The 72089-nt window shown below is 38.5% G+C and overlaps 2 protein-coding genes across 2 annotated transcripts in view; both read right to left on the reverse strand.

The window, feature by feature from the left end:
- Magel2 (MAGE family member L2) overlaps positions 1–3250 on the reverse strand; it is a 4070-nt gene extending 820 nt beyond the window's left edge. The window contains 3 exon segments of the mRNA XM_059253326.1: positions 1–137; positions 140–1441; positions 1496–3250. The exon segment at positions 1–137 is cut by the window's left edge and continues 660 nt beyond it. Coding sequence (XP_059109309.1) covers positions 1–137; positions 140–1441; positions 1496–3250 — 3194 coding nt within the window.
- A 27985-nt stretch (positions 3251–31235) lies between these two features.
- Ndn (necdin, MAGE family member) lies at positions 31236–32889 on the reverse strand. Its single transcript, XM_059253327.1, has one exon. It carries the CDS (start codon positions 32781–32783, stop codon positions 31806–31808), a length of 978 nt encoding a protein of 325 aa, XP_059109310.1. The 5' UTR covers positions 32784–32889; the 3' UTR covers positions 31236–31805.
- Between the last annotated feature and the right edge of the window lie 39200 nt (positions 32890–72089).

A 72089-nucleotide genomic window follows, 5' to 3' on the forward strand; every position in this document is an offset into this window, starting at 1 on the left:
TCCCCATTAGGGACCCCCTGAGCAGCACTGGACCCCCGAGAGACACTTGGAACCTCAGAGACTGCCCATGGCTGAGACCCCCCTGATCCACCACAGAACCTCTGATCTTGTGAAGTGCTGGGGCCATCAATGCCCCCCCCCCTGGAATCCTAGAGGTATTGGGGCATCCCAAGCCATTCATACCCTGGGGAGTGTAGAAGGAGTCTCGGTCCCCCAGAAGCTGCATTGCCCTTTGGATCTCCCAGTCATTCTGCCTGGTACTCTCACAGGGTCGGGGCCCCCGCCAGTCGCGTGAGGTCATCCTATGGCCACAATCCTCCTCTTTGGGCTCCAGATGCTTCTTCTTCTTGGTGGCTTTGCCAGAGCGCCGTGGTGGCTCTGCAGACTTGGAGGCCTCTGGAATAGTGGCACTTGCCTGGGGGGCAGCTGCTGTCACCATCAGGATGGCAGGCACTGCCTTACATGCTGAGGAGGCATTCACCTCAGGAAATGGAACCCAGGGAACTGCAGGCAGGGCCTCTACACAGGCATAAGGATCCTGCAGAGCAAATGGCAGTGACTTTGGGCTCTCTGAGGTGGCTGATGGACCTCTAAAGGCATTAGAAGAGGCAGCCTGAAAATGAGAGGTAGGTGGAAAGACCCTTGAAGTGGCAGCTAAGTTCTCTGATGTGGCAGGCAAGTTTCTCCAAGCAGTTGGCAGGTAAGCCCTGGATGCTGATGCTGCCCTTGGAGCACAGAACGTGGCACCAATGATCATGCGATCTTTTGGAGGGCCCTTTCTGTCCCTTGCAGAGGACCTACGATCTCTAGGAGGGCCCCTAGGTTCTAGAGAAGAGGGGCCAGGTTCTCCTGACGGAGTCATGTGTGACCTAGTGGGGCCCCTGGGAAAATTTGTTGGTGCTCTCGAGGCTCCGGGCTGTGCCTGCGCTGTTGGGGGTGGGCCTTGCCAAGAAGGCTGCGGTTGTATTGAGGGCAGTTCTGCCTGCAGGCCTGTGGCTTGGGCCTGGTGGGTATGCCTCCGAGTTTGCCGGCTTCTGTGGGAGGCTGGAACTCCCCGAAAGGGCTGCTGCTGCTCCACATGGGTGAGCTGAGTGGCCTGCTCCTGGGTCTCCTGGGCAGGCGCAGGCTGCCAGAAGTGAGTGGGTGCCTTGGGTGCCTGCCAGCCCCTTGCCCGGGCCTGCTGTACCTCCTGGAACTCCAGTGACACTGGGAGCTCCTGTGGCTCCGGGAGCTCCTGTGGCACTGGGACCTCCTGTGGCACCGGGAGCTCCTGTGGCACCTGGACCTCCTGTGGTACCTGGAGCTGCTGTGGCACCGGGACCTCCTCTGGCACCGGGACCTCCTCTGGCACCGGGTCCTCCTCTGGCACCGGGTCCTCCTCTGGCACCGGGACCTCCTGTGGCGCCGGGACCTCCTGTGGCACCGGGACCTCCTGTGGCACCTGGAGCTCCTGTGGCACCTGGAGCTCCTGTGGCACCTGGAGCTCCTGTGGCACCTGGAGCTCCTGTGGCGCCGGGGGCTGGCCTCTGGGGGCCTGCCAGATGATGGTTGGGCAATGCATACCTCGGGGACCAGACTGAGGGGCAATCTGGGGCACAGGAATTGTGATAGACAGTGATGCTGGGAACAATGTCTGGGGCACCTGTAGGCCTGCCTGTGGCACCAAATGTATCTGAGTAACTTGTGGTGCTGTAGGCACATGAGGTGTCCCTGGCATCCTGGGGATCAGCAGACGAGTATGTGGAGCCTGGCGCAGTGGAGGCGGGGGTGGCAGGACTTGCCACAGATGAGTCTGGCTTGCTATGCCATGTGTAGCTTGTCTGATAGGTAGAGGGGCCTGGCGGATCAATGGTGGGATTTGCCGCATCAGTGATGGGGCCTGACGAATCACAGGTGGCATCTGGCGGAGTATTGCAGGCGCTCCAGGTCGAATGGGTGCGGGACCAGGACGAATAGGTGGGAACCCTTGGCGCATAGGAGGGGCCTGCCAGGCTATTGTGGGGGCCTGCAAAGAGACCTGCGTGCCCTGCCAGTTCAAGGGCGTCCCCTGCCAACCCTGGGGCGTCACCTGCCAGTTGGGTGTGGTGGCTTGCCAGCTAGGGCCTGTACCCAGTTGCACCTGTGGGGTTGATGGGGCAGGGGGAACCTGTTGAGGAGCCCTTATGACTTGAGACTGGATTTGCAGGATCAGAGGCTGACCCTGTGGGGCCCACGAAGTCAGAGGCTGCCCTGGGGGCAACACTGGCTGTGCCATCGGTGCTCCTGACACTGGAGGCTGAATGACTGGAGCTCTGGCACCTGGAGAATGGATCATCACGACACCAGGACCTGGAGGCTTGGCCATCGTAGTTATCGAAGGTGAAGGCTGGGTCATCAAGGCAGCTGGTGGAGCAGGCTGGACCATCGGAGCTCCTGGAGCAGGAGGCTGGACCATCAGGACTCCCGGTGTCAGCTGCTGGGTCATCAGGACTCCTGGAGTTGGTTGCTGGGCTATCGGTGTCCCCGGAATTGGAGCATGCGGCATTGAAGTTCCAGGTGGGGGAGGATGGACCATCGGGGTTCCAGGAGGCAGAGGATGCACTATCGGGTTCCCAGGTGGAAGAGGATGGGCCATAGGGGTCCCAGGAGGAGGAGGGTGGGCCATAGGGGTCCCAGGAGGAGGAGGTGGTGGAGGTGGAGGAGGAGGGGGAGGAGGAGGAGGAGGAGGAGGAGGAGGAGGAGGAGGAGGAGGAGGGTGGGCCATTGGGGTCCCAGGAAGAGGGTGTGCCATCGGGGTCCCAGAAGGAGGAGGAGGAGGAGGGTGTGTCATTTGGCTTCCTGGGGGAGGAGGATGAGCCAAAGGGGCCCCCGGGACAGAAGGATGAAGCATCAGGACTCCTGGAGTTGATGGCTGGGCCATTGGGGCTCCCGGAGGGGGCTGATGGACCATCAAGACTCCAGGAGTTGGAGGCTTGGCCATCGCCCCCCCCAGAGGGGGAGCCTGGACCATTGGGGCCCCTAGGGCAGGAGGCTGGGCCAGCTGAGCCACTGGGGCAGGCAACTGGCCCTCTGGAGCCTCCCAGGCAGCCTGAGGAGCCTGCCAAGAAGCCAGGGGAGCCTGCAAGTCCACTGGAGGTGGATCCCAAGGGACTGGAGGAGCCCGGGAGGAAGCAGGCGGAGCCCGCATCAGTACTGTAGGGCGGCTATGGGCTGGAGGCACTGGGGACTCCGGAGGGCTGGAATCACCCAGGTTCGTACTTAGCTGCGACATGTCCCTTGATTGACTGCTAGCTGCCCGTCTCCGATTGCTGCGTTTTTTCTTCCAGTGTTGAGAATGCCGACGTGGCGGCCCAGGAGGATCCCCATCCATCGCGAGCTCTGTGGGAAGCCAGCTCCGCTGCCTGGCTCACCCTGCCGCTCTGAGAGACAGCTGCGGATTCTCTCCGCAGCTCTCAGCGAGCGCTGCCTGGCTGGCACCGCAGCGCTCAGCGAGTGCTGCCTGGATCTCTCCGCAGCTCTCAGCGAGCGAGCGCTGCCTGGCTGGCACCACAGCTCTCAGAGAGCGCTGTCTGACTTCCTCCGCAGCTCTCAGCCAAGTGCCTCCACAGCGCAGCTCGCAGTTCAGCTCTCACAGCTCGCCGTGAGTGCGGACTGGCTCTGCAGCTCTCCGCAGTAAGAAGGAGGAGGGAGGGGGCTCAATCCCGCCCCTTCCCCGCCCCCGACCACCACAAGTGGATTGTGCAGAGGGGCGTTTACCAAACCATTGACTGACACAGGATTCAGTCTCCTGCTCTAATAGTTTCCCAATTCAACTAGTTCAGCCTCTTTAAGCATGAGTTTACATAGGCAAATGACAGGGACAGATTTATGCTTTAGAAAAATCACTGTGCTGCATTATGAAGTGGGGACAGACCACTAGCAACATGGAACATGTCCAAAGGTGGGGGCAGTGGTGTGGTCTGAGCTCAGAAACGAAGCCTATTGACGTAAGCGGGACTGGGGAGCTATACCAGACAGCTATTCAAGTTAACGAAGGTTTAGAAAAAATGGGGAGTATATTCATGTATCTGTCTTGGAAAAGTATGAATTTCCAGGGGTAGTTTATTCTCTCAGGGATATATGGAAGGCAGGAGGCACAGGGTAAGAGAGATTAAGAAGTACTTGCCAGGCACGGGGCAGTCAACCCGGAATACCCTAGGTGCTCTCATATATCTGTATTCACTCAGAGGATTGGGAGTCAAGTTTGTCCATTTTTTTTTAAATCAAAACAGAGCAACCGTAGTGAACATAGTTGGAAAAGAGTGTGTTAGGAGAGAAAAAAATCTACACTCATCTAGAAGAATAGTACTGACTGCATCGTAGAGGAAAAAAAAACGCGTCAGTTAGAAAGGTAAGAAAAGGAATCTTGGAAGTTAAGTAACAGAAATTCATGGAGGCGGCATTTTTAATGTGGGAGAATCCACCTGTGAAGTAGGTGAGATGAGACAATAGAGTGTGAAAGACATCCTAAAAATCAAAAATGAAGCAATGAGCCATAAAACAGCAAATAGGCTAGCAGAGACTTACAGATATATCTAGAAAAATAGAGAATACAGGAAACTTTCTGAAAAATCAGCTCAACAGTAGGACCCATGCCTTGCTAACAGATAAATCAGGAGACATGAAAATTACCGTGTACTGAATCTTTCTTTCTTCTGAAAACTAAGCAGCAATCTCAGTTTAGTCAGGGACTTTTCTGGATATTTACAAGGTAATTAACATTATGGTTCTTTTAGAAGGGGTTGTTTGCCGCCTAGGGGCAAGAGTCCGATGTGAGGAAAGGAAACCACAAGGGGGCAGAAGAGGATGATGAAGGCTGCACCCCACTCCTAAGATACCCGTAACAAGTGTTCCTCAAATTTTTATTTGTGGGTCCTAAAGAAGAAATGTGCTCCAGGACTACTCTTTCTGAAACTGATAAGAATTTTGGACTCGTATTTCAGAGAACGTCTAGCCACTAAAAGCATGTTACAACAGTAATTCATGATGATCTATCACTTTGGTATACATGCGTTCAAGACAGAAATAGCCTTTTGCAGCATGAGTACTGCATTGCTGTGCTGGATTTCAGTCCTTACCTCGGGTTCATAGGCCCCATTTATATAGGAATTGTGACACAGGGGATGAGAATCCTTTGACAGGAACCGACAATAAACACATAATCCCTTTGCTCTCTATTATCTGCTCTGCCACATGGCTGTTTCTAACTGTGGGTGGTTTGATGAAAATTGGTTCATTTTCCTCATATGCTAACTCACATAAATAAACACATCAGATTAAGTTATCCTGCTAACCATTTGCTTTCTAGAATTGTGACAGATTTGGCTTTCAGTCTGCCAAAGTGTAGGTCATCCCACATGGCAAATGATTTTCAGCAGGGCATGGTTATTCTCACTGACTTCGACATCAATGAATAGTTCTGCCATAGGACATCAACTCCCACCAAACCTGTTTTATAAAAAGAGAGCATCTGATTATGTAAACAGACAACATACAAGGCAGAAAGAAATGATTAGGAATTATTCAGGGAGACAAAGAAAAAGATGTAGGTATAATTAGAAGCAAATGATAAATAACTCACAACCTGTACACTGGCCTCTCTTTGGTAACACATGTCAACAACAGGAAAAATTGAGAATTGAGTATTTCGGGACTATAGAGGGGGCCAGTAACGGTGGACACTTCGTCAAAATACAAATCCGTATATGCTGAGCAATTAGAATTCTCCATCTCAAATCATACCCAGGTACCAAGGAGCATATGGTTCCCTTCTGAAACGGACCATGTTAAAAACATAAAAATTCAAGTGTCTCCAGACTAGAGAGACATCTGTACCACAATCCTAGTGCCCTTTCTCTTTGTGAAATCCTCCAGCATTCAGAGTCCCCCATTAGCCTTTTGCGCGAGTATAGCCTTTTGCGCGGTATAGCCTTTTTCCTCCGTAAGTGTTCCTCCTCTACAGAAGGGCTTGAAAATTCAAGGAAATTCATAGAAAACATAATGGAAATGGATATGAAACATTCATGGAATTTTGGCATCTGTCTGTCCTTTCAATAACTTAAACCAGTGTATAATAGATGTGAGAAAATAGTTGAACAAACGGAAGAAAGAAAATTCACCCTCATATCATAGGAGCAGTGTTAGATTTGAGAGCTTCGCTTTGGCACACTAGTTAATGTCGAGCGGCCCGTAAGCCGCCGTGCAGTGAAGCTGAGAGCTCTTAACACCAAAGCTGATTCTCTATGTATCCAATTTAGGTGGTAGACCTCGGATAGATACTCCAAAGGGGGGGGGGGTAAGTTGTGATTTTCACAAGCTCTGAAATCATCTGTTTATGAAATATCTTCTGTCAAACATTCACTAGATGCCTAGAAGTGTGCTATATATAAAATTATAAACAAAAACTCTGAGACAAGATCTTATTGTTATTCTATACAGATATTAATATGATGATTTTAGTGCAATAAGGAATCATCGTGAAAAAAACATATAGGTCATAATTGACACAAATAAGTAAGTATTTACTTCTGCCTGGAACATGAGTAGTACGTGGCTAAATGTGCATCAATGAAAAGAAAAAAAGAAAACAAAACTGGGAAAGACTATTGAATGCTTCCAGATAGACTGTGCAAGAAAACAAACAAAACACTGGAGATACCAGACTTTAAAATAGTTGAGAGAAAAATTTTAAGGGCTTCATTAAGATAGTAAAATATTATTTATTGAATGATTGTTACATGATAAAATATTACCTTCATATCTTCACATACTATTTGTTGTTTAAAATAAATCTATAAGTATTTGGTTTTATTTTGTATACAAATAGTGTAGGATCAGAATGTTAATTTATTTGCTTAAGATTTGGTAATAGATGGCAGAATGCAGATTTTTAATATGTTCTGTTTGTAGCCAAAGCCAGCAGTCTTAATCACTAAATTAGTAATGTCCAAACCCTTAAAATTTTTACATAATTAAAATACAATAAAATGCACAGATTTAAAATAGTTTTAATTAATTCTGTCATGTAGGATATAACATTCAAAGGGTATTTTTATCATTAAAGAAAATTCCCATTTGCCACTATAGCCAGTTTTTTCTATCTTCAAAATCAAACATTTCCTCAGCTGGTGTGTGTTCAGTTTGCTTAGCTCTATGTTCATAAATGCCACCAGTATGTATATACTTTTTTTTTTTGGTCTAGATTCTGTTGTTTGATGAACTTTTCTAAGATGCAGACATTTTGTTCCTATTGGAAAATTTGTTATCTAACTCTGAAATTGATAGAATTGTATTTGCAACTCCACAATTCATTTACCTATTACCTATTAGTATCTGAGAGAGTTATAACCCAGTGTTATTAGTAAATTCCTTTCCTTGTCCTTGGTAACATATGCTTTCATTTATTTTAGCTAAATTACTAGGGGTGAATGGTGAGGTCAAAGGTCTGGTATTTGTTTATAAGAGTCTGAAGCAGTCACTACAGTTGGGTCAGGAAATTTTATCCTCTTTCAGAATATAAAGGGATTCCAGATACTCGAAACATTGCAAATTTTTGTAACTTTAACCTTTTTGATGATAGTATTGTAGTGAATGTGAAATTGTATTTGTACAATTCTATATTCAGATTGGCAAGTAGTCCATTCTTGTCAAATTGATGGTGATGGACATTTTAAAGTTAATTGTCATAAAAATTACAGATATTTATGGGGTGTGATAATTAGATACATCTATACACTCTGTAGTTACCAAAGAAGAGTCATCAGCATTTCTATCTCCTTACCTAGTGATTATTTCTTTATATTAAGAGCCACACAATAAATTCATCCTAGTTTTCTGTAAAAATACGGTAAATTATTGTGAATTACCATCATCCTAAAGTACCACAGAATAATAAAGCTTATTATTCTTACCTAACTGTGTTTTGGTAAATGCCGTCTCGCTTCTTTCTATCTCCCTCCCAATCTCCACCGAGAAACCAGCAGTTATTATCCTACTCTCTATGCCTATTACATCAAATTTTAAACCTCTATTAAGGAGAGAGAACAAGTATTTTTCCTTTTGTGCTCGGGCTTTCATTTCATACAATGCCTTCCCGTTCCATCCACGACGCAGCAAATGAGTTTTTTTTTTCTTTTTCTCTGGCTGAATCCCACTTTGTGTATATATCATGTTTTTTGTTTGTTTGTTTGTTTGTTTTTTTAGTCTACTCATTTTTCTGTAGGACCCATCATTAATCCCATATGTTGGTCATTATAAACAATGTAATAATAAACATGAGATTCATGCATTTCTTTTTGTTGTTGTTGTTGTTGGTTATCTAGATAGTTAATCCATCCGTAGTCTGGAAGACCTGGAATGCATGATGAAGTTCAGGTTAGTTTCTCCTGACAATTCTCCTGTTTCAGCCTCTTGAGTTTTGGGATTACAGGTGTGAGCTATGACACGTGGATATTTATTTAATATATTGATTTCCTTTCTTTGGCAGTATATATTTAAGAATGAGATGGATGGTTCATGTAGTAGTTCTATGGTTCTTGTTAAATTTATATGTGTATGTGCACACCACTATAACCATGCATTCAATAGTGATATTATCTAACATAACTTAGGAGTATGCTATACCATGCAAGTATGGGTAAGAACATTTGTAGTCATTCACACAATGATGATGTAGATGTCAGATATAGCCTCATTAATAAGGAATGAATGCATTCATATTAATATACAGAATATTTTACAGTCTTAGAAACTCCTGTTCCCTCCCTCAGAATCACTGGTAAGTTGTAGCCTTTATTTACCACCTCCATGGCATGCCTTTTAAAGAATGTGACATGTTCTCATTTATTGTCCATAAGGGATTGGCTCAAGAGCCTATCTAAAGATATCAACAACAGAAGAACATACAAACTCTCTCACTGTCAACAACTTCCATCAAAGCAATTAATCTGTTACAATCAATGAATTTATACTGAAACATACTTCTAACCCAAAGTCGTAGTTTAAACACCAGGTTTAACTCTTGGTATTATTTGTGCTATGGATTTTGACAAATGTTTAGTAGGAACATTGCCACACAGTGATTAAAATGTTTGATATATATCTCCTTCTGTGCCTGGATTAATTCACAAAGTCTAGTGTTTTAGGAGACGACTGGCCAAAACTGCCTTAGTAGATATGAAACTCCAAGTATTCTTACACTTACTCCTTGTGTGATTGTGTAGAGAGTGCTACCATAAAACATATACAATGTTCTACATAATGTGAACCATCTCTCTCTCTTTTTTTATTTTGCTGTTTTGTTTTTCAAGATAGAGTTTCTCTGTGTTGTCTTGACTGTCCTAGAACTCACTCTGTATACCAGGCTAGTTTTGAACTCACAGAGATGCACCTGGCTCTGCCTCCTAAGTGCTGAGATTAAAGGAATGCATCACCACTGCCTGGCTGTGATTCATCTCTTGATGACCTATATCTCATACAATGTAAATGCAATACAGATGCACATTTGCACACAAACTATAACACACATTATTTTGTGAGATATATGTTAATTCTTTAGGTCATTTTAAAGTTGCTCTCTCTCTCTCTCTTTTTGATTATTTTTAAAGAGTTTGTTGCATGTGTTAGGCACAAATCTCTTACTTGATATATATTTGCCTGGTGATTTTCTAGCATTAGATGATGAGGACATTTTTATATTTAAAGACAATCTATATATCTTTTTTTGAATGTTTCATACTGCTGCTTTCTTTCTAGCAAGGTTTTATTCCTTCATTGATTTCAGCAGAAATTCATGTTCTTTCTTTCCGCAGTGAAACTTTGGCAAGTTTTGACTTCTATTAAAAAATTCTGACAGGGTCTTTCTACATAGCCCTGGATATCTTGAAATTCACTATGTAGACCAGTTGGCCTCCAACCTCCAGTGCCTCTATCTCTTGAGTACTAGGATTAAACACATCTTCACCACACTTGGCACCTTTTCAAAGATGGTTTTAGTTTTTTTTTAAAGTTGAATTTCATTTAAGTTGTCAAGTTTTTCAGCTAAAATTATAAGTATTCGAAATATTTCTTTATTGGCAGTTAATCTCTTAATTGGTAAGCAACTTAAATTTTATAATTTCCCTTTAGGGAAGGGAAAAGATAATAGAATCTCCCTTTGTGACTCTTTTGGCATCTCTATATTAGTCTTCAGTTTCCCTTTGAATTTTTTTACTATTAATTTTAAAACTTACTAATACTATTGTATTGTGTGTGGTTGTGTTTGTGTTGCCATAGCATACATATGCGGGGTAGAGGACAATTATTACGAGTCAGTTCCCTCTTTCCAAATTTACAAGAGTTCTGAGGATTGAACTCAGATCACAGGTTTGACTTAAGTTTCTTTGCCCATTGAGATATTTCATTCTTGTTATGAACTGGAACCTTCCCCTCTCCATCAGCATCTTCTTTCAAAGCCCTTGCCCTAAGACAACATAAGCAATCTCAACAAATGTTTTGTCATGCAGTTAATGCACTAACATTCTTTCTCTCTCAATTCTACTATCTTTTTTTTTTTTTTTTGAGACAAGTTTTCACTGTGTAGTCCTGGAAGTCCGGGAACTCAATCTGTAGACCAGGCTGGCTTCAACTCACAGAGATCTACCTGCCTCTGTCTCCTGAATGAAAGGATCAAAGGTGTACACCACCACTGCCTAGCTACATTAGGTAAACAACAACAAGAGCAAAAACAAAAGACAAAAACTGGCCTGGAACTCACTATGTACACCACGTGGGCCTTGAACCCACAGAGTTGCCTCTGTCCACTAAGTGCTGTTATTAAAAAAAGCATTTGTGATCATGCTTGGCTCTCTTTCAGTATTCTTAATGTGCATGCATAGATCATTGATCTGAAATATTTACTGTTTTATAATATGAGTATTGAAAGTCATGTACTTTTCATTAACCTTTATTATACCTAACATTTTAAAACATTCAACATTTTTTAATTAATTCAAAACTATTTCATATTTTCCTATGTTACTTCTTTGACTTGTGGTCTATTTCAAATTTTATTAATTGCTAAACACTTAAACATTTTATGCCAATTTTAATTACACCTCTTTCTAATTTAACTCCAGTGTAGTAAGATAATAGGTATAATACGGCCAGATTTATTCAAAGAAATATATAAATTCCCCATACTGAATTTACTTTGAAATAATAGTTTGAGGCCAACCTAGGCTCCATAGCAAGGCTGTCTCAGATGCACTCCTGTGCTGGGAGGCAGTTTTAAACATGTTCTGAGCAGATTGCTCTTATCTTAGTTTTACCCTGTTTTTGATTCTGGGTGCTCACTCGCTTATTCTGAGAAGTGTAAAGTCTCATGTGGGGAAACTTGTTTATTTCTTCTACTTAGTTTGACTATTGAATTTAATATGCCATCTACTCTTTTGGTATGTTGTCAACATTGCATGTGTTTATTTCTTTCTATTTGACCCCTTAATTGTTATGAAATGCCCTCTTAGATCTGTTAGTGTTTATGATTTGAAAGCTTTTTTGCTTGACACTAAAAGGGCCACCCTGGCTTTCTGGAGCTTGGTCATTGTATACTTTGTTTATTTACATCTTTTGCTCAGTGTTTTACTGTCTAGAGGTCTGACTGGGTTTCTTTCCTCTGCCAGTTAAATAATTAAAGGGCAGGAAAATCTCAGACACAGCAGGCAGCAATGGTTAACAAACTTCATTAAAGTGAAGAAACACACACTCACAGAGACAGACAAAGAGCAAGGCACAAAGCAAGACTCCCTGCAGAACAGAGAACATTCGGAAATCCACTTTTCCCCAGAGGGCTGAGATTTTAACTGTTTTTGGTGGCCTGGGATAGATCCTGTGCTCCTGATTTTGGATTGGTCAACTTAAACAAAGAAAGGGGAGCCAAGTGGCTCCCGGCTTCAGGGAAACATGCATTTATGGTGGTACAGAGCAGATCTCCTTCCCTGTTTTAGGGTGGTACAATTTTGACAAAGAAAGAGGAGTGGATAGACCTATGACTTTGAGTAAACATGTTTAGGACTGGCCTGGATCATATCTGACTAGTCTGTGACTAGTCAATCAGAAGGGAGGCCCTTCTGGTGAGATAAAAGGCCTGCCAGGACCTTGTTTTGGGTCAGGGGTGTGAGGAAGAAGCCAGGAAGGAATTTACCATCTTCATTATCTATCTGAGGCCCAGTTTCCTATCTCTCTGTCAGAGATCTGTGTAGCTCCTAGTCTCTCATTGGAAACCCTAATAGTGAGTTGTATATGGATGGGGTCCCTGGCTTAATGATTCTTCAATTCATAAATTTCCATCTTTAAAAAGCTGAAAATATTGCAAACAACATGTGAAAATAATGCCTTGGAATTTGATCTTTTACTGGACTTTTTTTTTTTTTTTTGTGAGACAGGATTTCTCTATGTCACCCTGGCTGTTCTGGAACTCACTCTGCAGACCAGGCTGGCCTCTAACTCACAGAGATCTGCCTGCCTCTGACTCCTGAGTGCTGTGATTAAAGGCTTGCACCGCTCCTGCCTGGCTTTTTACTGGAATTTTGAAGGATATGTGATATTTTTCTTCAGTGCTGGGCAGTGGTAGCAAGCTGTGATCCAGCCCCAGAGTCATAAGGGGAGGTAAGCAACAGATATCCAATTCAGTGTTCTGAATGCTCACATTTTTGGATTTTGTGTTCTGTGATTTTGCTTTATAGTATGTCTACAAAAAGGTAAACCCACCAGGATGTATACATTATATAGTATTATAAATGGATTTTGTGTCAGATGATAATGCTCAACTATAGGCTATAGTAAGTGTTCTGAGAACATTTAAGTAGGCTATTGTGGTGTTCAATATGCTACCAATATTAAGGGTAATTTTCAAACCATGACACTTTTGCATGTACAATGATTATCAGAGTATAATCCCACAGCTAGTAGAGGATTATCTATACATGTTTGCTTCTGAGAGAGAGAGAGAGAGAGAGAGAGAGAGAGAGAGAGAGAGAGAGAGACAGAGAGAGAGACAGAGACAGAGAGAGACAGAGACACAGACACAGACACAGACACAGACAAAAAGACAGAGTCAGATAGAGAATAAATTGCTCATTGTAGTTATAATCTGTAGAGTGAGTGTCAGCATGCTTAGGGCCAGGACAATCTGTGGTTTAGTTCCAGCATGGGTCTGAAGATCCAAGGACCTCAGAATTTAATTGTGTAGTTGTGGTTAGAATGAGGCACGCCCAAGACCCAGTAAGAACTAACTTCTAGGCTGAGTTCAAGGAAGCAAAAAGGTATCCCACCAAAAAGTCCATCAAGCAAGAGATATCTTCTCCTCAGAACCAGAAAGGGTCAGTCTTTTCTGTCTGTTCAGGCCTTCACCTGCCTGAATACAACTCATCTGAATGATTTATTTATTCTGCTAAACTAAATGTGAAGTTCATCTAAAACATTCTAACTGAAACACTCTGAGTATGATTGATTGAAGATTCAGGCACCTCATGATCCAGGTAAATTCATTCAAAGATTTAATTATCATACTCAGGCTCTGGGTTTTAAAAAAATCTATCCTAGAGAGTTATGCTTTTTTATGGACTATTTGTTTATTAACATTTAGTGTCACTACTATCAGGAATAAATTGACTGTGTTGATTCATTTTTTTCCTATAGGCCATCTGTTTCTATTTCCCAGTTTGAATTAATAAAATTGGCAGAATGTAATTATCCTTTCTTTATTATCTGTTACACTGTCCTCTTTTTATAATGGTTTGACTAATACAACACTGATTTTTATTCTCTTTGTTCGGTGTCTTTATATATCAAGGCTAGCTACAATCCTGACTCACTCTGTCCCTCATAATTGCACCTGAGTCCACTGCCATTCATGGCATATAATACTCCTCTTTAATCCAATACTGTGTATGCCAAAGTTCATGAATAAGATATTTATAACAGTGTAATTCCAGTTAAACTGCTCATATCCTTTGTTTTCTTGTTGTCATGCATTTTCCATTTGAACATGCTGAAAAATAAAACTCAGGACATGAAGATCAAGTCAGGAGAAGATGTTCTGGAGTGCATCTGTGTAGAGCAACAGCAGATAGTGATTTGCACTGTGTAATTGCAAAGGTAGAAAGTGGAGTTTGAATGCTTCCATCACAAAGAAGTAACACATACTCTAGCAACTAGGTATGCATCATCCAATTGCACACATGAATCATCACAAGTTACACTATATTATGTAAACATTTTGTATTTTTATGTATCATCTTCAAAATAAATTGAAAATTTAAAAGGTGTTCTTTGGTTGTCATCTGGAAATAGAATAATTCTTCTCATTGTTCCATTCTGTTACCTCCTCCACTTTGTAACTTTAATTTTTTTTTACATTTGCCTATTTATAGTTTAATGGTCATAATCATTTATTTATCCTGATTGGGATTTACTAAACTTATTTGGTGAGCAGGTTAATAAATTTTATCACTTTAACAAAACTCTTGGTTATTGTCTCTTTAAATAATTCTGTCATATTCTTTCTCCTACATTAAGTGCATGTTTGCATACTTCCTTATGAGTACTAAATGCATATTCACCCCTCTTTATTTTTCTATACTTCAGTTTGCATGGTTTTCTCTGACCTGGCTTCATATTCACTGCTTCTTTGGTCTGTTGCTATGTTCAGTTTGCTCTTAAGTCCACAATTTATCATTCACTTTATTATTGTATTTTTCCATTACATTATTTTCTCTTGTCTTTTTTGTAGTTACTGTATCTGAAATTCCTCATTAATTCATGTGTGCCATTTGCTTTGTTACAATACAATGGGACACATTGATTACAGTTATTTCAAATTCTTCTATATCAGTTCAAGTATCTAGTTAGTGCCTAAATCCCCTTGTAATCGAGATTAGTGTACTCATCTATGTATCATACATTCCACAATCTGTTTCTTACCTTTTGTTGTATTGGAGACAGTGTGTGTAAATAATTATAAACAAACATAAATCCTATTTTCTCTCAGGGGAAGCTATCTATTATTCTCTCAGACCACCAAAATATGGTCTTTGATATAAAAAGATGAGTGATGTTTGGGATTTCTTACAATTATACTTAGTTTCACCTTCACTGTACTGGCTCAACCTATTTTCTATATAGAAAAAGATATTTTTAAGCAGAGCTTCAAATATAAGATTAGGAAGGTGTTACATACCTCTGTGTATTAGTCCCAGGTGCTTGTTTTATGAATATGAACACTTCCTTACTGCCTACTTCCTTCTTTCTTCACAAAACAATTTTCCATAGGTTTTTTTTATCAATAAAGTAGTTTTAACTTTATTTTCACATTTAATTTTTAAAATAAAAGAGTATTTGTTTTATTTCATTTTCTCTTTATTCCCTACCTGCTTCTGGATATTCCAGCCTCAGGAGATGGCTCTTCTGTTTATTGCCTGCCTCCAGCTTTTGTCAGGCTGAGGCTGGACACTCAATGAAGCTTTTGTGTACCTTAGGGAAGAGCATGCCTGTCCTCTTTCTCAGCACATAATCTCTGCAGGGGGCTGTCTTGCAATCAGGAGATGTCTGTGCACTACAGGGTGTCTGCTCTCTTCTCCTGTCCTGTACTAGCCTTCTCCAGCCACTGCTTTGCCCTCAAGGAAGAGATCACAAGTCTTCCTGCCCTTGCTTTCAGCTCTCAATGTGTTATTCCATGTCATCAGTTAGGAAATGCCCTGAAAGAGAGATTTGGTGGGTGGATTTTTACTTCTTTTGGGCTCCTTGGAACTATAGCTTGTCAAGTAGGATGTTATGAAATCAATAAATGTCAACCACTGGTTTGGTTTCTCTTTTTATCCATCTATGAGAGAATTCCCTTTGGGTTCTTGTAATCACCAGGGATCAAAGCAACGGTAGGCCTGTGCTCTTAAGAAGGTCTCCCCATTCAGAAGCTTTATTTAATTTAGGAAATTTAATTAACATATGATTCTCTATGTCTCCATTTCTCTGATATGTCTTATACTCTTTCTGTATATGTCTCATGTTGAGGTTGAGTATTTTGCTTCCAACCTAGAAGTGGAAATTCTTTTCCAACCTTTTTTAACCAATGAATTCCCAAAAGGCCAAGGGGTCCATCATTGTGTAACAGAGTTGGAGACTCTCTTACAATGGCCCTGCTTGACCCTGAAATTCTTTGGAAATTACACGATTTACATTAAAATTACTGAAAGTATGCTTTCTATTGCAAATATTTCAAGACAAAGGAATTAAAACGTCAGTGTCTGACTACAAGAGAAAGTTCTACAATCATTTTAACGTGAAGTAACATATTGATAGGTTTACCAATACTCACTATCAGACAGGGAGTTGTGCGTCTAAGCTTTGAGTCATGAAACAGTATACCGCAGAGAAATGTATGACACAGAGCATTGATGCTGCAACAGGGGTCTTCCAAAAGAGACGGAGTGATTAAAAATGCACCAGTAGGAGCTAGAACTTCTACCTTATGTGAGAAAGTGTTGTATTTATACTTAATGACTGATGAAAGTACGGAGGCTGGGACTAGATGACTACCTTGAAGAATACAAGGTCAAAATCTTGAACTTTTGAGATCACTAGTTTTCCTCATGAAGGAAGACAGTAGTGGGCTTAGCAAGTCTGTAGGTTGAAGTATTGTTTTGGAGAAGAGGGAAGGAACTAGACTACAAAAAATAGGTAAATTTTCCATTAGTAGACCATATATGTGGACACATAGAATGAAGTGCTGATACCAATAGAGCTTGGGCATTTGTGATGGCCAAGATGTTGATATTTAAGTGGAGGTAGAAGGAGGGATTATGAAATGAACATTACCCTTTTACCTCCTGGTCCCATTATCATACCCAACCTGACTCTGTTTCCTTCATGTTCCTCACTAATTATTCTCTATTGCATTGCTAAGTCCATGCTTGAGTTTAGTTATGGGATGTAAAGTTCTTTGTGTCTTCTTGTCCTCACATTTGCTAGTTTTGTCATGAGATCTCTGAAAATTCAGTTCCTACTTTAAGTTTCTACAAAATGCATCTGACTAGAAGGGAAAAACGGAATCAGTCACAAGGGGGCAGAAGAGTTCAGCCACACCCTTTACCAATGGCCTTGAGAGGCCTCAACATTTTTAATGAGGGTAGAGGATTTGGGGGTTGAAGTCCTACTTGTGCTGATATTGGAATGTCACTGAACTCTCTCTCGAGGTTTGAGTTGGATGAAACACTCGCAAGGATGCCAATGGGACAAGCCTTCCAAAGACACACAAGAACATTTTTCTGAGGAAATCTTGATGGGGACAGATAGAGAAACATCTGCAAATCTCGTACTACATGGATAAAGAAACATCACTCCCTAATTAAGTAATCAAACAAACGATAAATGACATAAGGACTGAAAAAATATTAGGTATGCTGACAGACTTTCTAAATAAACCATGTGATTCAGACAGTGGGGGCATGTCCCAGCCCAGTTCTTCATTACGCTTCATTTCCCTCATGGAATCCCTTCCCCTTGGGCTTTGTCATCCTGACTTTAACTCCAGTCCCAGTATTCAGACAATTGAAGAAGCAGTAACCCCTGTTACCCCAAAAATCTCTGCTGCTCCCTTGTGTTAGTACATCCTTGACCTTCAGCTCTTTTCTTCAGATGGGTTTTCCTTTAAAGTGACCCACTAATCTTAATCTGCTATTCTCCCTAGTGCTGATCATCTATAACTCCCCTGTATTTCTTTAGTTTATTTTATATATCTTCCCACTAAGTTTTATATTCTTCCGTGTTATCACTATCATTCATTTATTTTGACTTTTTATTCTTTGAAATGATTCTATATTTATGAGGTGTTACAGAAATGTTAATGCTGGGTCTAACTTGTCCCAATGATAACAACTTATTTGGCAACAGTGTAGCAACCAAAACTGCTCCAAAGTTAGTAAATAGAATATCATTCTTGTTCAAATTTTTCCCATTTTGAAACGCATTCATTTTCTCATGTACTGTGGAGGTCTATAAATTTTTATCATAGAATTCAATTTTACAGGCAACAGTGTCATCAGGATACAGAACTATTCCATCATTTTTCATGCTGAACCGCTATCACACATTCCCTAGCATATGTTTGTCTGTTATTTGTTGTTACAATTTAGTCATTTCTAGAATATTGTATAAAATCAACCTTGCACATCACATAGTCTTTCCATGTCTTTCCTTTTGTACTCATCCTAATACTTTTCAGATGTGTTATACTTGCCCCAAATAACAATATTGGTTTCTTTTTTGATCCATTTATTTGTATTTGTATGTGTACCAGTGTTTTCTATTCATGTATAAATATATGTACCATGTGCAAGTTTGGTGCCTATGGAGGTCAGAAGAGGGTGGGTGTTGGGAACTGAATTCAGCTCCTTTTAAAGAGCAATACATATTCTTAATTGTTAAGCCTTCACTCCAGTCCCCATGTTGGTTCCTATTTACTGCTGAATAATATTTCACTTATTTACTCTTTTGCACAATCAGAGACACATGGGATTTTGCAGTTGTGTATTGTTGCAAAATAAAGCTGTCATAAACATTATCATACATATTTCAGTATAAAAACATGCCTTGAATTCTATACACATTCAATGGGTGACACCCATTGGCTCATATGATCAGTATATGAAAATTTTAAAAAAATCCTGTTAATTTGGTTTGCAGAGTAGCTATTGATTTGATACATGTATCAACAGCATGTGAGTGCTTCATCTATTTCACATACTCTCTTCTGTATTAACAGTGCATTTTCTTATAGCCATTCTAATATGCGTATAATGATATTCCTTGTAAAATTAAAAAATAGAGATATGAAAGTAGAAAGAAGCTACCTGGGAAGAGGTATTAGTAGGAATATAAGAAGAACAAGAAAATAAGTGTGGTGGGAGAAATGCTCTAATAAAATCCATGATTATATATAATTAATATATGCTATTGTAATAAAACATTAAAAATAATTTACACTTCCCTATAGATGAACTATGCTACCCACCATTTCATGTATTTATTTGTTATCCACACATCCTGACTGACTTAGTCTCTGTTTTAATATCTGCTTATTTTCTGGTTGGGTTGTTTATTAGTGTTAAATTTAGAAATATTTGATTGAGCTAATTATTTCATGATTTCCTAAGTATATAATTTCACAAGTGTGTAATGCATTATGAAAATGTTCTTCTCCACTCTCTGTCTTCCCCTCTTCTCTCTACCTATCCCCTTCTCATATGTATGATTTTTGTTTTGTTGTGTGACCCACTGAGTTTAACCAGAGTCATCTGTGCAACCGTCAGATTGGAGCCTGGTGAGGTCAGCAAAGTGTACACAATTATGACAATGACTGTCCCTCTCCCTAAATCTGTCAGTACAAAATAGTTCAGCAGTAAGGGACCAGTTCCCGCAAATCCAGTGCATTTCTCTTATTCTATAGTTTTCCTCTTCACTCAGTTGGATGTTCCTTATGCTTTTCAGAAACTTTATAGTTTCATGAAGTAGACTTCGTCACTTGTTTGTTTTATTTCCTTGGCAACTAGTGTCCTATTCACCAAACAAGTTAGAGGCTAATTTCACATGGTGGCACACGTCTTATTTTTCATGGTCAGTTTGAAAACAGTTTCCCCAGTCGATGACTTTGGTTTTAATTTTTGTGTTTGATTTCTGGATTTTTTTAGACTGAGTATCACTATAGCCTGTAGCCTTGGATAGCCTGGATTTTGCTATATAGATTAGACTGGTCTTGAACTCATAGAGATCCACCTGCTTCTGTCTCCAAAGGGCTGGTATTAAAGGTATTAGCCATGGCATGATAACTTGCTTCTTATTCTCCAAACAGTGTGTTTCAGGCATCAATATATTTTAATTTTCACAAATTTCTCAGTTCATTCTTTAGTGGCTATGTTTTGATGTCCTAAGAACACTTCATCCAATGAACATTGGTGGAGTTTTCCCCATTATATTTTCCTTTTAACAATTTTTATAGGCGGAAGGAATGGCTTGGAGTTTATAAGCAGTTGTTTGTCTTTAGGGGAACTGTGTTCAAATTTCCAGCACCTATACGGTGGTTCACAACTGTCTGTACCTCCCATTCGAGGGCATCTGACACCCTCTTTTGACTTCTGTGGGTATAGGGTATGCACATGATTCAAAGACATACATACAGAGCAAAACACTTATATACATAAAATAAATAAATCTATATATTTTTACAGTTAGAGATGTTTAGTGCTATACCAACTTTTAGTTATTTTGTATGCAAGGTTTATGCCAAGTCTTTGGTTTGTGTGAATTTTGTGTACAAATATCTAATCACTCTGATGTCATTTATTGAGGTGTCACTTTCTATTGAGTTGTTCTGGCATGTTCGTCCGAATTCTGCTGTCTCTCTCGTGTGGGGCCATGCTTGAGTTCTCTGTTTTTTTTTTTTTTTTTTTTTGAGACAAGGTTTCTCTGTGTAGCTTTGCGCCTTTCCTGGAACTTGCTTTGGAGACCAGGCTGGCCTCGAACTCACAGAGATCCGCCTGGCTCTGCCTCCCGAGTGCTGGGATTAAAGGTGTGCACCACCACCGCCCGGCCTTCTTTTTTTTTTTTTTTTTACTATCCTATGTGTTTATCCCTCTGCCAAAGTCTACATTGTTTTCATTTCTGAGTTGTATAGCCAGCTACAAAATTAGGAGCAAGTCTGTGCAACCATTAGATTGGAGCCTGGTGAGGTCAGCAAAGTGTACACAATTATGACAATGATTTATTTACAATTGTTGTTTATTGACAGTCCACTTATTTACCTTTTAGACAATTTTAGTCTAACTCTCTCCCATTCCTGGGGCATCTATTTGTTTTAAGTTTGCACTGTCAAATTTTGTTGCACCTTAAATGTAAAACCAGAACAAATCAGTTGTTCCGTTTTGGGCTTCTTACAACTCCTTCAAAGATTACCAACAGTAACTTTTTTTTGTGTGTGGTATGTGTGTGGGGGACATGTATATTTTCTTTGAAATTGTTTCATTATGTTTCTTCTCATCCTCATGTGTTTCCAAATTATATGGATACTATTTTTGCCATATACTTTGAGAATAGGATTTTTACGGCAAGCCAGCGTTTTGATGCCTTTCCTGTGACTGGTGGTAATGAGCTGTATCCTCTAAGGATATGATTTCTCCTACTTCTGTAAAGCCAGCGATACCAGTTATGTTGCTGCATGTTTTCCAAAAATTGAAAAGTTATTAAAATACTAATTATGAAACCCTCAAAACACAAGCAAGCATACATCTCCATTTTTAGCAGTGCTGTATGGTCTGTGAAATATTTAGCAGGTAATATATTTTCATTTCCTTTGATGAGAAGCTCATAGACTGAATGGAATTTGCCAAATTTACATTGGCACGATCTGCCAATGATGCATATGGATGAGCAATATCTACTTAGGGTTTGAATAAGATATAAATAATCTTTTGTTTTCAGTTTTCTGGGACTTAATTAAAATTTTCATAAAAAACAAGCAGATAATTGGGAGTTCTATTTTTTTTTAAATTAAAGTGACTCAGAGGTAGGTGGAATACGTGTTTTGTTTCCTATTTGATGCATCCCTTGATATATAATAACAAGCATGATTGATGAAAAGACCTAGCAGAGTCAGCTGCACACTGATGCATCTGCTATCCACATTTCCTGTTTTATTTGCCCAGAGGATATTAGTTATGACTTATAAGTCAGGGGATGTAATTTCACTCAGTTTTTTTTTTGTTAAAAATCAAGAAAATTAGAAGAGTACATGTGCTTGGTTTACATGTTTTACATAAGTAATTCGGAAGCTGTAATTTTCAACTAAATACTGGTATCATCTTAGAAGACAAAAAGAAATATTCAATGCATTTAGAAGATATTCATCCCCCAGTCCCTGTGGGTTCTTCATCAATGCCATCCAGTCACAGATTAAAAACGTGTGAAGAAAATGTCTATATTATAAATATAGAGACATTTTTCTTGTCATTATTCCTTAATACACACATTAACTCTTTTCTTGAAGTTTTTGTATATCAGGTGTTAGAAACCATTGAGAAAAGATAAAGCAAGTACGTGAATGGATGTGCATGTACTATAGTCAAGCATGCTGCAATGTTTCTTAAGGTCCTTGATGGATTTGGGTATCGACAGTGGTCTTAGAACAATGCTCCACAGACACTGAGAAGCCTTTTTTTACATGAATGTCTTACGCACACTTTTGGAGACTTGCTGGATTTTTTTGTTTTTTGTTTTTTTTGTTTTTTTTGTTTTTTTACAGCAGGCAGCAATGGAAACACACACAGAGCCAAGAGGGCAGCCACCTCCAAGCCAAAGTTGGGCTTGAGCAGAACTTTTCCTTCTATTTCTCAGAAGGAAGCACCTGATGATCCCTGGTTGATGTGACTCAACCTTCACTGTTGTGACAAGATGGATTTTTGCGTAAACCATCTAGTCTCAGTACATTGTTGTTCAGCCTTGGAAAAGCATTGAGATTGCTCTGCTTTCTCCATTACGCTCAATCACAAATGTTTTTCCTCTGCTGTACGCAATGTTCTGTTTTGTTTACTCCCATTTTTAGTCCATTTATATGTAACCTGTAGATACCATTAAAGTAATACCACCATTTAGCTTTCCAGACTATGCTAGCCTTCACATTACAGTTGTTCTTGTTTTCTCTATCTGAATTCTCAGAAACCATGGTCACAATATTCATAACGTTAAAATGTGAAGTAGCACTAAATTGATAAAAAAAAGCAGAACAGCAAATCTACAGGAGGGAAGTTTCTGATAGCCCCTCATGGTCAGAACATTGGATCAAATAAGTCAGTCACAGGAGCTTGAATTGTGCAATTACAGAGAGTCCAGTTTTGCAGGTAGTACATCGTTGTGTTGTCAATGGTCAGGGGAAAAAAGTCATAGAGGCTTCAAAAATATGAAACTTTCTATCCACATTTGACTTTAGAATTACTTCACCTGTTTGGGGATTGTAGGGTGGGCTTGTAGTTTCCCTCTAAACTGCTTCGCTCATAGATCACATAGTAAATTTTCACATACTACGATGGCTACCCAGAAGGTGACCATTTTTGGTACCAAAATTGGGAAAAATGTAAGCATTTGATTTTGATAGGAATTGTATTAATCTTATAATTCAGTTTCTCTCTTTACTCTGTTCTGATTTATATCATGAAATTTCTTTGCTTATATTCTTTTTCCTTTTAGTGTTTTATGGGATTTTCAACATACAGACGCAGAATCTGCTTAGTTAAGTGCATACTAAAATACTTCTGAGCTAGGATAAATTGTATTGGATTTTCACTTCTTTTTCCCATTGTTATTGCTTGAAAATAAAAATTTGCCCATTAATCTTGAATTTGGTGTTATTGCTAAACACCCTTATTATTTTAGGAATATTTCATTTTTGGTTTTGTAGGGTTACTTTTGAAGTAGACAATTATATCATAAAATGTAAATAAGCATGTTTCTTTTACTTATCTCATCTTCTCTGGACAGGAATTTTGCTGCTAAGTTGAAAAGGAAGACTATGGAGTAAAAGTGGATACCTTCCTTTCATATTTAACCTTAGCAAAACCATTCTATCATTCAACATCCAATATTAAGCGATGCTAATTATAGTGCTTTTTAGGGTAAACTTTGCTAGGTTACTGTTCCCATTTCTTTTTTATTTTAATTGATATGTGACATTTCTAAATATTGGTGGGCTGGAGTGTGATCATTTGACATGTGCATACAGTGTGTAATGATCAAATCAGTGTAATTAGCATTTCCATCTTGTCCAACATTTATCATTTCTTTGTGTTGGGAAGCATGATCCAATAATTCTTCGGCTGGGTATACAGCCAAAGGAAATGAGATACGTTCATCAAAGGACATCTTCATTCACACAGTTATTGCAGGACTATTCAAAAGAACAAACATGAAATCAACTGGTGTCCACAAACATTTTGGACAAAAAGCTGAGGTATATGAACAGAATAAAATATTATTAACCAGAAAGCAAAGAAATTCTGTCATTTTTTTGCTGTGACTTGGATGGCTTCATGTTAAATTAAAGAAGCTAATACTATAAATACAAACCTTCTTTCCTTTTTGGGATTGCAATTTAGTTACAAAGTTTCTTCCTGCCCATTCTTCAGTTCAAAACCTCCTTTACATCACTCTCTACTCTCCTTCAAATTCATGGCCTCTTTTCTCATTGTTATTACATACATATATTTATTTATGTATGACTATATATTCCTAATACAACCTGTTAAGTACATATAGTGTTACTTGCATGTATGTTTTGAGGGATGATTGTTTGGCACTGGACAGCCAGCTGGTGTCCTCTTCCCTGGGGAGAACTACTTCTCCCACTTCCACCTCTATTCAGTGGCCTGCAGTTCTTTGTGTAGGGTTGAGGGCTTGTGGGCTTTTCCTTATTCAGTTTGGCATAATTGTTTATACCATCCTTGCTCAGCTCACATTTTGGTGGTCACGTTGTTGAGACTTTATGGGTATGGTTTCTGATGTTATTGAGAGACACAATCTCACAGAAAACTCCTCTTCTGAAATGTTCCTTGAACTTAAGTGCAGGGATATTTTATAGATGTATCCATTGGGATTGGGCTCCATAACTCTACATTTTGTTTGGTTGTGTTTTTTTTTTTCTGTAGTAGTTCGAATCTGTCACAAAGATGAGGGGTGAAGACTACACTTACCTGTACTTATAAGGACACATGCTTATAGGATGTTAGGGATTTAATAGACTAGTGGTTGTTGATTCTCCTCTAATGACCACCAATTCATTAGCACTGAACAGTAGCTAGGTTTCCAGTACTCTGCATGGTATCCATCTTATCAAGAAGGTCTCAAGTATGAAAGAAATACAAAACAGTTACAAAGGAGGAATAAATTTTACTTGTATTCCTTTCAAAGACTAAGTTACTAACAGTTATTTTTTTATATCACGATGAGTAGAATTTTATCAAGTGTCCTTTTTGAATGAATTCATCTTATATGTTTTATTCTTCTGATTGCTAATATGGTGAATTATGACAGACTCATATTTGAGAGATTCTCCTATTTATGGAATAAATAAAAAACATGACAGTATCGTATTCTTATTTTCACATATTAGTAAGTTAAAATCTTTAATATCTATGGGACTTTGCCATGACAGTCTGCTATGGGAATTCACTTGGATCAGTGTTTATCATTTTATTTCCTGCCATCCTCTGAGAATATAACACCATCAACTTTTGTCACAGATACAAATAGGCATGCAGCTATCAATCATTTTTATCTACCTGCCTCATCTCTATGGCACATGCATTCCCAATTCCATTTAAGGCTTGTCACCCACTTATGCTGATTGTCACCTCATCCCCTCAGTGCTGGCTTCTCTTCATCTTCAATATTCAAGTTGTTTATGTTCATATGCTACTCAATTCTCAATTCACTAAACTTATTTTTTGTTGGAATATGACCTTTTGATGTTTTGTTTCATAAGAGGGAAATAAATTTTTATAAATAATTTCAGTAGATACTTTTTTGTTACTTCATTACTTTAGACCTGAAAGGTACCTAACCCCACTACCCTTTGACTCCCACAGCATCTCTAAAGCAAATTCTCTTGATTTCACTAGACTCTGCATTTTCTTGATACCATTTGAGTGTTCTCTCTGACGCTAAGATTCACTGCTCTTTTCCCCACCTCTTTCCTTTCCTGTCCTTCTCTTTTTCTTTAATTTTCCCAAGCATATCTTCAGTAGTAAAAGGAAGCTACATATCTGTTGTAAGTGTCTGAAAGTGAGCAGCAGATTGCATTTCCTGCCCGAGCTACATGGGAAAAAGCACAGTTTACCTTTCCAAATCCCAGCACTATCTCTAAACAGTTCCACCCATCCTCACTCATGAGCTCATCAGGTTGTATTCCGCGTTTCAGTTTTTTCTCTTGTGAATTTCTACCCAGTTGAATTCACGTCTCTATTGACGTATCTCATATTCATGTCAAAATCAACTTCTTTTAAAAGGAATTCATCATCTTCCCACACGAATCTGCTGTGTTTACTTCCTAAATAAACAACTGATACTCAAGAAGTTCTTTATGCCAGAAAGCTTGTCCACAGTCCTCATGTGTCCTACCTTTTCTATCTGTAGCACTTAGTTAATTTTTTTTGTCAACTTGTTCTACAGAAATTTTCCCCACTAATCTCATCTTTATACTCATTCTCTGGTGAAGTCCACATTGTTGCTCACCAGAGTTATTAGTGTTATTACCAACCATTTAATAACTTCATTTCTAAGCCTCTAAACTTAATTTCTTCCCTAACAGCAAGGATCCCACTAAATGCAAAATCCCTTTTCAAATTGTTTATGATACTTCAAGAGCATTTGATACTCTTGGCCACTTCCTCTGGTTGGAAATGTTGCTATTTTGATTTCTATGACCTTGCACTCTGCTGGCTTTCTTTTTGAACTCTTATCCAGGCACTCTTTGTAGTGACATTGCCAGACATTCCTGCACTACTCGACAAGGAAATGCTTCAGGTTCTCAGAAGACAAGCATGGAGACATTTCTCCTCACAGCTCCTGTAGATAAATGCATTACTCCACAGCTGGGGTATGATGTTCTCACTCGAATTTGGTATCTTTATTGTATATCATTTTTAGTGTGTTTGTAGATTTCCCTTATAGAAAATGCTAGCTTTCCCTGAAATTGCTCCCCCTCTTCCTGTCTCATCAATTAAAAATGACCTTTAACCTATATTCAGGCCTGAACTCAGAGTCAATACCTGCTGCCCATTCCCCACTTTATCCTCCATCCCTCAACTTCCAAAAGCAAAAATAAAGAGCAAGTATTCCAGTATGCTGAAAGATAATCACTGGTATCATTAAAATTTTCCTTTGTGAAGCATTGCTAAATAAAATTAGAATCATTTTGACCACCACAGATATTAATTAATTACTCTCCTTAGACAGTTGATCTAATAACCAAGGCAGTTACTGGCAAATAAATAATGTTTATGAATAGGGTATATTATATACTTCTTGAAAGCCATATTTTTTTAAATCTACCAATATCTAAAAGTTCCTACAACAAGTTAAAAGCACAATGAAGTTCCATATTTTTATTAAACAAATAAATGAAATGTATGCATCCAACCACAAAGGCTGTAAGATCTTCTCATATTAAATCGTGGGGAAAATAAAGAGGTAAAAATCACTATGTAGATACAGGGAAATATGTAATATATTTAAGGAATTTTAGCCCTTACTAAGTAAAATGGAATAATGGGGGCAGATTAAGAGATAAAAAGAATATTTTAGATAACTTGGAATGAATTTTACTTCCTATTTTCCTTTTCTTTCATTTCAAGACAACTTATAGTATTGCGACTCTGTATGCATTCTCACCGCAGTCCTTAGACACAAAGAGATGTTTCCATCAAACATACCCTCCACAGTATCACATTCAGGTTGTTAATAAATTTTCATACAGTAGATGCAAATTGACACAACACTTATTTTGTAAAATCTGAATTCTATGCATTTATCTGCAGCCCTCCATCCTCATACTGTTTCTAGGGTGGTATTTTTTTTTGTGCTGTGGATAATTCTGGCTACTCACCTGCCTTCTTCAATCTAGTGAATGCCTTCTGACCACCCGACAATGATCATTCTGTTCATTCTTGAATCTTTAACTCCCAGCATTTCCTCTTCTGAACACTGGCTGTTTAACATGCACCCCAATTAGTACAGAAGACAACATGTAGCATATGTCCAACTATAGAAGGGCATATGTATGCCAATTTTAATTAACTAGTAATAGAATGGAACACTATTTCACTTTTATTATATTTTTAATCACTTAATGTATAAAACATACTTTTATCTACTAAATTGGATATTTTTCGTTTTCCCACTTGATACGTTATTTTTACAGCACTGACCTATTTTTGTTCCTTTTTTCTTTTTAAATTAAAATTATTTTTAATGTTTTAACTGAAACAGAACTACATCATTCCCTCCCCAATTTTTCCTCTCTCCAGCTCCACCCAGATACTTGTGTTATCGATGCATTTACCCAGTAAGTAGTTGTTAATTTGTACTATTTATCCTTTAAAAATCCCTGGAACTATTAGAAACTGACTCACATTTTTTTTTTTTTTGAGCTGGCTCTTGAAGCTGCTTCCAATATTTTCTGCCTTTATTTTTTTTCCCTGCTACTTATCTCTTTTCTATGTTTCAGGCTAGTTGAATACATTTGTTGTTCTTGATTTTTTCTGTCCTGCATGAAGGTACCGATCTTTTCTAGTATTTTGAGTGCTCATGTCCTTTGCATATACATTATGGCTTTCAGTTTTGCTCTTACACAGGATTCCTGGGTGAGCGAGCGAGCGAGGGGATCTCTGCATCTACAGCTGTTTCTTCTGCCTTTTCCTGATCTTGTTTCCTTCTGTTCGATTGCCCTGTCCTATTCCGTTGTGTTAGCTTTTGTTTTGTCATAGTATATTCTGCTGCAATCCCGGAGAAGCCTGTTTACTAATGAGAGACAGAAAGAGGTGGGTCAGGGTGGGGGGAGGGGGGAGGAGGACCTGGGAGGAGCAGAGGAGAAGCATACATTGTATAAGAAAAACATCTATTTTTAATAAAAGGAAAAAAAGGAAATAATGCTGTTTCTTGAAAAAAAAAATAAAAGCATTTGCCAAGAACGTCCATGTGCCAGGCATAAAATAAAAGAGCTTCAGCTCCACGACAGGAGGTCAGATAAGACTTTTTATCTTCAAATGTGACAGAATGCACTTAATATTTTTAAACATCATGTGTTTTCTGAGGAGGAGTTTAAACATGGATGTTGTAAACAACCCCAGCAAGGGGTGTCCTGAGTTGGTCAGGCAATATTAAGGTAGAGCTGCGAATACCAGGACATGTAGGAAAGATATAACTTTACTGTTTCATTTAAAATATCCTTTTCCTATTTAATTATGATACAGCTTAAAACCATATATTTTCTCTGAGGACAGATTAAACTAGGTATTTTAATTTATATTAAAACTCCATAGGCTTTTTCTACCTTACATGACTTTAAAAATAAAATTTATTAATTTGAAAATAATGTGAAATAACAGGAAATATTAATCTGAAATAGCTGTGAGGGGCTGAAAGGAGGAAAAAGGGGAAAGGAATGATGTAAGGCTAGTTCAATGAAAACACTAAAATAAAATAATTAAAAATTAAAAATAAAAAGGAACACAAATAGGTCTGTGCTATAGAAGTAAAATATCAAAGTAAAAATGAAGCTACAGTTGGCACATGAAAAGAATCAGGGAATCTCTCCCAGCTAGAATATCGGAGCATCACAGTGATGGCCTCTGAAACTGAGCATCTGCTGTTTCCTGACGGGTCTAGCTCTGCGTCTTAAGGACTTCTCCAAAATACTTGGAAAACTCTATCTTTTAATTTATAAGCCAATGTGGAAATGTAAGAAAGTCATTGAGTGTTTCCTGCCCTGTGTTCCCAGGCTGCTGCATCTACAGAAACAGGTGTCGTGAATTAAACACTCCATATCTGCAAAGCTTCCTTCTCTGTGGCTAGCTGTCTCCAAGACAACACAGTTGGAGAGCAGCCCTGCCCTTGTGCCTGTCTGGAATCAGCTCCTTGTTTCTCACAATCCTATTCCTCTGCAAAGGTTTGGTGAGGGTGCAGTGTCAGGAATCTTGGATCTGTTGAACTCTTTATCCATGCTCTTACAGCAGGGAAACCCTAAACTTTTAAAATAAATGTGACAACTAACACCAGATCTTTGTGAAGAAGTACACTGAAAGCCAGGTCACCCACATTAGGGTTACTGCCAATTTCCCCCCACTCTCCACTCTCACTCTAGTAAAAGACGGTGGGGGCAACTAAATGGGGGTAGATTCATTTTTAACAGACACAGGGGTTTGTACGTATTTTCATTCCCTGCGCCACCAGCTAGATAATGCCACTGAGTGCTGGCAGATCTGCACTCCAACACACTGATTGTAGCTCTTTCATATGAATATGATTCTGTATACTTTTAAATATGCTGTGACGGGTGCTTCCCCTCATCCACCTTCTCCAGAAAAAAAGGCTCTAACTTTGGCTAGGTGCCTTTTCCTACTTGGAGTGTAAAGGATGTGTGATCTCATTAAAGCCCCTTCCCTCCCTCTTTCTCCCCAGACCAAAGGCTTCCTAACGATTTCTCCCCAGTTACTGCTGTGTACGGTGACTCTCATCCCATTTTACCCCCCCCCCCCCCCATCCCATACTGCCCGATGCAGCTTACAGATGCTGAGCCACAAATGTGGCTGTCACTGGAGGCACCTTCCTATACCCAGCTACCCCTGTTTCATCCATGTCATGGCTCTTACTGATACCACTGTCAGAAATGCTTCCCTCATCTTCATCCCCCCCCCCCCGCCCCCAGGATGATTATGTTTCAGATCTTGTCATCACCCCTAAGCAGGATAAGGGCTTGATTAGGTTGTTAATTCTTTCTGAAACTAAGTTCCCTAATTTATACACCCAGAAGCCTATTTTTCTGTAAAAGACTCTTGAAATTAATAAAAAAAAATCAAATCCTTTGTGTATGCAGCAGGGAGCCAAGGGTGCTCATGTGAGTGGCGGCTGGGGGGGACTAAGACTCAGCATAACCTCTATGATTTTTAGGATAGTTCCTTACCAACACTCTTTGCATATTTCTTCCTCCGTGCAGATACAGTAACTTCCTCTTATGGATGATAGGAGGATAAAATAAAGGATAAAATGCTCATAGTGTTTAGCAACAATGCTTCATTCTGTTAAGTGCCCACCAAAAACTATTAAAAAAAAACCAGGGAAGGGGCAGTGGCTTCATAATACCTGTTATTATTCCCATGTGGTGTTGTAAGAGTTTTTTTCTTTGATTATTACACCTTTAATGTGTCAGTCTTTGAAGTGTCACCAGTTTCATTGAAAAGAAAATAAAGCTGTAAACTTGAGTGATTATGTGTAGTGGTTTTCCACTCTTTAGATGAATACTGTATTCGTCCATGCTGTGCATGGGAGAATCTTCATCATCTCCACCCATTCCCATTCCCATTCCCATTCCCATTCCCCCTTCCACAAAATAATTGCCCTCCCCCCAAAGAAATTATTTCACAACGATCTTTAATGCTCATTTCAAAGTTTATTTATGGGGGGGTTGAACACATGTTTAGTAAAGTGTGCTAAGTGCTTACACTGAGAACATTCCAGCTCGAATCAGTCCATTCCACACAGATGCTTCCTGTGCCAGTTGAGGTCAAATGGAGAGGGGCCTTGACCTTTCTCTTGGTCAGGCCTGTGTTGCTGGTGAGTCCTGCTTACTCTCCAGGGCCTATTTTTTTTTTTTTTTTTTGTCGATACAGATCATCAGTCCCATACAAAGAACAAGATTCACAATATCTCAGTGTATTTCACAAGTTTAGCACAGCACACCTCTTGTACAAAAATCCAAGAAAGCACAAAAGTGAAAGCACCCACTTGCTTACTTATAAACACACATGCATAAATCCTAAATACTACCCAAGGGTACACAAGTGAACACATTGCATTAAAAGGTACAAAAGCACTGTATGGAAAACTTAAAAGTTAAACATGAAATGCTGCACTGCGAATGTGGAATACTCTAATGACCCAGCCCCACCCTTACATAGCCTTAGTATGGGTCAGAAACTATGAATGTGCTGGGGACCTTTCTAGTCCTCAGAAACACTGCTGCGGGGGCAGTGGGCAGCGAGATTAGCCTGCCGCAGAGCTCTGGCCTGCTCCAGAGCCTCTCTGTATCGGGAAGGCCAAGCCTGGGGTTCTTTCTTAAAGACCCTGGCCAGGAACTCCATAATCTGCATCTTGGTGATTTCACGGTTGGCTCTGGACCCCCAGAAGAACTCGTACTCAGGAGGCTCGAGGTGGGGAACACGCTGGTACTTCAGGTAATTCTGCTGGACGAACTCCTCGGTGATAATCTTCCTCACGTCTCCGAAGGTGGGGTGCTTCTTCCAGGGCCTCAGCCCCAGGATGCGCAGCACGTTCCAGACCGCGCCCTCTCTGGCCCCGCGGCCCTTCACGTAGATGAGGCTCAGGATCATGAGCAGGAGGCCTGTCATGGGCATGCGGTTGTTCAGCGCCACTCTGTCCAGTTCCTCTGGGCTGAGTGCTTTGACCAGGGCAAACTCCATGGTGTGGAGATTGGTCAGCCTCAGGTGCAGCCCAAAAACTCTGGCAAGGATGAGGCTGGTGCGCCTGAGGATGCTTCTGCACCATTTCTTGTAGCTGCCCATGACATCTTTCACCATGTCTGGGAACCACAGGACCATCCTCTTCTGGTCCTTGACCAACACGTACCACATCAGCTCGTGCGCCTTCTGCACCAGCTGGGCCGGGGCGGGTGGTGCTGGCATCTGCCGGGCCGGGCTCTGGGGCTGGTGGGCGCGGCCCTCCTCAGCGGCCTGCTGCAGGATCTTAGGGTCGACCTCTTCGAACCGTTCTGCAGGCGGCGGCGAGGCCTGCGGGGCTGCCACAGGGCCTTCAGGAGCGCTTGGTGGCCCTGCGGGGGGCTCGGCTGGAGACGCGGGAGGAGCAACCTCCACCGGATCCGCAGGACTGACTTGCATCTCCGAGTTGGGGTCCTCGGCTGCAAAGTTAGGGTCGCTCAGGTCCTTACTTTGTTCCGACATGTCTGCGCCGTCTGATCAGAGCAGGACCGCTGCGACTGGGAGCTCTAGGAACCGGTACTCCCTCGGTGGACACCAGCAGAGGAAGTGCGCGTTACTGAGCGCTGTGCCTTCCGCAGCAGCGGACGGGCGGGGCGGACATGACACTGCGCATGCGTGTTGGGAAGCCAGAAGGGCGGTAGGGCTGGACAGGAGTGAAGAAGCAAAGCCCAACCGCTGGGGTCTGACAGAGAGAGGATGCCACTAGACTAATCTGCAGGTCTCCTGTATGGGCCAGAGATAGATGATGGGGAAGGAGCAAGTTTAAGTAGAAACATGTAGCTGAGGTGGTGAAGTCAAGTTAGGACACACTGGGTGTGTGCAAAATCAAGTGAAGTGTGAAGGCCCTGGAGAAAGGCGGAGACTGGTTCTTGAACTTGGGTTTTCTGCAAGAGTGGAAGAGACAATAAGGAGTTTTTGACAAAGTCTGTGCATTGTGAAGATGATGCGATGCCTACGATTGAAATGTTGAGAAGTTAATAGAGATAAATCTTTACTAAATCTGAGTGCAGATCAAACAAGGAAGAATGTAAAGTGTGGTTACGGACGCTGGAGATCAATCAATGCAGAATTTGAATGTTTTGGAAATAGTAGATTTATATAAAGTAACTGATGGGTGCTTAAAATTTTAATTGGGATGGGGATTGGCTCAGTCCATTTGTAGTGCAAGCGTGAGAACCTGAGTTCAAATCCCCAAGACTCACACACACACACACAAAAGGTAATAGTATAGCCTATGTTTGTAAACCCTGCTCTGAGAGGTGAAATTCGAGGGATCACAGGGATTTGCCGGAGGCCAGCCTAAGTTTAGGTTCAGTGAGAGACCCTGTCTCAAAGGAATAGGGTAGGGAATGATAGAGTAGGACACACAACACCCTTCCCTGAAATCTGCATGCATTTACATACACATACACAGGCATAATTGACGTAACAGTTTGTCTCTGTACACAAGCATAATATGCAGTAAGCAATCTTGTATAATTAACATATCCATCACCTCAAATTTTAGGACTATTCCAAGTTTCTTTTATCTTCTTAAATATATACAGCTGAGTATATTCTCTCTACTTTATTACAGTACACTGGAGAATATTATTTCTAATTATACTCTTGTATCAGAAGGTCATTTTTCTTTCACAGCCTTTGGTAATCAGCTTTCTACTCTCTATTTATTTAATGCCAACTCTCCCTCATTCCCACAAATGTGGGAGATCAGGAAGCATTTGTCTATGTATAGCCCTTTTCACTTCACACAATGCCAGAAAGTTCATACAGGTTGCCACAAGTAATAAACAATATTCTATTGTACATGAGGCATCAAATTAGGTATGAAGACTATATATATATATGTGTGTGTGTTAACATATATGCATATACTTGCATATGTATATGTACACATATATCCATATATATGCATATATATAACTTTTTTATGCGTTCATCCATCACTGAATGCTTAGTGAGTTGATTTCCAATTGTTTTAATGGCTATAGATTTTGGCTTGCCACATCTATTGGGTTACTTTGATTTCATTTAAAATTTCCTTTAAGATTCTAGAGGAAAATGATCACCATATTTATTGACACAAATTTTATGATAGTGTATTTTTCATGTTTCTCCAGTGCCCCTCTTCCCTTGATTACTGTTGCTACATTTTCTGAGTTTATAACTATTCTACTTCTCACAGTATGTTGTCAGCAAAAGACTAGTTCCATGTTGGGAGAATAACTAAATGCTTCTCAATATCTTATAAATGCAGTTTCTATTGATAAGGTCTAACAATGTATCATAAATGAGGTGAAGCATATTGTGACAATTTCCAAAGTATAATAAAATATTAGATTGAGAAGAGGAAATCTGAAGCTGTTAATCCTTCAACCTATCCTATATATAATGCCATTGTTGTAGCTTCCAAAACCAGTAGTCCTTACATTTGATCATCCTCCTTGCTCTGAAATAATGGGACTCTTTAGCCTTTCTTTGATTTTCTTAAGTTTAAATAATCCTGAACATTCTCCATTGAGACTTTTTGTTGTCACTTGAAACAGAAACGTATTTTAGACATCATGTTGGTATTTCTAGGCACCACAATGTGTTTACTTAGACAAGATGGATATCATCTACCCAGAATATTTATGACAAGAAATGTTTCTGAGCTTTTTCAGATTTCAGAATATTCATATATGCACAATAATATGTTATGAAATCAAGTCTAAACATGAGATTGTTTTTTTTTCTTCTATTCACCTTACATACATAGTCTGGAGGCAATATTATGTGATAATGTTAGTAGACTTTTGTCTTGGTTGAGATCAACTCCGTGAAGTCTGATGTGTTTTTCACTTGGGATATCTTTTGAATCCTGGACACATTTCAGATTGAATAGTATTTGTAATTTCAAATATTTGGACTAAGTGTTCAAGTTCACTTATGCTTATTTTTTAGTTTTGTTTTTCCCCAAGTGGGTTGATTTTGAAGGGTTTTCTGGGCTGGCTCACTATGATTATATGCATGTTGTATTTGCCATCTTTGGCTTAATGGATGAATGAAAGTAAATCAAAAGCTGGGGAGAGGGGCAACATTTTTAAAGTTGTTTCTTGTTGAGGTAGGATAGCAGCTATGTGACCAGAGAACTACTTGGGCTTCAGCAACTGCCTGGGCTGAGTTGTATAGCTGAGTTTCTACCTGGACCTCACTCTGATGAGGTTGTTAGCATGATAGCAGACAGTACCTCTACTCAAGCTCACATCATGCATTCCTGCTGATAACCTAGCTGTCATCATAGAGTCTTTGTCCAGTGACAGATGGAAGAGATACGAGATCCACGGCCAGGGACCAGACTGAGCTCCGCAAATCCAATTGATGAGAGAGAGGAGAGATACTGCAGGCTAGGGTCATCGAGATCATGATGGGAGGACATACAGAGATGACCGGCCACACTAGTGGAAGCCCATGAACTGTGGACTGGTGGCTGTGGAGCCCCCATAGGACTGGACTAGGCCCTCTGGATACAGAAGATGGTTGTTTGGCTCAAACTGTTTGGGGGGCACCAAGGGATCTGGATCTGTCCCTGGTGCATGGGCAGGCTTCTGGAATCTGGTGCCTGTGGTGTGACACTTTGCACAGTCTTGGTGCAGTGGGAAGGGGCTTGGACCTGCCTAGGCTCAGTGAGCTGGGCTCTGCTGACTCCCCATGGGAGACCTCGATTTGGGGGGATGTGGGGTTGAGGGGTGGATTGGGAAAGAGGGCTGGGGGGTGGGAGGAGGGAGGAGGGGGGTTGTGGATAGTATGTGGAGTGAGAAGAAAATTTCTTAATAAAGAAAAATGAAAAAACAGCCTAAAAGAAAAAAAAAAGAAAGTTGCTTACTGCTGAACTACAGTCTCTAAATTAGGACCACACTGAGAGATGATGCTTCAAGAGTTTTAAGCCACAGAATTAATGTTCAACTTGAAATGAACCCAGTGTAAACTGTGGTGATGGTTACCCTCAGAGTTCTGAAGCACCCCTACAGATATGATTTCATCTACTCAAGTAAATCCTTCTGAGAAGGATCAATCTACTACCCAAAAGAAAAGAGGAAGAACATTTAGGTTAACCTTTAAGCAGAGAACACAAACTTAAGTAGAGAGAGACCACATCTATTATCAAAACTTGGGAGCTGATAGCAACATAGTACACTACTTACCTCTATAGATAATGGCAGATATTACAAACAATAATGAAAATGGAAGTAATTATCAGGGAAAGAGAAGAATTCAGTACCTGTGTAGTGTCCATGAGTCCTTTAACTCAAAGGAGATACTGGGGCGGGAGCTCCAAAGATGTCTGAGAGTGTTGGGAATAAGTTAGGCTGGTTGGACATCTCTACAATGGGCTTAATGGGGCACAGGAAATAATCTATCTCACCAGAGGCTTAAAAGCAAAAGCAAGAAACTTACATTAATGGCTCCCAGAAAAGACTCAGGAAGAAATGCAGTAAGAATATGGAGACATTATGTCTTCAGATCATTTGGAAAGGACAATATTTCCAATGGGTTACTTCAGACTGTAATATGGAACAGATTATACAGCTGTGGAATAGGCTGTTCTTGGCAGACTCCTCAGAAGAGGCCTCTCCTGGCACTGGTTTCCACAGAGGGCTGAGGAAGGGGGGGTCGCCCTGGAACCTCCTGGGGATACCACACATGCTCTTAGGCCAGGGCCCTTGGATGAAGCATGAATTTTTCCTGCCTGTTTCCTGTCCACATAGGCAGTGACCTTTGTCTTGAAGCCCCTAAATGGGCCCCACACGCCTTTTCTTGCCAAGAAACTGAAACAGAGAACTCATTTTAATACTTTCAGCAAATATTATTGGGCAATGTCTGTTGTAGTTTTAAAATTTGCATTTTTGAAAAGTATCTCAGTCTTGTAGAGAAACCAGTGACATTGGGACTACTAGGCAGTTACATCCTTTTTTGTTAGAAAAAAACATGAACCAAGCACAGAAGGCTGCATTCCATGGTTGGGGGGAGGAGGAGAGGGCAGTATTTAACCTGTCATCCTCTGGATCTTCCCTAGGGGCTTGAAACTCAAGCTTGTTATTTTTGAGGGCAACCACACTCATCCAAACTGCTAAGTCTAGTTCTGTCCACATTGACAACTCAGTCAGCTCATTTAACAGAGAGTACAAGGGTTCAGGGTATCTCCTAAATGGTCACGTGGACACAGGGTTAAGACTGAAATTAGTGATGAAGAAGAAATGGAGTAGGGGAATTCTGAGAAGACAAGATATTTGACACTCTGTTGATAACTATAGTTTGCATGTTTGCCTGGGATAAAATGCCAAAAGACATAAAATATGTGGAGAGGGTAAATGGCAAGGAAAAAGATAAATTAAAATATAAATTAATAAAGTAATGATTATTTTGATGTGTATTTTCAATGAACTGTAATTTTGCCATCTAGCCTGGGACAGAAGAAAAAAATGTTCATTAAGGATGCCAAGAGAGAGATATTCATTGGTGAAGTGGAAACTGGGAATAACAGGAGTCTGTCATAAGAATGGGTGTGAATAAGCATTACTGTGTGACCATGATATGCAGGACCATTTTGGGAATCTATGGAGAGAGCAGAAATCACAATTCCTGGGAATACAAAGTTGACATGCTTGGGACAAATTTGCATAGATCCAGGTATGGTGGCATGTATCTGAATCTCAAGACTCCATAATGGAGTCAGGATGATCCTGAGTTCAAGGAGAGCCATAGCTAAATAGTCATGCCTTGTTCTTTCTAACCCCCAAACACACACAAAAATCTGGATTAAATAATTATCATAAAAAAATCTTGGCTGAAGTGAGAAATTCTGGAGGTAAAAAAGGCAACCACGATCATTCTAGGGCCAGATTCTTCATAGTGACTAGTCCTGGTGTAGAAGAGGGATCATTTCTCTTGCGCAAGAGTGCAGTGCACACCCCAGTAGTTCACCTCTATCCTTCTTAGGAAAACCAGAAGGAAGGCAGAAAAAATTAAAATGACACCTTTATCACACTACGAAACCTTTTTTGGGCAGCCAGGTCCCCAACTGAAAACCACTGGTGAGGAGAAAAAAAAGGAGCAGAGAGGAGAGGAAAAGACAGCTATGTCAACAGTTCCAGGTAATTTAAGCCTCTTTCCAAACTAGCATACTACATTCTTTCCTAGATCTATTTTGGGGCATATGAAAACAGGATCTTCATCTTAAATCTGTGTTTCTAAAACACTTTACATGTGCCAGGCCTTGGCTTCAATATATAATGTTGAGAGTTCTCATAGATATTCTCATCAAGTGTGCTTGTTTTTAATTATCTCTTTTGTCAAATCTTTACCTGGTCTTGATATCAGGTATTATTATAACCTCATCAAACAGCTCTTCCCCCCTTTGGTATATGGAAACAAACATAGCTTCAGATTTATTTCTTTAAATGGTGAGTAGCATTTTTTTCAGTGAAACCTTCAGTGCCTAGAGATTTCTTTTGCAGATGGTTTGTGTCTACAGATGCAATTAAAAAATGTGCCCATTTAAATTATCTCTGTCTTGCTGATACTTCATGGTTTTTAGAAGTCTTGTACATTTCATGTAAGTTGTCAGAATTAAGTGTATAGTACTGTTTAGTTATTTCCTCTTATACCCTTTACAATCAATTCATCTATACTGATATATTTTGGCTTCTACCTTTTTGCTGGAAATATGCAAATGCATATACAATAGATATTCCTCAAGAGATCCCTCACTTCTCTAGATACCTCATAGACCTCCTGGGCATCTGAGAGTTTTTTTTTATGCCTGGGACCTTTTGATGTACCTTTTTCTCTAATTGTCCCCTGAAAGTAGGGGCTTTTCCTTCTTCTGCCACCCGTCCTTGTCTTGTCTCATCCTGTTTTACCAGGAGCAGTTTTATCTCTGCAGCACTGAGATCCAAGTGTAATCCTTCAGTCCAGTGCATCTGTCCTATTCTCTATAGCAGTGTGCTTAGTTACATTGTTCCATCTGCCTTAAGCCCAGTGATCCACTTCCTGTGTGTGCCTTCCTAGCAAATAAGCTGGGGCTGTGCACTTAGTTTCCTACAAATAAGTTAGAATAACGTGAATTCAACTTTATTTTTGGCGTATGTATGTAGTGTACGCATGTATGTACACAGTGTGTGTGTGTGTGTGTGTGTGTGTGTGTGTGTGTGTGTGTGTGTGTTCCTTTGTCCATGTGTGTGATTGTGGATGACAGAGGTCCACATCGGTTGTCTTACTTAATGGCTCTTCATGTTGTTTTTTTCAGATGGGATCTTTCACTGAACCTGGAGCTTGTCAATTCAGCTAGGGTGGCTGGTCAGCAAGTTTCAGACATTATCTTGTTCTTCCTAGGGCTGGGATTAAAGACATTCACCTCCTTACTCAGATATACCCAAGTGAAGGGTTTTGGGATCTCAGATCCTCATGCTTGACAGGCATCTCCTCTGTTCTCAATGAGCCATCTCTAGTCCTCACCTTTTCCCAGATCTAATTAATATATAATTCTCATCTGCCTTATAAAACTTGCCACTCCTCAACTCTCAATTTGACATGGATAGTCATTCCTCCTTCTCAACTGCATTACCAACGGTATGCTCTTCAAGATCTTGTTTATTTACTTATGTTCAGTTGTTCTCCACACTGAACCTACTATGTGCATATAAGTATTATATATTAATTTACTAAATGTGTTATGACAAATTTCAATAGAGTGAGTGGTTTCCAAATACGTAAGTTTATATTCCCACGGGTCTGGCAACCAGGAGTCTGAAATGAAGTGTTAAAATGGTCATATGCCCAACCAAAGATTTAAGGATGAATACCTTTTTCTTCTCTTTGATTTCATTTCATTTTATTATTTTATTTTATGACAGAATCTTTCTATGTATCCCAGACTGGTCTTAGATTTGTAAATCTACTTCCTCTGTCTCCAGGGTGCTAGAATTACAGGCCCATCTTCCTCACCTCTGTAAGAATAAATGGCTCTTGACATTTTCTAGCTTGTGGCAGCAAAGCTCATGCATCTGTCTTTGTCCTCATATGTCCATCTTGCCAGTCTTCCATTTCTTTGATCTTCCCTGTCTTACTAAGGACATCACTTAGTAGGATGTCATAAGTCTCAAGAGGAAATGTGTTCTCTGGCTCAGCATTACTGGGTTCAGTTATCAACTTTAGGAGTTTGATAGATAATGAATTTAGATACCAGCTTTCCACTGACAAATTAAGACAAGCTTTAAGGCACTCATCTTCTTGTATAAGTATATGCGTCAGTCATGAGTTCAGTCAGGACTCTGCTTTCACTATGTGCATCAGAGTCTTCAGTTTGCAGAAAAACTATATCTGCCTGCTCACAAGGATTGACAAACATTAATTTTTGTAATGACATAGTTGTACGAAGCTAAGTAAACTGATACTTCTACCCATGATCTTACTTGGCTCATTTTCTATTAATGTACCATTTAGTGATTTATAAACTCCCCTAAGGTTTTGTTTATTTTATTACACATGCTATGCTTTGGTTCCAGTTGGTTGTGCTGAAAATTCTGGTGGTAGTCACAGTTAGGAAACATCTTAGGAGCTAAAGGGCTCAGTGTCTTTCCCTGGGGTGTTAGCTGCACTTTGGGAGTCCCAGTTCACTGGCACTTCTGACTTCCTACACATTTGGAATTTGGCATGAATCCTCAGGCTCAATAATTCACTGAATGACCCACTGGGTTCACTGAAGCAACGGATCTGGTTTCAGTCTTCTTACAAGGACACACATAGGCTGAGCTCTGTGAATGTGCAGGGCTTTCATGACCTCTCCATCTGAACAGCAAGGTTCCATTCCCAGAGCATCCATTTGTTCATGAATACAGAAGGTTCACCTTGATATAGTCTTCAGAGATTTTATGATGTAGCTATTACTGCTTTGAACTCTTGTGAGATGATTAAGCAGAACCTCAGGAGCACCCAATACTAGGCAACTGATGTTTCCATAGTGCTAATCATATTCTTGCTTTTTATCCACTGGCTCCTAAATTATTGTGTCAGGGCAGTAAGGACACACCCGAAACCAAAAAAAAAAAAAAAATTGCAAGGGATTTTGAAATCAGACACACATACCAAACAAATTCTACAGAGCATCTAGTCTTTCATCAAACATAGGATTAATCTTCACCCTTACTGGTGATACAGCTTTGTTTGTTTGATGTCTATTGTAACTTATCTTCTGGACTTCAATGTCTCTATTCTAGGAAGAGCTGTGATGTTGATACCATCATTGAGAACAGGAGCTTGGAGTCATGGTTCTTTCCTCAGGGCATTGGTATATTGCTCACTCATTTTAGGACAGGAGTAAGAAGGTGCTGCTGCTCCTGTTAGATATGTACCTTTAGATACTTTTGCTTCCCACATCATGACTTACCTACACTTTTCTTTTACTTAGACAAAGTACCAAATCTTGCTGCGCACTGTTTTATTAAGATTCTGTCGATGATTTCCCACATATTGAAAGTGTATAATTTGACTCTTCTTGACATGTGTATCCATGTATCCATTACCACTATATAATGAATCCACCCATTACCGCCTTTCTTCATGCCCTTTTATAATTGCTCTCCCACGCATCCACTCTTGCCTCCTCAGTTTAGCGTGATCTGATTTCTGACACAGTACAGTAGTCTGCAGTTTCTACAATCAGATTTTAATAAATGAAATTTCTCTTTTAATCATTTTCTCTGACATATTTCACCTTAATAGTTTCTAGATTCTTCCAGTTTGGTGTATATCTAGAGTTTATTACCCTGCTGAATGGTATTATACAGCTGTCCCTTTCATATTACAGTGCCCCAAATTGCTGACAGAAGCAATTTATAGTAGGAACAATTTATTTTTGTCTCATAATTTTAGAGGGTCTCAGTCTACCATGATGGAGAAGGCAGGGCCATGTGGTGGGAACTACTTGAAGAGCAGAAAAACTAAAGTGAGACAGAAGCTGGAAATAAGGTGTGCGGAATAACATTAGAGAGTCACCGCCACCGTGGACTTGTGGCAGCAACAGCTATCTGCACAAAACCTGCAGAAAACATAGATGAAAGTAGGAAGCATGTAAGCTGGGAAAAGACAGGAAGTCTCAGGAGCGGTGGGACAAAAAAGAAGGCAATGTGGCTAGATATGATCACAAGACATTGTAGACAAAGGTGAAACCGTCAAAACAAAACAAAAACAATAATAAAAAAGCCCAGTCCCTGGTGGCTTCCTTTGACCAGCTGAATCCAGTCTCACCAAAGCCTCCACAGTCTACCAAAACATGAACCCATGAGAATTTTCAGAGTCAAAACATAAAGTTGATAATGTATGGACATGCTGAAATTTATTTACTATTTCCTTATTGATAATGTCTTGATTTTCAATGTGGCACTATGATAGATATAATCGGTGTGACTGTTCTTATAGAAAAAAAACTTCATTGACTTATTCCATCACCTTTCTTACTAGAAAATGACTGGATCATGTAGTAGGCGATAATTTCCTTTTAAAAGTTAAATAGAAGTTTCAGCATTTTATATCTATATGGTGTATGATAGAGCCAGGTCCTCCACTTCTGTGCAAATCTTGGACATGGTGTTTTAAATTTTTATTTTTCAGTTAAACATGACAGTGCTTTGTAGTCCTAATTTTATGTACCTAATGATTAATGATACTGGGCATTTTTCTTTTCTTGTGCTTTCTTTTATCTATATGCTATCTTTGATAATCATACAAATTTCTGCCCCCCACCCCGTCCCCTTCTCTTTGCTATGTAGTTGCAGTTTGAGATCAGCTACAACTCACTTTCTTCACCATTTCTGTCGCTGACTGAGATTACAGGAATAGATATAGCTTACTGCTTGTCATTATCCAATAGTATATTTTAGGAGTCGAATGTTTTTATGTTCATACTATACAGTTGAAAATGTTTGAAAATGTTTTTCATTTTGAAATTTTATTTTTAACTGCGTAGGTGTGTGTCTGTCTGTGCATGTGCACATGTGAATGCAGCTGCCCATAGATGCCAGAAGTGCTGGTATGAGCATCTTATGGGTGCTGGGATCCAAACTTGGGTCTTGTACACACAGAGCTAAGCATTTGAAAGCTGTAGCTGAGAAATATTGTCTTAGCTTGAATATATACTGTTTCCTTCTAGAGATAGTGTAGTCTTAGGTATAATATTTGTATCATTTTATATCATAAATGTTACATTTTATAATAGCCTGTTTTCCTTTAAAGTTACAGAAAGCATTAGCTATCTATTTATTAAGTTTATCAGGTTGGAAGAAAACATTGTTTTGGCACCTGCACACCTGTGCTTCTACACCACTGTTCAGTTTTCTTTCTTCCAAAGGAAGAAAGGCCACCAACAGCCCTACACAGCAATGATATTTATGGATCACACTGGTGCCCAGGATGTCCCAGTGAGCTAGGGGTGTATCTCATTGGCCAAGCATTTGTATAACAGGTGCAAGTCTCTGAAATGCTGCATTCATTTGGACCGAGGCAACCACAGAGCTGCTTATCTTCTCATTATAGGTGGATGGACACTGAATATAAATGAAACCACACAAAATGGAGTGTTTGTGATTGGCTTAGTTCACTTAGTTTTGTTTTTCAGTGTTCATGTATATAGAAGTACCTATCAGTCTTTTCTTCTTTTGGTCCAATAATATTCCACTGTATTGAAAGAACACAGTTTTTTATTTTCAGTGGTTAATGGAAATTTGAATTATATCCATTTCTTCTATTATATTCTAAACATTGCTTCTATAAACACTAATATAAAATTCTGTGTGGAAATGCATTTTTATTTTTCATGAATGAAAATAATTGGATCATATGTTTACTGTGTTTAATCATTGTAGGAAATACAAATATATTTTTCAAAGTGTGTGCACACTTCTGCATTCTTTTAGACAGCATACAAACTTTCCAATTTCACTACAATGTCACTAGCTCATAAAAATGTTCTTCCTTTTATGTGTGACTGTATTCGTGGTGCCAGCTGGCCACAGAAATGCTTCTTATGCTTTGATCTACATTTTCCTAATGAGGAATAACATTAAACATTTTAAATAATTAAAACAAATCTTTATGTGTATTAATCTCTGTGTGTATATATATGAGAATGGATGCAGTATGCATGAATGTATGTGTAAATGTATGTGTTTGTATATGAGTGTATGTATGTATGTATATATATGTTTATATAGTCTATATAATAGTTTATATATGACCTGTACTTAAGATTGTTTTTATATGTGTTTGTGTGTATGTGAGTATATGCATCTATATATATGTGTGTGTTTATGCATGTAGAATGCTTGTGGTTATGTATGTATGTGTATTTGTGTTTGTGTGTGCATGTGTACATATATGTACTAATTCTGTACATGCATTCAAAAGTAGTAAGTACATATGTGTGAACATGTGAATGTGTGTATATGTGTAGGCATTAATATGTATGCATGTATATGTTTGTAATTTTATTCATGCATGTGTGATTCTTATGGTGTTTATGTGTATATGTATGCATATGCAAGTGGTTTGTATGTACATGTTCATATGCTTGTGAGTACATATGTATACTTAAGCTTATGTGTATATGCATTTATGTGGGTATGTGTATGAGTGAATATGTATTTGTGGGTATGTATGTATGTATATTCAAATTTATGTGTATGTATGTGCACACATGTGTGTATGTGTTAATGTTTGTGTGTGTATTTGTATAAGAATGTGTTTAAATCTATGTGTGCATGTATACTTATGTGTGAATGTTTGTACATGTATGTACATGTATTCATCTATCTGTGTAGATGTTTCTATGTATATGTATGCATATGCATTTATGAGTAGTTATTTTCATGTGGATACATATGGATATGTGTGAATGGGTCCATAAGTGTCTGTATGTATGTATATGTGCATGCTAATGTGTATGTGTGCCTGTGTATATATATTTTTGAGGTTTACATGTGTATTTGTACAAATACATATATATATATATTTATGTATGCATGTTCCTTTGTGAGTTTTTGTTTATGTGTGAGTGTTTATGTGTGTGCATACATATGTATGAATGCATGTATGTGAATGTGTTTGTGTCTGTGTAGGTGCACATGTACCACAGTGTACTTGTGAACACCAGAGGAAAACCCTGGGTGTTTGTTCTTGTCTTCTACTTCATTTGAAACAGGACTTGTGGATGTTCACTGTGTGTCTGGCTAGTTAACCTGGACAGTCTAGGGAGGCTACTGTCTCTGCTTCACATATGACTGCAGGAGTTCTGGGGTTGTAGAATCAGACTACCACATCCTGCATTTTACGTGTGTTCTAGGTATTCATACTCAGGTCCTTATACTTGGATTGCAAGCAGTTTACCCAGAGAGCCATCTCTTCAACTCACATTAAAACATTTTATGTTTATTGCTCATTTATCAATGTTCTTGGACAAATGTCTGTTGTTCGAATCTTAGATATTCTTTTAATAAAAAAAAATCTAGAGCCAGATGTCAGGGTGAAAGCTGAAAGATCAGAGAAGCAGAACAGCCAGCCACTAGTTCTTACCTCTACAAAATCCTCAGCCTAAAGAGAGTGAGTTCCTGTTTCCTCACACCTTATATACCTTTCTCTGCCCTGCCATATTACTTCCTGGGATTAAAGGCATGTGTGCTTCCCCAAGCAAAGGCATGAGATCTCAAGTGCTGGGATTTAGGGTGTGTGCCACCACTGTCTGGCTCTGTGTCTAATCTAGTGGCTGGCTCTGTTCTTTGATCCTCAGGCAAATTTATTAAGGTACAATATATCACCACATGAAATCACTTTGTACACTGCTACTATTATGAATTCAACCAATGACCATTTAGATCGCCTATTGCTAAGAAATGCAGAGGATATCATTTATTTTTCTGCTACAGTTCATATATTTCTCAGACACTGCCCTTGCAGTGAAGTTCTGTGAAGTTCTGAGTAAGTTCTCTCCCTGAAAAAGCTTTTTGAAGATTTCCCACAGAGCAGATATTTGAGCAATATGTTTCCTACTTTGTTCTCTGACTGCAAATTGTGTGTGTGTGTGTGTGTGTGTGTGTGTGTGTGTGTGTGTACACATGTGTGCTATTGGTAACCAGAGGAGGATTAATTGACTTCTTCTATCTCTCTGTCCTACTCCGTGGAGATACAGTTTCTAACTGAACCTGAGCTTACTGTTTTAGCTATGCTGCTGAGCTCTCAAGATCGGCACTTCTTCATACTCCAACACTGGGGTTAGAGGCAATTGTGGCCATGTCAGGCTTTTCACATGGATGCTGGGGATTCACACTCAGGCCCTCATGCATGTGTACCAAGCATTCTTAATCATTAAACCATCTCTGCAGCCCATGCAAAGTTTTGTTAGACAGTTTTGTTAGACAGTTTCTTTAGATATGGAGTTGTGGGTGAATTTCTCAGTGCCTCCCTCTTCATGCTTGCTACAGTCTGTCCCTTTCTTGAACTTGCTTCACTGATTTATAGTGAAGAAATCCGATCTACATCCAACACTTCTTTCTCTGCATTAACTATCTCCCTCTTTTGAACTTTTGTGTGTTTCTCTGTCCTTTTGAGAAAAGATCTCAGCATGTGTTATCTTATGCGAACTTCTAGAATCACACTGGGTGCTACCATACCTAATTTACTTGCACCTTTCCCCAAAATATTCTGCATTATTTTCTTAAATTTCTTTTTTTTAAAGATTAGTATATTTACGTAATTTCTTCCTTTACTTTCACCCCTCCAAACCCTTTTATATACCACTCATTGCTCCCTTTAAAGTTTGTAGCCTCTCTTTTATTAATTGCTGTTTTCTCAGGTTTTAATTGATTTAAATGCTTTCGTGTAGACTATTTGGTGTTTATCCTGTTTGTTGTTCTTTAAAACTTGCTGTACTGATGATATATTTGCTTACTTATTTTTAAATTCTTGGTCATAATTAATTAAAGTGTTTCTTCTATTCTATTCTGTTTAATATTCATGTGTTCCCAGTGTATGCATGCAGTCATATTAGAAATTGTCACATAATTCTGGAATATTCTGTGGTATTTTCTGATCATTTAATTTCGTAGCTTATGGAGTTTCTACTTGCTTACTGCTATACTTTGAGCATCCCAAATACTCTGGAGCCCATATGTTGGAGATCTGACCTTCTGGTTGTAGGAGTACTGTGAAGTGCTGGGACACTGAGGAGGTGGGTCTATGGGAGGAAGTAATGTCTTTGAGGAAATGTCCTTGTAGAGGATATTGGCATTCCAGCCCCTTTTCCTCTTCCCTTTGCTTTGTATCCACTATGAAGTGACCATCATCCTTCACCACATGCTCTAGCCATGAGGGGCTGCCTGCCACAGGCCAACCAGCAACCAACCATAAACTACAATCTCTGAAACTGTGAGCCAAAACATGACTTTTCTTTTTAGAGGTGAGTATTTCATAAATTCTGTCAAAAATGGAAAGTTAACTAATATACCCAGTTTCAAGCTTGCTATTTCTTTTCTTCTTCTTCTTTTTTTTGAAAAAAACTAAGTCATGTCCAATCCACTGATGAGCTCAACATAGTCATCCTTAATTTTTCATACATTGCTTAAATTACCCGTATTTTCTCCTCTTTCATATACATTCATGTTTCTGTTTGTTTTGCCCATCTGTTCTTGCATGAGATTTTTTTGATCAGAGCTCTGCACAATTTTCAATTGTTTATAATTAATTATCTGTTAATTAAGACGTTTGTATCTCATCAGAGTCTGCTTCTTATAATTATGTGTAGCTTCATGTCTTCATATTAGATAACTTGTGCTTTGCAATTTTTTCTGGAAAGTAGGGCACAATGTATTGAATAATTGGAAGTAAGGTTAATTGACATTTTTATGTGATTTTATATTAATATGAACAAGAGTTGAGCTTAATGATTACTAGCTGCTAATGTCACATCCTTCTTGTATCTCTGCCTGCCTCTCCTCTTCTTCTTTGTCATCTCTAAAACCTCCTGTTAGAGTCTGTACCTTTTGGATCTTGTTTGTGTGCAGCTAAGATTGTAAATGAGAGGTGATGTCCTATAATCTTATTAAGTTTCATTCTTTAGAGAACCTGAATTACTGAGCTGTAAACTGGATGATATTTCTGACCCTTCCATCCTACTAGGTAAGACAAAGTGTAGGGAACCAGAGACAGTAAAATGTCCTCACCCCAGGGCTGAGCAAATCTTTGCTTGTGTATTTTTGCCTTGAGAATTGAGCATCAAAAGGACTGTTAGTTTGTCTTAACATTTAAAAAAACATTCCATTAGGGTTTGAACAATAATTCCAAGTGACACGGTCTTGAATACTACAATCACAGTTGTCAAAATCCTCAAAGACTAAAATTCCTGAAGTCTAAAAATACAAAATCCAGAAAATATATTTAAAAAATTTAATAATATAAAAGATCTAAGCTTTTTTTTTCTTTTTTTTTAAGATAAGATTTCATGCTGAGGTCCAGATTGTCCTGGTCACTACATATAAAATGACTTGCTCTTAGGACAATTTTCATTACTTCAGCCAGCCAATAATTTCTAAAAGTTTTTGTTGCCTGTGTGTGTGTGTGTGCGCGCACGCGCGCACGTGCATGTGTGTACCCATGTTCATTTGTATGAATACATATGTTATGGGATGCATGTGCGTGTTGGTATATATATATATATATATATATATATATATATATATATATATATATATATATATGCATGTGCATGCAGACCAGAGGTTGATGTTAGTTGTCTTTCTCTCAACCTTACATATTGAGAAAGACTCTCACTGGAACCCAGATCTTACCGATTCAGCACGTTTAGCCACCGAGCTTGTGGTTAGCTGGCTAGTCATCTTGTGTTGAAGATTCCCTATCTCTCCTCATGGAATGCAGGGACTACAGGTAAACTTCCATGCCTACTCCACATGTCAGTGGGTGCTGGGGATCTGAAGTATTACACCCATGGCTTTGTCTCAAGCACTTAGTCCACTGAGCTACGTTCCCAATCCTAATTAAAAAAAACATTTATTTATCATTTTACAGACCAGAGTCAGAAAAAAATGTTAATTTAGTCCACTGCAAAGAAGCACTGGGCATTGTAGTAGCAGAAAAGACTATTTTCTGAAAGTGGGTTTTTGTGAGAAATGTGTATGTATGTCAGAATACTTCATATACCACTTGATATCACATGAGAAAATTGTCAACAAGTCTTTTTGGAAGAATAAACACTGAGGTTTATTTTTTTTATTTTTTATTTTTTTTTGGTTTTTCGAGACAGGGTTTCTCTGTGTAGCTTTGCGCCTTTCCTGGAACTCGCTTTGGAGACCAAGCTGGCCTCGAACTCACAGAGATCCGCCTGACTCTGCCTCCCGAGTGCTGGGATTAAAGGCGTGCGCCACCACCGCCCGGCTACACACTGAGGTTTATTAATGACAGCAAATTAGTTATATTAGTTAAGCAGACAAACCATAAATTTAGACCAAACAGTGAAACAAAAATTTTATTTAATCGAAAACATAACTTAGAACTTCTAAACAGTGCATATCCTTATAGCAGGCAATGTGTGCCCGAAGTATAATGAAGTACATGTTTAATCTGAGGATGGTGTGTTACAATTTTAAGCTGAAGTTCAATCTTTGCTGTATCATGTTGCCAATCCAGTTATTTGAATTCTCTCACCAAATGCACTGTGCTGAATAAAAGATGACAGTAACAATGAAGCCCTTCAAAACCTGTACCCTGAAGACCACTTTTCTAGTTCAATATGATTTGTGGCTTCAATTGGCTTTTATTTTTTCTAACAAGAGTGCATCTTTGAATAATTTTTAAAAAAGTGCTTCACTTTTCCCTGCTTTTGCATAAGAGAGTGTTGAGATCTAGAAGGTGCATGGAAAAAATAAGCACTTTGAAAACACAAAACACAGCCTCTCCAGTGCTTTTATTAGTTTAGATTTCTAGTAGTCTCCTATTCAGTGCCCTACTCCACATAGGGATTTTGGTTATTAAGATTTTGTTTTAACTTTTTTTTTCAAGACAGGGTTTCTCTGTGTAGCTTTGTACCTTTCTTGGAACTCACTCTGTATCCCAGGCTGGCCTCGAACTCACAGAGGTCCTCCTGCTTCTGCCTCCCAAGTGCTGGGATTAAAGGCATGTGCCACCACCCCCTGGCAGTTATTAACATTTTTTTGATATTTGGATTTTTAGATTTTTTAATCTAATTTTCTCTTTCATACAATATATTTTGAACATGTTCCCCCACAACCCTTCCCAGACTCTCTTCACCTCCCTACCCACCCAATTTCAAGCTTCATATTCTCCCTTGCTCTTCAAAAATAAAAACAAAAACAAATTAACAAATTATCATAATAATAACACTATCAAAAGGAAAGAAAAAGCTCCCTCTCCCTCAAGCCCTCCAAAAACAAGAGCAAAATCATAGCATACATCTTATTTTGGGTAAATATTTCTGCTTATTCCGCCTGCCTTGGAGTGTGGTTGATATACCCAATGACATTTCATTGGAGAAAACTATTTCTCCTTTACTAGCAGGTATCGATTGCAAATAGATTCTTGATTGGAGTGGAACTCTGTGTTCACTTCTCCTTTCCAGGGCTGGGGTTTTGTCTGGTCTGAACCTGTGCAGGATTTGTGCATGCTGCCACAGTCTCTGTGATTTCATGTGTACAACTGCTCTGATGTGTCTAGAAGGTTTTATCTCTACCAGTTCCAGCTCTTACAATATTTTTACCTCAATTTCTGCAATAATTCTTGGTTCTTACTATTAGGGGGTGTGATACAGATATATCACAGAAAGCTGAGTCTTCTTCATTTTCTCGTTCTATGCACACTGACCAGTTGTGGGGTTATGTATTAATTTCCATCTACTGCAAAAGGAATCTTCTTTGATGAGGCTGAGAAAATGAATTCATCTATGTATAAAAGAATAAATGACAACTTTGTGAAGCTCATTTCCTGGTACGACAATGAAATTGGCTACAGCAACAGGGTGGTGGACCTGATGGCCTACATGGCCTCCAAGGAGTAAGAAGCCCGCCCTGGACCACCCACCCCAGCAAGGACAGCAAGAGAGACCCTCGGCTGCTGAGCAGTTCCTGTCCCATCTCAGCCCTTGATACTGAGCATCTCCCTCACAGTTTCCATCCCAGACACCCAGAACAACAGGAGGGGCTTAGGGAACCCTACTCTCTTGAACACCATCAATAAAGTTCACTGCACCCATAAAAAAAAGAATAAGGAAAATCAATTTTCTTTACAGCTGAATAGTACCTCATAGCATATATGTACTATATTACTTTGAAGTTAAATAGATGGAACTGGGAAAGATCATATTGAGTGAGGTAACCTAGACTGGGAAAGTGAAGCATCTTGTGTTCTTTTTCATCTGGGGCTCCTAACTCCAAATCTTCAGATGTGAGTACATAACCTGGAGTAACCATGAAATTAAAAAAAGACCATTGTTGGGGTAGCAGTGGGGTGGTGAGCAACAGTGAGGGGATTATCAGAGTGATCTAAGGGGGGGAAATGAAAAAAATATACGGGATACTAATTATGGAGGTGGGAAGAGACAAATTCAGAAGAAGGAGGATAAAAATAACAGTAAGAATATCTGAAAACAATCCATGAGGAATCACGCCACTAACTACAACATAAAAATAAGCATAATACATGTAATTTAGTGTATAAATATGCATATATAGCTTAAAAATTAAAAATTTCAATTCAGCAGACAATCCTCCCTCCAAGAACCAAAGTCCATCACACAAAAACCATAATACCAGGCACGAGAAGCACAATTTTGAGTGGTCAGAGTTGTCTAAGAGATTTCTAAATCATTACAGGCTATTTGCTATTGCCTTTGATTGATTGCCTGAGGTGGAGGGTAAGTCTTTATTATTGAAGACACCATGCACATCAGACACAGGGCACAGAAGCCCTGATCAGTAGCTGAATTAGAAGCCTCCTCCCTGAGGATTAGCTTTTGTCGTATCAGAAGACACCACACAAGCTTCTAAAGCAAGGAAACAATCAACAGTGTTACCTAAGTATGATGCCCAAGAACCATAACAATGAATATGTCCCTAATGGTGCAATTGTGGCACCCACGTTTCCCGGCAGTAACCAATACCTATCTTATTGAACTAAAGACATGTTTAACAAGAGGGAAACCATGCCTGCTACTGGAAATCTAGCCAACTACCCAAGACTTGTAAAGTAGTGGATCTGAGAGGAGAACCTACATCTGCCACTTTATTGAATCGGCATAATTCCTAATTTCATTCTAAATATTTGGCTTGTATCCATAGCTAAGTGTAGTCCTCATCCTTCATCCAGGACGTGTCTTTTTGCAACAAATAGAAACCATTACAGAAATCCACAACTAAACAAAATGAAGAGATAAAGAGTTGTGGATCCCAGACTCAACAGCTACATCTACAAAATAATTCTTGAACCTAAGGCTCAGGCATCATTGCAGAAAAGGAGCTGGAAAGATCTTAGAGGCTAGAGGATCAGGGTGTTTGTCATAACAGTGTGCCTTAGGAATTCAGAAGTTACACCCATAAAGTCTCACCAACACACTGCTTAAATATGAGCTGAACAAAGACAGCAGTAGAAACCTAAGAGGCCTCTGTTCTACACAACGAACTACAGACAACTAAGGAGTGCTGAGAATGGAAGAGACAGTCTCCCCCAGGGAGGAGCACACCAACTGATTATCCAATATCAAGTGGCCAGCCCTGAAAACACACATACAACTAATATTATACAGACTAACCAGGCTGTGTATATTGAATTAATGAAATTGAGTACATATTGGATTAATATATATTGGATTAATACAATTAATGATTAATTAAAAGGAACCTGTGATTTGACAGAGATCAAGGAGGTGTATTTGGGAGCATTTGGAGGGAGGAAAGGGAAGAGTGTGTGATGTAACTATAATCTCAAAAATATAAAAGAAATATTGTCAGGCAGTGGGGCTGTTCGCCTTTAACCCTAGCATCTGTGAGGCAGGGGCAGGCAATTCTCTGTGAGTTTCAGGCCAGCCTGGTCTACAGAGATAATTCCAGGACAGCTAGGGCTGTTACACAGAGAAACCTCTCTCAAAAAAACAAAAAAGAGAAATATCGAAAAGAAGAAAAAGAAAAGAAAAAAAAACAAAATTAAAAAGAAACATTTCTTTCATGCATCTTTGTGTATATAATGTAATAAGATTGTATTATGAAAAGGATAAATCGTACTGAGTCCATTTTACACTATGCTTATTTAATAAAGTAATAGCAGCAAATTCTCCCTTATTGCCCACAACTTATCTAGCAACAATTCTTGGCCTCAGTCAATGGTATCAGGCTTGTGTTCTAACTTGTGGATTGTGCCTAAAATGTAACAATCAAATGATGACTGGATAATGAAAATCTTGAACATTTATTTACACAACGACTCTTATTGAGCTGTGAAGAAAAATAAAATTACAAAATTTGCAGGTAAATGGAGGGAACTATTAACAATCATCACGGGTGAGGTAACACAGATCCCCAAAGATAAATATCACATAATCTCCATCATTTTTTGTGTAGTATTTGAATCTCCAGACATGTGTCTGCTATTTGAAATAGCTGTAGAAACCATTCAATGATTAAGGGAGAATGGGTGAGTGGCTCTTAAGGGAGGAGAGATTGAATACACTGATATAAAGGGCTAAAGGGAAATAATGGAAAAGGAAGGGTTAATGGAGTTGAGGAACAAAGGGTAGCACACAGGAAGGAGTATCAGGGGCAAAAACCGACACTAACAGTGTTCTAAAAAAGTCATATGGAAATATTACACTGTATAAGCTTTCTAAGATATATACATATACAGACGCAAAAAGGGTTAAAATGGATTCATCCTATAACAGGGAAAAATATTCTCCTTCTATACACCACAGGATAACAAATAAAAAGCCTTGCACCAGCAGTGGCACTCTTGGCCAGTAAGGTCCCACAGATCACCACACATTACAGGCTATCACCAATGCTCTTAGTTTCTCTCCCACACTTGATAGTAAGACAGTGTTGTCGAGGACACCATGAACTTTAGTCTCAGACCACTAAGAAATAAAGCTGGCCATTTTCTGTACACTTTATCAATACTGGATAGTTTTCATACTGCTCAAAGGAACTATACATACTATCAAAAAGAAAATTAATCATGAATGTTACCCAGCTATAGATCCTATGATCTGTAATAATTAGCAGCCTGGCGAGACATGCCTACTGGGACAATAGTACTGTGAGCGTCAAGCAAGTAACTGATTTCAGGATTTTTATCTATGGATGTTTGAAAGTTCAGATATGTGTGTGTGTGTGTGTGTGTGTGTGTGTGTGTGTGAGAGAGAGAGAGAGAGAGAGAGAGAGAGAGAGAGAGAGAGAGAGAGAGAGAGAGAGAGAGAGAGGAGAGGGAGGGAGAGAAACAGGCCACAGGCCTCCCTTCTTGTCTACTTGCACACTTTCTGACACGACATCTCTACTTCTTACTGACTGTTATTCCATCCACAGTTATCTTCTGCATTTTCTCCACTTTTATTATTTCACAGGGTTGAGCATGATTTGTCCATCTACTCCTTCTCGATGTTATCTGATTAGGGCTCTGCAGCTGCTTTTTGTTAACAATCTTAGAATTAATTATCATTATTTCTTGAAATATATCAACCCTTTTATGTTTTACTTCTCCTATTCTTCAGGAAACCCAATTATAAAAATCCTCTTGCTTATTCTGTTTTTTTTCATTTTTAGTTTTCACTTAGTGTATCAGTTTGGGTAATTTCATAATGTATATTTAATTAATGAGTTTTTCCCTTAGCTATAACAACTCTACCGCACATTGATTGTGGGCATTCTGTTTCTTTTCCTGTACCAAGATTTGAACCTAGGCTTTTCTATACAGTTGCTGTGTCATGGAGCTATATCCAAAGTCTGTATTTTATTTTACTTTGATGAAAGATCTTACTGTGTACGTTAGGCTGGACTGAATCTCAATATGTAGCCTATTATACACAAAGTTATCATGTTTCTGCCTCTTCACTGTTTCTCCCCACTTCATTCTTTGGATAGTCTATGTGCATTCTTCATATATAGTAATTCATCTTTCCCAGATCTCCCAAGGCCATCACTACTTTGTCATTTTTAGTGTATACTTGTTATTCAGGCTAGGAAAATTCTGTGTGCTCTTCAATAGTTACTTTGTCTTTAGGAATAACTACTTCATAGATATTGTATTTTAATGGATTAATGTTGAAAAATTTATAGAATACATATGAGGTTGATCACTCTTTAATCATTTTGGAAGGATTAGATAAAGATAACTGATATATCATTCACCTCAAATTATCGTTTTGTGCCTGCCTTTTGCTGTTTTTGAAAGCAAATTGGTGCTAATCAGTGCATTTTCCTGAGCAGCAGCAATCCACCTGTGCAAAAGGGCTGAAACTGAAGCTCAGTGATGGACGTAGACTGGCTGGACAGTGAGTTCTGTGAATATGCCTGTTTTCATCTGCTCAATTCTGATATTACAGATGTTCTGCCATACCCAGTATTTAATGTGTGTGCCAGGGATCCAAACTCAGGTTCCCAAGTTTGCTAAGCACTTTAATCACTAAATCATTCCTTTAGGACCCTAGTGGAGTTCTACTGCCTGACAGATTTTTGTGTGTGAAAGCATTCGTGTGTGCCTGATGCCTTTGCTGTGATTGATGAGTGGAGCCCAGAAGACAACTTGCTGGAATCAGTTTTCTCCTTTCATCTTTTCCTGGATACTAGGGATTGAACTCAGGTTACCAAGTTTGTGTGGCAAGTGGATTTAATTGCTGAGCCATTTTTCTGGTTCCTTAGTGAAGTTCATAAAGTGCTTTTCTAGAAGGAACTCCTCCAAGTTTACATGTGACTTTTAGACCGTCTTTGATGTTATGATGTGATAGTGAAGTTCTTGTATTAAACAGTTGCCCCCAATTTGTCATCTGCACTTTCTATCTCCATTTGTCATGTGTACCTTGCCACCTGTCTGTTCCTATTTTGTTTTTTTATGAAAGTACATTAATAGTGTACTTTTGTAAATTATTTTATTTATAGATTCTATTATGTTTTTATATGTTGCATCTGCTATTGGCAAAGTCAACATCTGTGGTGGGGAGTCTGGGGAAGTGTCTATTCCTCCATCATCTATGAAGGGATTTTATTCAGTTATAGATAGAGGGTATTTAGTTTCAATGCTGGAATTGTGTAAATATTCCTTGAATTATTTTCTTCTCAATATTTTTGAATACCCAACTGTTCTCCATTCCCCCCATCAGCTTGTAAGTTTGCCTTTCCACATTTCTATCAATGCATGTTATATCATCCCTTAATAGATAATATTATCCTGTCAGTGTGAAGTTGAATATTATAGTTTTGGCTCTCATTTCCCTAACTGTTATATATTTGAAACATTGTTTCATGAATTGTTTGTTATTTGTGTAGACTCTGATGAAATTATTTGATGATTTTTAAAATTGGGTTGTCTTTTTTTAGTGAGCTGTAGGGGATTTTTTTGGGCAGCCTGAATTCTTTTTATAAATTTATATGTTGAGAATCTAACCTCTAAACTGATACATCAGGAATGGCCCATGGTAGATGATTATCAGCTTTTTGAAGAGCCTTTTGATTAGGATTAGTGATCTTGTTACAGAGACTTTCTGTTCCACTCCCCGTTTATCCAGTAAGAACAACTGAGATCCATTCTTGTAGAATCAAATATTAGATTTGAAGATGCCTTAGTCTTGGATTCCCAATCTTCAGAATGAGCAGAAATATATTTCTGTTGTTCATTCATTACCTGGTCTATGATGTCTTGTTCAGCAGCCCAGCAAAGACATTTACAATTCATTTCACTTGCTTGATCCTTATCAGAAGTATGCCTTACAAATACATTTTTGCTCATTTTGTGCATTGTTATTTTAAACAGAAATATGGCATTTTTTTGTGTAAATCTAATGTTTTCTATGATCATTGATTTTAGTATCAAATTGATTGTCCTGAGAAGTTTACTTCTGGGTGTGTCAGTGAGGGCATTTCCAGAGGATTATCTAAGAGGAAGGTTTGTCTCACATGTGCAGTGTACCACCCCATACACTGTGGTCCAGATGAAATAAAGGAAGAAATGGGAGAAAGCACAATTCAGGTGTTCTAGCTCTGCTTCCTGCCTACCTAAGGTGTTCTGTGGCCTCCTTGCCACCATGGACAGAACCTTCTGGAGACGGTGGCAGAATATTTCCTCACTTATGTTGCTTTTTCAGGCATTTGTTCACAGAGATGCAAATTAGATTAACACACATGCCCAACGTATTCCTAATGCTGTGAAGGACCTGTTAACTCAATATGTTTACAATACATGTGCTTTGAAAATAAGCTTTTCAGTTTGACATATTGAAGTGGGATATCACAATGCGAACCTGAGCCCTTCACTATTAGAAAGATTAACTTTACAGTGTTCATATTTCTATTTTGAAAAATCTATCTGTAAAAACATTTCTCTTCTTTCTTTTTAAAGAGAAATAATGTTTTACAATTATAGGCTTAAGACACTAATTTCTAATTAAAATAATTAAGATAGAATAGAAATTGATAATCAAGATTACTCCAGTAAATTCCTTTACATCATCATCATAAATTATTATTTAATTGCTGTGTATGTCTGGATGGCATATGTGTGGAGTGTATGTGAACATGTGTCAGGATAAGTGTGCATGTGTCTGTATATGAGGATGTCAGAGGAGGATTATGTTGGGTATCCTTCTCTATGACTTTCAATCCTATTTCTTTGAGACAGTGTCCCTCATTGAACCTGGAGCTAGGCTGGTTACCAGCAAACCTCTGTAATCTTCCTTCTGCTCAGCTAGAGTTACAGGCATGCTTTTCACCATTTTCAGCTTTTTTACGTTGTGGCTGGAATCTCAAATAAGTTCTGTGGGCTTGTACAGTCATTGCTCTAACAAAATGAGCCATCTGAATATTTTTATTGCTATTCATACAAGCATAGCTTAGGTTTATTCATTTTCTAACAGTGTTGTCCATGAGCAGCACACTTAGAGAGAATCTGACACTAGTGCATTTAAATGCGTGTGTGTGTGTGTGTGTGTGCGTGCGTGCTTGTGTGTGTGTGTGTGTGTGTGTGTGTTTAACGTCATTTCAAATTGAGGCCGTTTTCATCTCAGTTCCTTCTGCACATTAAGGAATACTTGATACTTTAGCGTATCAATGAGGCATAAGTTCTCGAAATCATTTTTTATAAGTTGCTGTTCAAGAGGTTTTTTCCCCCAGTATTTGCTTGTGTAAACTGCCGTGTGTTTATAGTTAAATATATGTCTTTGTTAAATATGTATTCTGCATATTTGTAGAAAGAGAATTGCTGTGTTAAATATTATATTTTGTCACTTTGCCTTCATGGATATTTTGGTGAGTCTGGAGGGTAGTGGCAAACTGCCACTACGAATTTTTTGGTGCACTCACTACAATTGTCTACTAACAACTAATCCTTTAAGCGTAAATGCATTCAAGGAACAGGGAAGTTGTTCATCTTGAAATGGACAATATCTCCCTGACCTATTTTGCCTCTTCCAATTACTTTAAAAAGGAATGTAACTGTCCTGTACATGTCTTTTTTATTGCTAGGATAAGAAGAGTAAGTATTTATTGACCACATTTGAGGCAAATATCTCACTTTAAAAATTGTTACCTGTTAATCTTATTGCTATTTCTGCAGAGAAAAAAAATCATGTGTCAATTGAATCTGACAGTTTTATGATTAGTTTTACAGTTTTGTGTGTAGTTGACCCTTTCTACACTACCATTTCAGAACAGCTATAGATTTCAACCAGTTATATACACCTTGAACAGTATTTCTGCCATATGGATCATTATCTAAGGAAAGGACCACAGTTAGTGTACCATGAGGTCCCCAGTGTATGTGCAGATAAAAATGCCACTACACAATAGTTCCCACGGAAAGACCATGAAACAGAACTCCTTAATCTGCTTGTTTTAATTTATTTTATATAGTGTATGTGTTGTTGTGCAGCTTGGAAAGTATGCAAAACAAAACACTGTTATCATTCCATGATTCCTGAGCTGATAATATTGATATTTGGAGAATTCTCTTTTCTGCAATGTCTGCTTTATGTACTGTAGGGCCTCTTTCTTTCTCTTTCTTTCTTCCTTCCTTCCTTCCTTCCTTCCTTCCTTCCTTCCTTCCTTCCTTCCTTCCTTCCTTTCTTTCTTTCTTTCTTTCTTTCTTTCTTTCTTTCTTTCTTTCTTTCTTTCTTTCTTTCTTTCTTTCTTTCTTTCTTTCTTGCTTTCTTCCTCAGCGACTGCCTGACATCCAGTGAATATCCCTATCCTGAACTCTTGCAGGAATTTCTTTAAAATGTAATTTCCAGGCTCTCCTTCTCACTTTTGCTAAGTCTCTACCTAGGGATAGACAGCAGAGTTTTAAGGACATGGTTTTAACTCTGTGTGGAGAAATTATCTGAATCGACCTGGAGGTGTTCCTTTGGACCTAACACAATTTCCTCTAACTTTTCAGTTCCAACTGTCCGTGCCCAACAGACCCTCAAAGGGAGATCCTGGCTGCTTTTTTCTTGTTTAATTGAAAGGCTCACAAGCCTGAACGAAGGCTTATTAACTGTTTGTATGCCACAGAAGGACAAAATGCTGAAATTCCTGGCCCCCAGAAAAGTGAGAACAACCAACTTGAATAACATTAAGAATTCTAATATTTACCAGAAAGACAAAGGAAGGAAGGGAAGAGAAGAAAATGAAGTAAGGCAGTGTAAAGGGAGTGGAAGGGGGAGAGTGATGAGGGGAGACAGGGAGATTTTTAGGTTAACCCGGGTCTGTGTACCTTATCACTCTGGTCCAGGTACTGGACATGTTGTCCAGAACCCAAGATACTCTGCTTCTCTAGCAGAAATTCTGTAACTCCTGTTTTTTTTTTCTTTTAGATGATGTGGAGCCAGATACTTAACCTCAGTCACCTCTTTAAATTGAGCATACTGATTGAAACAACCACGTGTGCTGCATAAAAAGATGACAAGATGAAAAGCCTGGTACTGATTAAGTGATTAACTAACAGCACCCACTATTATCATTTCAAATTATTTGCAAGCAATGTGTAATATTATTATTCCAAATGAATATAATAGAAAACCCAGGTGATATTTTCTTTTGGTGTTTTTGTTGTTACTTTTTCATGGGGAAAAATAACCTACATTTTTCTGATAATGGTTTTTCTTTAAAATATATAATAACCTCAATTTTCTTTTCCCCTTTATCCTTACAGCCTCTGCCTTGGTTTAGAATTTCATCATCTCTCATTTACGCAATTTCAGGAGCCTAGTAACCCGTCTCCCTGGCAACAGTTTCCACTCTACTCATCGCCTAAGGACTGATTTCCTCCCCTCCCCTCTCCTCCCATCCCCTCCCATCCCCTCCTATTCTTCTATCTTCTCGATCAAATGAATTTCAGTGCCACACATATAATACATGGCATAATATTGTTTTTGTGCCTGGCCAGATTTTTTGCATATGAATACACGTTTTTGAGTAGTTGAAATGATAGCTACATGTAATTTATATTCTGATTTTCACCTAACAGTAATTTTACAAGCAATTTCTAGGCTGCGAAGAAGCCCTAGCAATTATTTTTCTCAGCAACATGAGGGTCTATCAGAGAAAAAGACCATCATTCAATTAATTATTTTATGCTGTGGTTGAAATGAAGGCCACCTCCAATTTTCCAAGGTTCTTTAAATTATGTTATTTTGGAAGTCTGTGGGTACATTGATATTTTCCTCAATTTTGACTAATTTCATCATAGAAAAAAAATGCGCAGTAGCAATGTCCACAAGGCAAGGGTTAGGAATGTTTTGCAGCATTTGATCATAATGCCAGTTGATTTCCAAATGTGGTGGCTCAATCTTGAAGGGCCCTTGTGTATATTGCATTGGTTTCCAAAGACATAGAATTGCACTCTATCATTTAGCCTGGTTTTCCATTTAAGAAATGAAAAATTTCTTAATTTTTTAGTTATGAATTGGAACCTTTGCTTTAGTTTAATGATTAGGAAAGTTCCGATTACAAAAGCTTTCACTGTGTGTAAACGTGTGTGGGTAGGTCGTTGTACTGTAGCTATTCACATCCCCTGATTACACAGAGGCATTTTTTTCTGACAGTGAGAAGGAGCTCTGGATTAGCAGAGTAAAAGCACATGCAGTATTTCTTGCAATGCTTTTCTTTGTTTTGATATTTTGTTGTTTTTGATGAGGGAAGTAACATATTCTTTTTATTTCTTTTCCTTTTGGTTTTAATATCATGCACTATCCTAAGAATCCTCAGATGTACTTTTCCTACAAAAGCTTCCCTAACACCTTTAGCCCCACCAGTGAAAATAATTTAAAAAGTAAAAACAATAACGTATGTTCCCGAGTTCCAGGATTCTTTGTAGTGAAGCCACTCCCTCCAGCCAGCACAGAGTGAGGGGCCCACCAAAGAAACAATGTCTTTGTGTCTGCAGGACAAGTGGAGTAATAACACTGGACTAATCTAATCTCTCTGAGGCTCCCTGAAGAAGTGGAGGTACAGAGCAAGGGACAGACTACAGCAGCAATGTGAACCACCTCTAGGTTCTATTTTCTCTTTCTTGTACCTTCTCTTTCTTGTATTATGTGTGTGTCATTGAAATTCATTTGATCAAGACATAGAGCAATTGGAGGGGATGGGAAGGGATCGAAGAAAATAAGTCCTTAGGCGATGGTTAGATTGGAAATGGTTGAAAAGGAGACAGGCTATTGGGATCTTTTAAGTTTCACATAAGTTTACTGAGACAGGCCTATTGTAAGAGGAGGTCTTCTAAGCGAATTAGACCATCCTCAATAGTGTGGATGCCTAGAGGACACACAGTGCATTTTATTTATCTGTGTTTCTCTATCATTTATGTCTCAAAGAAAGACATTTAAAATCTATATTGAATGAAGGGACAGAACATTATGCTCTGGGGTACAGTGATTTCAGAAAGCAAATGACTGTGAGGATGTTGTTTCCAAATAAGTGTGGGGATTTATGTCCTTGAATGTGCTCTATGGCCCTCAGAACGGGATTCTAGTGAGAGAAAATTGCAGTGTTGGATGAACAAGCACCCGGAAATGCATTAGGTATAAGAGAATAAATTAGATGAAATAGGCTTCGGGGAAATGGGTCCTACAAAGCATTGTCCCTTCCTGTATTATCTAGAAGTGGACTGCATCCAGGGTCCTAAACAGGTTGTCAATATGTGTGTTTTGTTTGACCAACAAGAATTTGAATCATTATTGTTAGGAAGATGGTCTTGCTTATAACTTGCTTTCCTTTATCTTTATGTTGTGTTTTGAGATGTTATTATAAATGGTTTGAATTTATTTATTTTTTTATTGCTAGCATATTGGAGTACAAAATTTTCATCTATTTTATGAGATAATCATATATTTACATAATGATAAGAGAAGTTCTACAAAAAGCTCAGTATGACTGTGCACACCTGCAGTCTCTGCACTCAGCAGTCAAATGCAGAGTTGTGGAAATGTGAGTCCAGTCTGGACTACATGGAGCTGCTATCCAACTTGGGATACAGAGCAAGATCTTGTCTCAAAACAAAACAAACAAAGACATAACTCAGAGGATTCTTTTCACTCTTCCAACTCATTCTTATGCTAGCATCTTCTAAGTCCATAGTGCAGGGTGACAGTGTGAACATTGACACACTGATGATCCAAGCCTCCTCCCTCTCTCTCTTCCCTGCTTTCTTTCCTTCTACTGGACACAAAATATATCACAGAATTTTTTAATCTGTTCTTTTTACTCTCACATAAGGTTGATAATCTCCCATGTGGTGACATACTATTTGTAATTCTCTTCAATGACATGATAATTCACTTTTGTTGTCTATTTCACCTATGATTTGGTTTTTAAAGTGTTTTTGATATGAGGTATTTTAATATTTTTTAAATTAAAGTTCTTTGTTCAATACACGGTTTAGAAATATTTTGACCTACCCAGTATGTAGCTTGTCCTTACACTCTTTTAATAGATCATTTAGTGAGAAAAATCACTGCAACAATAATAATTTTGCTGAGTTATAGCTTATCAAATTCTCTTTTAATTAATTTACTTCTTGGTTTGAGAACTATATTTCTATTTGAATATTCTGAAAATACTCTATTTTCCCAACATTTTAAATTCATTTTTCCATTTACATATGCGGTGTGTTTGAAGTAACTTCTGAATAAGGTCAGAATTAGAGTAATATGCACCATTGATCTGTTGATGTTCATCTGTGTCCATCTAGTGCCCCCCTTACATACTATTTCATTGGGTTATAAGTGACAGCTGATGAAATATTAGTTTCAAGTGTATAGTTCAGAGAGGTTTAGTCTATTCACAATGCTTTGCAACCTTTACAAATGTCTAGTTCCGTAGCACTCCATCATCCCAGAGAGAAGCCACATGTTCATTCATAGTTTTCACACCAGTGTTGTGTATTCCTGAGGAGTGTAATCAAATCATATAATAAGCAGGTTGCAGTTCTTAATGTTTTGCACACCTGTGTATCCATCCACTCAGTGTGACTTTTGCAGGATTCATCATTGCTCATGTGCACTTTGGTGCTTTCTTTCTTTTGGCTATTGTGAATAGTGCCGTGGTTCAGGGACCCTTTATTTCCTCCGTTGATGCTATTTAATTATGTTGCATGATCATTACATACAGATATGGGTTTGGTTTTACCATATTTTGCTAAGGATTTCCAAATTTACCATTTCTAATGGATATTTGTTTATAGTTTTCGTTTCATTCGATATCTTCTATGTTCTGTTTTCTAGGCAAGACTGACCATCTTAAAGAGAGTTTCATTTTCTATTTGTTGAAAGAGTTTATAAAAGATTTCTGGTAACTAATTTTGAACGTTTCTGGGATTCTTCTTGAAGATGTCTCTGGTTGTCAGCTTTTCATTGAGAAGTATTTAAAAAAATACTCCAGATTATTGATGATTATTACTTTATTCTAGTTTCACAATTTTTAGCAAGTTTTAGTATCTTATGTCTTTCTATAATTTTTTCCTGTTAATCTAGGTTTTGTGATGTGTGCATGGCTTGACTGTGTAGTCCTTGTTTGTGAGATGTTTAGTTTATGCTTTGTGACTCAGTGCTTATGTCCTTTCTCTTATTGTTTTAGTATGACTAAACGTCCATTTTGTTCATCTGTCTCAAATAGCAAGCTTTGGCTTGTTTGATAAATACAGATTTTATATTTTTTCTTTTATTTATGTCTGTTCTGACCTTTAAATTTTTTTGCAGTTTATCTTTAGTTTGTTGTTCTTTTGCTTTCTGAAATGCAGGATCTAGTCATTTATTTTCTTATAAGTAGAATCATAATTTTATAAGTAGGTAAACATATCTAGCATTTATATATACTATTATGCCTATTTAACGCTACTTTTCAGTATCGTTTAAATTTTGGTATTGTGTGCATGCATTTTCATTTATCACAGAGCACTTGCTAATTTTCATTTTGTTTTCTTACTTCATACCAATTAAAATTGTGTCATTTAATTTCTCTGTATTTGTGATTCCCTTCTGCCTGTTTTTTTTTTTTTTTTTGTTTCCTTGATTTCTAATTCTAGGGCATTTTGTTTGGAGGATAATACTGTGTATGATTAAAATCCTTTTGAATTGATTGAAACTCATTTTGCCCTGACATATGGTGCCCCTGGACAGTGTTTTTGTGTTCATCATGGACAGAATGTGTGCTCTGCTGTTTCTGGGTAGAGTGCTTCACATTTGTCTATTATGTGTAATTGGTGTGTTGTGCTGTTGGAGCACTCTATTTCCATGCTAATTCTCTGTGCAGTTGTTCTATCCATTATTGAAAGTAGGTTATTGAAGAATTCAACAATTACCTTTGAATTGCTTATTCTCCCTTGAATTCTGTATTGCTTCACCTATTTGGGTGTCTGTTGTTAGACGAATTTACAGCTGTTTTGTGTTTGTGATAGATGGGTATTTGTTATTATAGAGTATCCTTCTTTTTCTCCAATAGTAATTTTTTTCTTAAAGGTTCATGATTTTGATGTTGGCATAGGTTATGCTTTCTTCATGCATTTAAAAAACTTGTTTTTTTCACTTGACATATTTAGATTTCATCTGTAGAGCATATAAGTATTATTATATTAATTCCTCTTTATCTGTTTTTTGATTGATTTCCATTTAGTGAAATGACTGATAATATATGACTCACAACTGCTAATTAGCTGGTTTTCCTTTGTCTTATATCACTACTTCCTTCTGTGAATATAAAACTTCTTGGGTGATAAATTAATATTTCTGCTGTACCATTTTAATTTCCTTGCTTTTTCTTTGACGGTATATTTTTGTTATTTTCTTAGTGGAGCCCTTAAACATTGTAATTAGCAGCTTAATTTATAACAATCTAGAGAAAATTAAAAGCAACTTAATTGAATAGTATACAAGAATCATGCCCCTTTATAGCTGTATCACCTCCCTCTAATTTGTCTTGTTATTGTCAGACAAATTACCCCTTTGTACATTTTAATCCCATCAGCACAGACTTGTAATCATTCCTTTATGCAGTTGCCATTAAATTGGATAGAATTAAAACATAGTTACGAACAACAAATCTCTTTGTGTTGACTTTTCTATTTACTGAAATAGTGCCAGTAAAGCTCTTTATGCTTAATTTCCTTTTATTTCATCCTAATAAACTCTGTTGCTGGCTGTATGGGCTTATTGACAAATTCTATTTGTCCGTCTTGTTTTCTTTGTGTTGTTATTGTTATTTTATGTCAAAGGATATAGTACTTTCTTCTTTCTATTTTCAACATGAATTTTCTGGATATAAGGCTTACTAATTGACAGCTTTTTTTTCTTTTCATCATTCTCAATGTGAACTCCTGTTATCCTTTGTTGCTCCGTGGTTTAAGCAGGCACCTGTTCATACTGCTGATGAGCTGTGTATGTGGTACTACACTTTTGCGGCTTTCAGTATTTCCTCTTTGTCCTTGGTTTTGACATTTTGGTTATTAGGAGCTTTAGAGATTGATGTCTCTGAGTTAATCTCACTTGGAGTTTATTATAGAGTCTAGATGGGTATATTAATGTTTTTCATCAAGATCAGAGATATTGTTTTTTTTGAATATTCTTTTTGCGTCTCTCTTCTTCTTGGTCTCCTGACGCTCATTATGTACATGTCATAGTACTTTATGTTGTTCTGCAGGTCAATAAAGCTCTTCTCATCCTTCTGAATGTTTTTATTTTCATTTTCAGATTGTTTAATGTCAACCAAGTCACCTTTGAACTTGTTCATTATTTATTCTGCAATTTTTAATCTGTTACCACTTTCAATCTGTTTATGCCCTAAGGAATACATATTTTTAAATTTAAATAACTGTAAATTTCTACTGCAAAGTCTGTTTTTTTTAAAAAAAAACCAATAACTTTGTTCTTATTTATCTATGAGATACTGCACACACACATATCTTTCATTCTTCAGACATGCCTTCCTTATTTCTTTAACATTTTTGATGCTGATTTGAAATAATTAATTTGTTTGCAGATTGAGTTCATGTTTCTTGATGTCTAACTTCCCCGGGATCAGTTTCTAAAGATTGTTTTCATTTCTTACTGAGTATATGAACCATATAGTCTTATATTTTTGTATGCTTCCTGTGATTTTGTTCAAAACTGGTCTTTTATCCAGTCATGAATTCATACGGCAGTAATCTCATCAAAATGTGAGCACAGGAGACCAAGTAGTTCAAGGCCAACCCAGGCTGCATAACAAAACACATTCCTCAACAAAACTGTAAATTTATATTCAGTACCTCTCTTCTACACAAAGTTTTTATTGGCATTATATCTGATACTCTTTTTTTGTTTTGGCTGATGTTTTAGTGATTTCCAAATTATTTTAACATGTGTATGTCTTGAGATGGGGTCTCACTGTGCTGTGCTAATTATCCAAGCTAGTTTTGTGCTCCAACATTGAGGCTATGTTCCTCCCCCAGGCTCTGATCATGTGCGGTACTTACAAATGCAGAATTAAAATGTCTTTTCATTAGTGCCTACAGAAATGTCAAGGCTTGATTAGTGTAGTGGCCACTTAACGTGCTTTCTACCATCAAGACTTCCCATGACTATGCAGCTTTCCTTCTTTAACTATTTTAATCAATTTTATTTATGATTTTCTGAGTATTGAATTGAGTATGTGTCCCTAAAGGAAACCCCACATGGCTCTCTTGTCTTATTTATTGTTGAATAAGGAAAGCTAATACTTCTTTGGATATTTTTACATCTGTCCGTGATGTACATTGGTCCGTAGCAATTTGCTTTTATTACCCTGTGTTGTCTTCTATTTCCATTTAGTATAACATTATATTCATAAAGTGAATTGGAAGGAAGTCCCCCTTCTTGGAAAATGCTATGGACTTGAAGCTCATTATTTTAACATTTAAGAGAATTATGCTGTGTGATTGTCCAGATGTGAAGAATTCTTTTGGGAAATTTTTAAATCATACATTCTATTTCTTTTCCATTATAGGAATAGTTAAACCTTGTAATACATGCTGGGTGAGTTGTAGCAATTTGTGGTATTTCCTGACTTGGTTCATTTCAAGTAAGTGTTTAAATCCATGTGGAGCTATTTGTAGTGTTCATTTGTCGTTAACTTCGGGGCCATAGTAAAAATTCTTGTTTATTTCTTGGTGTTCATAATTTGCATCTTTCCTTTCTCATCTTTGTTAAGATGAGATTTGTCAGTTTCACTGATGATTTGACGGTCTGTCAGTTGGCTTCCTGTTTTTTATAGTTCTTTAAAACTTTAATTTCATCTTTAAACTCTTTTTATTACCATTCCTGGGTTTGCTTTAAATTGATTTTTTTCATAATTTTATGTTCTTCAGGTAGAACCTGAGTTACTATGTTTTTTTTCATGTTTATAACTAAATCTGGAGATTGTAATCTCTCTTTCAATGATGCTTTGTTTATTTGTTTGTTTTTCATTTTTATTCATTTCTACATATTTTAAAAATATTTACAGGCTGAGGATTTGGATCAATGGTAGAGCACTTGCCTAGTAAGCACAAGATCCCTTTTTTGAAAAATATTAACAAAGAGCTCTCCAATTTCCCCTGGAAGCTTCCTTTTTGATCCATGTATTATTCAGAACTGAATTGTTTTCAATGTGTTTGGAAACTTTGATGTTATGATTATATTTTATGTTGCCTAAATAGTAGTTATAACACTGTCTAGAGGATTCTAATTTTACAATTGGACTGTTTTCTTGCATCGCCTAGTATATGTTTGTACACACCCAGATGAGTCAAGTCTCACAGATGAATGAATGAAAAACTAATGGTGTTTCATTTTTCACTCTTTTGTTTTTATCTTAATTATAGTGATATATTTAAAGGGGTATTCTTATAGGCAGCCTGAAACGGGAGCATTTTAAAATCTGTTCTGACAAACTGCTCTCCAATTTTAATTATCTTTAGATAACTTGTGCTTCAACTGACGGTGGTTTCATTAGCACACACGCTACCTTTATAATTTCTGTTTGTTTTGCACATTTCTATTTCTCACTATATTTTTAACTTTTTCATGTGCTGTTCTTGATTATTTGTGAAATTCAGTTATGGTTTAGCTAAATATGAGAATATATTTATTTGAAACAGTATCTTACATTACATCTCACATTGGATAAGAACTCACAACAATCTTTCTGTCTCAGGACCTGAGTGCTGGGATTGTAGGCATGAGCCACAGTGTCAGAGTTAGAGATATTTAATGTGTACTTATTTTTCACAGAACTTGTGATTTCTCTGATTATCTGTCGTTTTTGTGTACTCAATGTTTACCACAGGCTATTGAGGGTGCAATTTTACTAGTTCAAATGAAGTGTGGAGGACTTCACTTGATTTTCCTCCTTTATATTATAGTAAATATTCCTCTCTCTACACTGAGACTTCAGTTCTCAGTGAGAACATACTCTATTTTTTTCTGACAGTATCACACGTGTTCTGATATACACAACAAGAGGGAAAATGCCTAGTAGATGCACTTACAATTTTTCCCTTCCTTTTGCCCTTTATTCATTCCCCTTTTCCTTCCCTCTCCACTGCTCTTTCTTCTTCTTCCAATTCCTCTTTATTTTTATTTTTTCAAAAATTACTTCTTGTACTGATTTCTCTCATATCCCACCTGAATGTGACAATTGTTAGGTAAATTGTCTTCATTTTTTTTCACCTGAAAAGTCTTGATTTTTTTCTGTATTTATAAAGTATATTTCCAGTAGACAGAGCTCCCGAGGAGGCTGTCCTTTCCATTCAGAACTTGAAAATTGTTGTTCCACCTCCCTCTGTCTCCTGTGGCTTTTGACGAGAATGCCACTGTTTTTCAAATTGCTTTTACCCCACAGGCAAGGTGTTGTTTCTCTCAGCTGCGCTCAATATTTTTCTTTGCGTTTTAGTGTTCTAAGTTGACTGTGGTGTACCTTGATGTCTATTTGTCTGGCTTTTCCCTGCTGAAGCATCTTTCTGCTTCTCGAATAACTGTGTTCACAGCTGTTGTAAACCCAGGTGAAGAACTATTGAAATTTTCTTTGAAGTTGCCGAGCCTTGTTGTCTCGCTCCCTATCTAGAACTCCTCAATACAATGTTTAGTTCTGAGATCACTTGCTTTTCTTGCAGAAACCTTAGTCCACTTCCCAGCATGCAAAAATAACCTATAACTCCAGCTTCGTGAGGTCTAACCCACTCCTCTGGCCTCCTTGGTCTCTCTCTCTCTCTTCTCTCTCTCTCTCTCTCTCTCTCTCTCTCTCTCTCTCTCTCTCTCTCTCACACACACACACACACACACACACACACACATGAATACACACAAATAGTCATGAACATAAACAAAAAATAAACTAAAACCTTTACAGTTTAGAATTGTTAATATAGTGTCACAAGTTTCAGGACCTATTCATTTGTCTTTTCCAGCTTGTTCATTCTAGGGTTGCTTACAAGGAAGTGGGTAGATAAGTAAAAAAATAATTCAATTTTTAACCTTTTTATTAAACATGATGATGATGATTCTGGCAGCTATAATAAGGTTAGAAGAAGGGAAGCTATTTGTAGAATCTGTGGGAAGAAATCGAGATGTCTTTATTCACAGAAAAGATGACCATATATACTGATGTGTCAAAAGTGCTATAACGAGTAAATGAATGGAGGAAAATTAGAACTGAAGGTTCTACAGGATAGGTCTAACAGATTAGTGGGGAGCATTTTAAAATGCTTCAAGATTCAAGGCACTGCAACAGAATCTCAAGGATTTGTGTGAGTCGAGTAAGAGATCTAAATGTACACCGTAGTAAGAGGTATTGGAAGGAAGAGGAGAGTAAGGCTGACAACTTCAAAGAAAGAAAGGCTGAAAGGACCTGGACTTCCACCATCTGTGAACACACTTATTCGAGAAGCAGAAAGATGCTTCAGCAGGGAAAAGCCGGAAAAATAGACATCAAGGTACACCACAGTCAACTCAGAACACTAAGGCTCAAAAAAAAAAAAAAAAAAAAAAACCCATGCTGGATTCACCTGAGAAGAAACAACACCTTGCCTGTGGGGTAAAAGCAATTTGAAAAACAGTGGCATTCTCATCAGAAGCCACAGGGGACAGAGGGAGATGGAACAACAATTTTCAAGTTCTGAATGGAAAAGGACAGCCTCCTCAGGAGCTCTGTCTACTCGAAATATACTTTAGGAATCATGACATTTTCAAGCGACAGAAAGCTGTGATAGTACGTCACCAACTGATGTGTTATGGAACCAGCAAAAGAAACATTTCCACACCAAAGGAAAGGAATGAAAGATAGCGTTTGAAAAGCAAGCTTTGAGGGTGCAGTGGGAATTCAGCACTCTCTCATGCTTTCGTTGCTTCTCACTTGCCTTAGCTTTGGTTACTACATTGGCTTAAAACTTGCTAATTTTTTTAAATCAAATGTTACCTGTACCACTCCATTCATGTAGAGATATATTTTATTTTATATTTTTTTGTTTTTTCGAGACAGGGTTTCTCTGTGTAGTTTTGTGCCTTTCCTGGAACTCGCTTTGGAGACCAGGCTGGCCTTGAACTCACAGAGATCCGCCTGGCTCTGCCTCCCAAGTGCTGGGACTAAAGGCGTGTGCCACCACCGTCCGGCGAAATATATTTTAAAACATACACAGAAGGTAAAAAAAAAAAAAAAAGATTGGGTTTTATTGCTGTTTAGGAGCATTGTTTTTGATAAGAGAATTCATATCCTACATTATTAACCTGGCATCCCATCAATCAGTTGACCATATGTGTTTGGGTCTGTTAATTTTTTTCTAATCCATTGATATATAAGTATATCTTTCAGCTCTCAAACAAATGATTTTAGTTACTATAGCTTCATAGTGTATCTTTTCAGAGCTATTTGTTTGACTATCACTTGGAATTACTATTTCCTCTTAAATTTTAAAATAAATTGAATAATTTGTACCATAATATATATTCTTCTCTCATACATTACATTCTGACCACAGTTTCCCCTCTCTCCACTCCTC

The sequence above is a fragment of the Peromyscus eremicus genome, chromosome 1 (assembly GCF_949786415.1).
Source record: "Peromyscus eremicus chromosome 1, PerEre_H2_v1, whole genome shotgun sequence".
Classification (NCBI taxonomy): Eukaryota; Metazoa; Chordata; class Mammalia; order Rodentia; family Cricetidae; genus Peromyscus; species Peromyscus eremicus.

Coding starts and splice junctions, on each gene's coding strand:
- Ndn (XM_059253327.1), bottom strand. CDS start 32,783: ATGTCGGAACAAAGTAAGGACCTGAGCGACCCTAACTTTGCAGCCGAG.